A 72,089-nucleotide genomic window follows, 5' to 3' on the forward strand; every position below is an offset into this window, starting at 1 on the left:
AGACCAGAGTGAGGGTCAATATACACAAGAGACAGGGACAAGAAAGACCAGAAAGAGGGACAAGATAGACCACAGAGAGGGACAAGATAGACAAGAGAGGGACAATATAGACCACAGAGAGAGACAAAATAGACCATAGAGACAGACAATATAGACGTTAGAGAGGGAAAAAAAGACAGAAAGAGGGACAAGATAGACCATAGAGAGGGACAAGATAGGCCATAGATAGGGATGTGATAGACCAGTGAGAGAAACAAGACAGAAGACAGAGAGGGACAAGGTAGAACAGAGAGAGGGACAAGTTCCCCAGAGAGGGACAAGATCCAACGAGACAGGGACAAGATATACCAGTGAGAGGGACAAGACAGACCAGGGAGAGGGACAAGATAGATCAGAGAGAGGGACAAGATAGACCATAGACAGGGAAAATATAGACCATAGAGATGGACAAGATAAACCAGAGAGAGGGAGAAGATAAACCAGAGAGAGGGACAAGATAGATAGACCATAGAGAGGGACAAGATAGACCAGAGTGAGGGAAAAGTTATATAGACCATATAGAGGGACAAGATACAGCAGAGAGAGGGACATGGTAGACCAGAGAGAGGAACAATATAGACCATAGAGAGAGACAAGATAGACCATAGAGAGGGAAAAGATAGACTAGAGAGAGGGACAAGATCCCCAGAGAGGGACAAGTTCCAAAAAGACAGGGACAAGATAGACCATACAGAGGTACAAGTTAGATAAACCTAAGAGAGGGACAAGATAGAGCAGTGAGAGGGAGAACATAGACCATAGAGAGGAACAAGATAGAATATAGAGTGGGACAAAATAGACCAGAGAGAATGACAAGATACACCAGATAGAGGGACAAGATACACCAGAGAGGGACAAGATCCAACGAGACAGGGACAAGATAGATCATAGAGAGGGACAAGTTAGATAAACCATATAGAGGAACAATATAGGCCAATGAGAGTGACAAGATAGACCAGAGAAGGACAAGACAGACCAGAGAGTGGGACAAGATGGAACAAAGAGAGGGACAAGATCCAACAAGAGAGGGACAAGATAGACTGGAGAAGAACAAGATAGACCAGAGTGAGGGAGAATGTAGACAAGAGAGAGGGACAAGATAGAACAGAGAGAGGGAAAAGAAAGACTAGAGAGAGGGAAAAAATAGACCAGACAGGAACAAAATAGAACAGAGTGAGGCACAATATAGACAAGAGAGAGGGGCAAGACAGACCATAGACAGGGACAAAATAGACCATAAAGAGGGACAACATACACCAGAGAGAGGGACAAGATACACCAGTGAGTGGGACAGGATAGAACAGAGAGGGGGAAAAGATAGACCAGAGAGAGGAACAAGATAGACCAGAGAGAAAGGCAGGATAGACCAGAGTGAGTGACAAGACAGACCATAAGGAGGGACAAGATAGATCATAGAGAGGGACAAGATAGACCAGAGAATGACAAGATATACCAGAGGGAGGGACAAGATAGACCATGGAGAGGTACACGATAGACCAGAGAGGAACAAGATAGACCATAGAGAGGGAGAAGATAGACCAGAAGGAGGGACAAGATAGATCAGACAGAGGGACAAGATAGACCATAGAGAGGGACGAGATAGACAAGAAAGAGGGACAAGATAGATCATACAGAATGACGAGATAGATGATAGAGAAGGAAAAAATAGACCAGAGAGAGGGACAAGATAGACTAGAGAGGAACAAGATAGACCAGAGTGAGGGACAATATAGACAAGAGAGAGGGACAAGATCGACCAGAGAGAAAGACAAGATAGACCAGAGAGAGGGACAAGATAGATCTGAGAGAGGGACAATAAAGATCAGAAAGAGAGACAAAATAGACCATAGAGAGGAACAAGATAGACCTTAGAGAGGGAAAATTTAGACCAGCGAGAGGGACAAGATAGACCAGAGAGAGGGACAAGATAGACCTGAGAGAGGGACAAGATAGACAAGAGAGGGACAATATAGAATAGAGAGAGAGAGACAAAATAGTCCAGTGAGGGACAAGGTAGACCACAGAGAGGGAGAAGATAGACCATCGAGAGGGATGTGATAGACCAGAATGAAATAACATAGAACAGAGAGAGTGACAAGATAGAACAGAGAGAGACAAGACAGACCGGAGAGTGGGACAAGATCGAACAAGAGAGGGACAAGACCCAACGAAAGAGGGACAAGATAGACTAGATGGATGGAGGAGTAGACCATAGAGAGGGAGATGATAGACCATAAAGAGGAACAATATAGAGGGTAGAGAGGTACAAGACTGTCCAGAGAGAGGGAAAAGATCAACCAGAGAGAGGGACAAGAGTGACCAGACAGAGGGACAAGATAGACATTAGAGAGGGACAAGAAAGACCAGAGAGAGGTATAAGATAGACCAGGGAGAGGGAAAAGAAAGACCAGAGAGAGGGACAAGATAAATCAGAGAGAGGGAAAAGATAGACCAGAGAGAGGGACAAGATAGACCATAGAGAGTGACAAGATAGACCAGAGAGAGGGACAAGATGGACAATAGAGAGTGACAAGATAGATAAACCATAGTGAGGAACAAGATAGACCATAGAGAGGGAGAAGTTAGATAGACCAGAGAGAGGGAAAAGATAGACCAGAGAGAGGGACAAGATAGAATAGAGAGAGGAACAAGATAGACCAGAGAGAGGAACATGATAAACCAGAGAGAGAGAGAAGTTAGACCAGAGAGAGAGAGACAAGATAGACCATAGAGAGTGACAAGATAGACCAGAGAGAGGGACAAGATGGACAATAGAGAGTGACAAGATAGATAAACCATAGTGAGGAACAAGATAGACCATAGAGAGGGAGAAGTTAGATAGACCAGTGAGAGGGAAAAGAAAGACCAGAGAGAGGGACAAGATAGAATAGAGAGAGGAACAAGATAGACCAGAGAGAGGAATAAGATAGACCATAGAGAGGGACAAGATACATCAGAGAGAAGGACAAGACTGTCCAGAGTGAGGGAAAAGACCGAAGAGAGAGAGGGACAAGATAGACCAGATAGAGGGACAAGATAGACCAGAGATGAACAAGATAGACCAGAGTGAGGGACAATATAGACAAGAGAGAGGGACAAGAGAGACCAGCGAGAGTGACAAGATAGACCAGATAGATGGACAAGATAGACAATAGAGAGGGAAAAGATAGACCGTAAAGAGGGACAAGATAGACCAGAGAGAGGAACAAGATATACCATAGAGAGAGACAAGATAGACCAGAGAGAGAGGCAAGATAGACCAGAGAGAGGGACAAGATAGATATACCAGAGAGAGGGACAAGATAGACCATAGAGAGGGACAAGATAGACCACAGAGAGGGACAAGATAGACCAGAAAAAGGGAAAAGATAGATAGACCATTGAGAGGGACAAGATAGACCAGAGAGAGGAAAAAGATAGACCAGAGAGAGGGAAAAGATAGATAGACCTTAGAGAGGGACTAGATAGACCATAGAGATGGACTAGATAGAAAATAGAGAGGAACTATATACACCATAGAGAGAGACAAAATAGACCAGAGAGAGGGACAAGATAGGCCATAGAGAGGGACAAGATAGAATATAGAGTGGGACAAGATAGACCAGAGAGAGGGACAAGATAGAACATAGACAGCGACAAGATAGACCATAGAGAGGGAAAAGATACACCAGAGTGAGGGAAAAGATACACCAGAGAGAGGGACAAGATAGACCAGAGTGTGGGACAGGATAGAACAGAGAGAGGGAAAAGATAGACCAGAGAGAGGAACATGATAAACCAGAGAGAGAGAGAAGTTAGACCAGAGAGAGAGAGACAAGATAGACCAGAGAGAGGGACAAGATGGACGATAGAGTGACAAGATAGATAAACCATAGTGAGGAACAAGATAGACCATAGAGAGGGACAAGATAGACCACAGGTTCGGACAAGATAGACAATAGACAGCGACAAGATAGACCATAGAGAGGGACAAGATACACCAGAGAGAGGAACAAGGTAGACCAGAGTGAGAAACAAGATAGACCATAGAGAGAGACAAAATAGACCAGAGAGAGAGACAATATAGATACCAGAGAGAGGGACAAGATAGACCATAGAGAGGGAAAAGATAGAATATAGAGTGGGACAAGATAGACCAGAGAGAATAACAAGATACACCAGATAGAGGGACAAGAATAATAGATAAGAGACAAACAGAAGATAGAAAAGAGGGACAAAATAGTAGAGACAAGACAGAGAGACAGAGACAAGAGAGGGATAGATAGCATAGAGGGACAAAGATAGACCATAGAGAGAGGGACAAGAAATAGACCAGAGAGAGGACAAGAAGACATAGAGATGGGACAAGATAGACCAGAGAGATGGACAAGGTAGACCAGAGACTGGGACAAGATAGAAGAGATAGAGGGAAAAGATAGACCATTGAGAGGGACAAGATAGACTAGAGAGAGGGACAAGATAGGACATAGAGAGAGAGAAGACATAGAGAGACAAGATAGACCAGAGACAAAGGACAAAGGACTAGACCAAGAGAGGGACAAGATAGAAGAGATAGAGGGACAAGATAGACCGTTGAGAGGGACAAGATAGACTAGACAGAGGACAAGATAGATAGGCCATAGAGATAAGAGATAGACGCATAGAGAGAGACAGAGATAGACCTAGAGAGGACAAGATAGACCAGAGAGAGGACAAGATAGACCATAGAGAGAGACAAGAGGATAGACCAAAGAGAGAGACAAGAATGATAGACCAGCAGAGACGGGACAAGATAGGACCAGAGAGAGGAGAACAGAGAGCGATGAGAGACCATAGAAAGAGAGGGGACAACCAGAAGAACAAGAGAGAGGGACAAGAGACCAAGAGAGGGACAAAGATGACCAGAGAGAGAGGACAAGATACATCAGAGAGGGACAAGAAGACAAGACGAGAAGAGAGGGAACAAGAAAATAACCAGAGAGAGAGACAAATAGACAAGAGAGAAAAAATAAATACAAGATGACATGAGGGACAAATAGACCAGAAGAGAGAGGAGACAATGAAGAAGACCAGAGAGAAGGAGACCAAGAAAATGTAGACCATAGAGAGGGACAAGATAGACCGGAGGGAGGGACAGTGTAGACAAGAAAGAGGGACAAGATAGACCAGAGAGAGGAACAAGAGACACCAGAGAGAGGAACAAGATAGACCTGAGAAAGGGAAATTTTAGATAGACCTTAGAGAGGGACAAGGTAGACCATATGAGGGACAAGATAGACCATAGAGAGGGAAAGATAGACCATAGAGAGGGAATAGTTAGACCATAGAGAGAGACAAAACAGACCAGAGAGAGGGAGAAGATAGACCATAGAGAGGAACAAGATAGAATATAGAGTGGGACAAGATAGACCAGCGTGAGGGACAAAATCGACCATAGGGAGGGACGAGATAGACCATAGAGACGCAAAAGATAGGCCATAGAGAGGGAGAAGATAGACCATAGAGAGGACAAGATAGACCAGACAGAGGGACAAAATAGACCAGAGAAAGGGACAAGATAGACTAGAGAGAGAGACAAGAAAAATAGACCATATAGAGGGACAAGATAGAATTGATAGAGGGACAAGATAGACCATTGAGAGGGACAAGATAGACCAGAGAGAGGGACAAGATAGATAGACCATAGAGAGTTAAGAGATAGACCATTGTGAGGGACAAAATAGACCAGAGAGAGGGACAAGATAGACCTTACAGAGGGAAAAGATAGACCAGAGAGAGGGACAAGATAGACCATAGAGAGGAACAAGTTAGATGGTAGAGAGGGACAAGATAGATTAGAGAGAGGGACAAGACCGTCCAGAGAAAGGGAAAAGATCAACCATAGAGAGGGATGAGATAGACCTTAGAAAGAAACAGGATAGACCAGAGAGAGGGACAAGATAGACCATAGAGAGGGAATTGATAGACCATACAGAAGGACAAGATAGACCAGAGAGAGAGACAAGATAAACCATACAGAGGGACAACATAAATGGACCAGAGAGAGGGACAATATAGACCATAGAGAGGTACAAATATGCTATAGACAGGGACAAGATAGACAAGAAAGAGTAACAAGATAGACCCTAGACAGGGATAAGATAGACCAGAGAGAGGGACAAGATAGACCAGAGAGAGGGACAAGAGAGACCAGAGAGAGGGACAAGATAGATAGACCAGAGAGAGGGACAAGATAACCCAGAGAGAGGGACAAGATAGATAGACAGAGAGAGGGACAAGATAGACCAGAGTGAGGGACAAGATAGACCAGACAGAGGGACAAAATAGACCAGAGAAAGGGAAAAGGTAGTCCAGAGAGAGGGACAAGATAGAAGAGATAGAGGGACAAGATAGACCATTTTGTGGGACAAGATAGACCAGAGAGAGGGACAAGATAGACAGACCATAGAGAAGTAAGAGATAGACCTTAGAGAGGGACAACATAGACCAGAGAGCGGGACAAGATAGACCAGAGAGGGAAAAGATAGACCATAGAGAGGGACAGGATAGACTATAGAGAGGGACAAGATACACCAGAGAGCGGGACAAAATAGACCAGAGCATGGAACAGGATAGAACAGAGATAGGGAAATGATAGACCAGAGAGAAGAACAAGATAGACCAGAGAGAGAGAGGCAAGATAGACCAGAGTGAGCGACAAGATAGACCTTACGGAGGGACAAGACAGACCATAGAGAGGGACAAGTTAGACAAGAGATGGTCAAGATATATAGACCATAGAGAAGTACAAGATATACCAGAGAGAAGGACAAGGTAGACAATAGAGAGGGACAAGATAGACCAGAGAGGGACAAGATAGAGCAGAGAGAGGGAAAGATAGATCATAGATAAGGACAAGATAGATCAGAGAGATGGACAAGATATACAAGAGAGAGGGACAAGATAGACCATAGAGAGGGGCATGATAGACCAGAGAGAGGGACAAGATAGATCATAGAGAGGGACACGATAGAGCAGAAAGAGAAACAAGATAGACCAGAGAGAGGAACAACATAGTCCATAGAGAGGGACAAGTTAGACCATAGAGAGGGACAAGAAAGATTGAGCAGAGAGAGGGGCAATAGAGACAAGAGAGTGGGACAGGATAGACCACCGAAAGGGACAAGATAGACCACAGAGTGGAACAAGATAGACCAGAGAGAGGGACAATATAGACGACAGAGAGAGGGAAAAAATTGACCAAAGACAGGGACAAGATACTCAGAGAGAGGGACAAAATGGACCAGAGAAATTGACAAGATAGATAGACAAGAGGGAGAAACAAGAAAGACCTGAGAGGGACAAGATTGAAAAGAGAGAGGGACAAGATAGATCAGAGAGAGGGAAAAGATATACCAGAGAGAGGAACAAGATAGACCAGAGAGAGGGACAAGATAAATTATGAAGAGGAACAAGATAGATCATAGAGGGACAAGATAGAGCACAGAGAGGAGAGATAGAACAGAGAGAGGGACAACATAGACCATAGAGAGAGACAACATAGACCATAGAGAGGGACAAGATAGGTCAGAGAGAGGGACAAGAGAGACCATAGACCAGAGAGAGTGGCAAGATTGAACAGATAGAGGTACAAGATAGACCAGATAGAGGGACAGATTAGACCATAGAGAAGGAGAAGACAGATAAGAGAGATGGACAAGATAGACAACAGATAGGGACAAGATAGACCATAGAGAGGGACAAGATAGACCAGAGAGAGCGACAAGATAAAGAAGATAGACAAGAGAGAGTTACAATATAGACCAGAGAGGAACAACTTAGACCATAGAGAAGGACAAGATAGACCATAGAGAGGGACAAGATAGATTGAGCAGAGAGTGTGACAATCGAGACAATAGAGAGAGACAAGATCGACCACAGAGAGAGGGACAAGATAGACAGAGAGAGGGACAAGTTAGACCATAGAGTGGGACAAGATAGATAGACCAGAGACAGGGAATAGAAAGACAAGACAGACAACAAGAGAGACCATATAGAGCGAAAATATAGACCAGATAGAGGGACAAGATAGACAATAGAGAGGGACAAGATAGAGCATAGAGAGCGACAAAATAAACCATAGAGAGTGACAAGATAGACTATAGAGAGGGACAAAATAGACAAGAGAGAGGGACAATATAGACCACAGACATGGACAAGATAGACCACAGAGAGGGAAAAGATAGATAGACCAAGGAGAGAAACAAGATAGATCAGACTTTGACAAGACAGACCATAGAGAAGGACAAGACAGATAGACCAGAGATAGGGACAAGATATACCAGAGAGAGGGACAAGAAAGACCAGAGAAAAGGACAAGTTAGACCATAGAGTGGGACAAGATAGACCATAGAGAGGGAAAGATAGACCAGAGAGGGACAAGACATACCAGTGAGAAGGGCAAGATCAATCAAGAGAGGGACAAGATAGACCATAGAGATTTACAAGATAGATAGACTAGAGGGAGGGACAAGATAGACCAGAGAGATGGACAAGATAGACTATAGAGTGTCAAGATAGACCTTAGAGGGACAAGATAGACCATAGAGAGGGTAAAGATAGACCATAGAGAGGGTAAAGATAGACCATAGAGAGGGTAAAGATAGACCAGATAGATGGACAAGATAGACCGTAGAGAGAAACAAGATAGACCATAGAGAGTGACAAGCTAGATCATAGAGAGAAACAAGATAGAGCAATGAGAGAGACAAGATAGACCAGAGAGAAAGACAAGATAGACCAGAGAGAGGGACAAGATAGATAGAATTGAGAGAGGGAATAGATAGACCAGAGAGATGACAAGATAGACCCTAGTTAGGGACAAGTTAGAACAGAGAGGGACAAGATCAACCAGAGACAGGGAGAAGATAGACCATAGATATTGACAATTAGATAGACCAGAGAGAGGGCCAAGGTAGACCAGAGAGATGGACAACATAGATGATATAGAGGGACAAGATAGATAGACCAGAGAGACGACAAGATAGAACATAGAGAGGGACAAGATAGAACAGAGAGAGGGACAAGATATACCTAAGAAGGGACAAGATAGACTAGAGAGAGGGACAAGATATTCCAGAGAGAGTGACAAGATAGACCATAGAGAAGGACAAGATAGAGCCTAGAGAGGGTGACAAGATAGACCATAGAGAGGGACAAGATAGACCAGAGAAAAGCACAAGAGAGACCAGAGAGAGGGACAAGATAGTCCATAGACAGGGGAAATATAGACCAAGGAGAGGGACAAGTTAGACCAGAGAGGGACAAGATAGATGAGAGAGGGACAAGATAGATCAGAGACATGGACAAGATAGACGATAGAGAGGGACAAGATAGATAGAACCGAGAGAGGGAATAGATAGACCAGAGAGCCGACAAGATAGATCAGAGAGAGGAACAAGATAGACCAGAGAGAGGAATAAGATAGACCATAGAGAGGGACAAGATACATCAGAGAGAGGGACAAGACTGTCCAGAGTGAGGGAAAAGACCGAAGAGAGAGAGGGACAAGATAGCCCAGAAAGAGTGACAAGATCGACCATATAGAGGGACAAGATAGACCATAGAGAGGAACAAGATAGACCACAGAGAGGGACAAGGTAGACCATAGAGAGGGTCAAGATAGACCAGAGAGCGGGACAAGATAGCCCATAGAGAGGGGAAAGATAGACCAAGGAGATGGACAAGATAGACCCTAGTTAGGGACAAGTTATACCAGAGTGAGGTACAAATAGACCAGAGAGAGAGACAAGATAGGTCAGAGAGAGGGACAAGGTAGACCGTAGAGAGGGGCAAGATAGACCATAGGGAGGGACAAGATAGACCAGAGAGAGGGACAAGATAGACCAGAGAGGGACAAGATAGACCATAGAGAGGGACAAAATAGACCAAAGAGAGGGACAAAATAGACCAGAGAGAGGGACAAGATACACCAGAGAGAGAGGGACAAGATACACCAGAGAGGGACATGATTGATAGACCAGAGAAAGGAACAAGATAGACCATAGAGATGGACAAGATAGACCAGAGAGAGGGACAAGATAGACCAGAGAGAGGGACAAGATAGACCATAGAGAGTGGCAAGACAGACCAGAGAAAGGCACAAGAGAGACCAGAGAGAGGGACAAGGGAGACTAGACCGCAGGACAAGATAGACCATAGAGAGGCACAAGAGAGACTGGAGAGAGGGACAAGATAGACCAGAGAGGGGGACAAGATAGTCCATAGAGAGGAACAAGCTAGATCATAGAGAGAAACAAGATAGAGCAATGAGAGAGACAAGATAGACCATAGAGAGGGACAAGATAGATAGAATTGAGAGAGGGAATAGATAGACCAGAGAGACGACAAGATAGACCCTAGTTAGGGACAAGTTAGACCAGAGAGGGACAAGATCGACCAGAGACAAGGAAAAGATAGACCATAGAGATTGACAAGATAGATAGACCAGAGAGAAGGCCAAGGTAGACCAGAGAGATGGACAACATAGACGATATAGAGGGACAAGATAGATAGACCAGAGAGATGACAAGATAGAACATAGAGAGGAACAAGATAGACCAGAGAGAGGGACAAGATAGACCTAAGAAGGGACAAGATAGTCCATAGAGAGGGGAAATATAGACCAAGGAGAGGGACAAGTTAGACCAGATAGGGATAATTTAGACCATAGAGAGGGAACAGAGAGACCATAGAGAGGGACAAGATATACCAGAGAGAAAGACAAGATAGACCAGAGAGAGGGACAAGATAGACAATAGAGAGGGACAAGGTAGACCAGAGACAAAGATAAGATAGATCAGAGAGACGACAAGATAGATAGACCAGATAGAGGGACAAGATTGACCAGAGAGAGGAACACGATAGACCATAGAGACGGACAAGATAGTCCAGAGGGAGGAACAAGTTCAACCATATAGAGGGACAAGATAGACCAGAAAGAGGGACAAGATAGACCAGAGAGACAACATCATAGATAGACCCGAGAGAGGGACAAGATAGACCAGAGAGATGGACAAGATAGACCATAGAGAAGGACAAGATAGACCATAGAGAGCGACAAGATAGACCAGAGAGAAAGACAAGATAGACCAGAGAGAGGGACAAGAAAGACCAGATAGAGGGACAATATAGACAATAGAGAGGGACGAGATAGACCATAGAGAGCGACAAGATAGACCAGAGAGAGGAACATGATAGACCATAGAGAGGGACAGGATAGACCAGAGAGAGGGACATTGAAACAGTGTCCACTGTGTGACACACTAAGACGGGCATGCGACAGAGCCCAGGCGTTCACAATGGAGCACAGGGGACATCTCATCTGTGTTTCTTCCAAGGACAGCGTGCTGACCAAGGCTTTTGGTTTTAAGGAATAAAAATGTGTAACTGCCGGGCGGTGGTGGCGCACACCTTTAATCCCAGCACTCGGGAGGCAGAGGCAGGCGGATCTCTGTGAGTTCGAGGCCAGCCTGGGCTACCAAGTGAGTTCCAGGAAAGGCGCAAAGCTACACAGAGAAACCCTGTCTCGAAAAAGGAAAAAAAAAAAAAAAAAAAAAAAAATGTGTAACTTAGCAAAAGTGACAAACCGTCTTACTGTGACGACCCAGGGACTGCAGTTCACTGGCCACCAGACACTGGGAAGACTGAAAAGGGCACGGAGGGTATCCCCTCCCCACCCTTTCTTTCCCTTCCCCTCCTCCACCTTCATACCCCAAACTGTCTGGCCTCCTTGGCTAGTTCCTTAGCTTGTGAATGACCCCAAAGCGGCTGCCATCACCTCAAGCCTAAGTTGGCAAACTCAGTTTGTTCTCTTTTTCGTTTTTGGTTTGATTGCTCTCCGACCACTGTTTATGGAATCAACACACATCCTGGAAATGGCAGATGGTTTGACACAGTTCTCTAGTCGAAGCCACCCAAGTCATTAGCCATCCAGTGTCCACTGCTGACTTGAGCTCAGTGACCATCTCTAGCTAATCAGCAGAGTGCTTTGGCCAATGAAACTCTCGTCTCCAGAGGTCAATTTGGGTCTGGCAGGTTATAGGGCAGTGTTTTCTGCTCTGTGTTTTTGTTTGTTTGTTTCGTTGGGTTTTTGTTTTGTTTTGTTTTTGTTTTTGTTTTTGTTTTCTTCCATCTGAAGAAGAAACAGCCACTAGAGAAAGGAGGGGCTGGCGGGACGGCTTGGTGGGTCAGACAGCTTGCTGCCCAAGCCTGAGGTCAGGAATTTGGATCCTAGCCCCCACATAAAAAGCCCCGTATGAACAGGTGGTTCATGCCTTTACTTCCAGCACTCGGGAGGCAGAGGCAGGCGGATCTCTGTGAGTTCGAGGCCAGCCTGGTCTACAAAGTGAGATCCAGGACAGCCAGGGTTATTACACAGAGAAACTCTGCCTCATAAAACAAACACACAAAAAGCCCAGATTGGCTGTGTGTGCCCACTACAGGGCTTAGACTGGGGGATGACCTAGCTCCAGGTTCACAGAGAGGGAATAAGGTAGAGTGATGGAGGACACCCAACATCCCCCTCTGCTTTCTCTCTCTCTCTCTCTCTCTCTCTCTCTCTCTCTCTCTCTCTCTCTCTCTCTCTCTCTCTCTCTCACACACACACACACACACACACACACAGGCACAGGCACACGCGCACACACACACACACACACACACACACGTGGAAATGCAGAAGGTAGCAGATACCACGGATTACCTGGAGTGTGAAAGGGAATTTCGTGGCAGCCTGAGGCACCTGGAGAGGTTCAGTAAGGGCCTGCAGTGAGAGGCGCTGTCTAAACAGTAAAGGCACAGGTCTAGCCACAGAGTGACAGGCTGTAGTGGGCAGCAAGTACGATAGCAATGTCCAAATGTCAGCCAGCCTCACTAGAAAAACTCCGAGGTCTCATTCTGTGTGTGTTCCCTGAAGGCTCTCTCTCGGGCCTCCCTGACCTTTCTTTACTCAGTGAACCGTTCTGAGACACTAGGAGAGGTCGGGCCAGATTCAGGGGACACCTCAGGCCCCCTGTGAGGGGTCAGCCTAGTTTTTCTGTAGCTGCTGCTCGGATCTTAGGGAACTCCATCTATCCGAGGGGGTCTGGAAACTTGTGTTGTCCTTCTTGACCCTTCTGGATTCAAGGAAAGGAGGAAGCAGCCTGTCACAGGCTGCAGAGACTTCCAGAGGAGTAGGCACTGAGAATGTGGGGGGCGGGGTTCCAACAGGATTTCCCAAGGGCAGTGGCTCCACCCTTGGGGAGAGGGACCGCTGTGCCTCGTGTGCAGATGACTCTCTGAGCACCCCTCCTCCAGGTCTGTCTGCAGCAGTGTGGGTATGGGACGGTGTGCAGAGCAGGCAGGCTGCTTAGCCAGCATCTCGTGTGTCCTGCCACTGCTCACAGTCTTATTTAATTATATCAAGTACTTCCCGGGGCTTGGTCGCATTTGGATCTACTTGGTGATCAGTTCCCTTCCCACTTAGTCCATGGAAAGCTCTGTCAGAAATGAACAATCAAAGAATGGAAAGAAAGTACTCAGGGTAGACAGCACATCCTTCCAGCAGGTTACAGGCTGTTGTAGGAATGCCCAGAATCAGCGTCGGGCACCTCAGGCACTAGCTGTGTGGTCTCTGAACTCCTGAGACCACACAGCTGAACATAAGCTCAGGACCAGGAGGTAAGGGCTGCATTTTACAGCTTTACTGTAGCAAAATTCTAACATTGTAATATTGAGTATGTGTCAAATAATATTTGTATTGCATTGATGTGATGATTAATCTGAGTTTGTCCACTGGATTGGATCTGGAATCAACGAAGAGCTGGGCCTCTCTCAGGCGGTTCCTCAAGGGCATTTGCAGAAGGATTAACAGAGAGGTCAGGCCTCTCCTGAGCGTGTGACGTCCTGCTTTGGCCCAAGTGTGTCTACTGCTGCTGTTGTTGTGTGCCGCCAGCAGAATGAAGCTTGTTTGCCCTTCTAACATAAACTGAAGACCAGCAATGCTCCGGAAATCCTCCAGGACTTCCATGCCAGAATGGGACCACTCAGCCTCATACTCTTAGCAGCTCCCAGGTTGTCTGTTGCACAAATCCTAAACTGGTTTTAATAAAAACCCAGAGCCAGATAACGGGGTAAATGCTGAAAGATGAGAGGAAACAAACCACAGCCACTTCTCACCTCGCCAACTCCTCAGCCAAAAGGGGAAGATCCTGTCTCCAAGAATCCTCGGACTGAATGTCTCTCAGTCCTCAGACAAAAGCGCCTAATTCCTGTCTCCTCCCACCTTTTATTCCTTTCTCTGCCCAGCCATATCACTTCCTGTCTGGTGCTTGGGATCACAACCTTCCTAGTGCTGGGATTAAAGGCGTGTGACTCCATGTGCTGGAATTAAACGTGTGTACCACCACTGCCTGGCTGTTTCTCTTTTAAACTGGATTAATCCCATGTAGCCTAGTGTGGCTTTGAACTCAGAGATCCAGAGGGATCTCTGCCTCCCCCAAGTGCTAGGATTAAAGGTGTGTGCCACCACTGCCTGACCTCTGTGGCTAATTCTTGGGCTGGCTGTCCTCTGATCTTCAGGCAAGTTTAATTAGAGTACAACAAAATATCACCTCATTCCCCCTTTTTTTGTCTAAAATAATAGAAGAAGATTTTAACTAATATAAGAAAAACTAAATACAATAACTATATACAATATATATAGTCAAGAATTACATTAACAATGTCCAGTTCATTAACATTTGACAAATTCAGAGAAAATACTTATTTATCCTATTTTGGTGAGTCCAAAATATACCTAATTCACTTTCTATCCTAACTTGTATTACCAACCGTATACTATCTTTTGATGTCTTTCAAACTTATACACTTTACACATCTTTAGTGACTTTCTGAATTTGTTAACAAGGAAAACTATAACTATCTAATCTTCAATTCCCTCAGAGACCTGAGAAAGAAGTAATATTACCTAAGTAAACAGGAAGTGCAGGCAAGTGACTTCCAAAAAATGTGAGAAATGACAGAGACATCTGGCTGCCTGGACAGTCACTCAAGGTTCCTCTGCAACGTTGGGGCATCCATCTTTGGCCTACAGGCCTAGCATGTCTGACAGACTTATCTGTGAAGCAGGATATTCTGAAGGACTGTCCTACCTTGTCTTGGCAAGCTTTGGCAGTCCTTTCTTTTGTGTCCTGCTTGTCCATTTGGACAGCACATTGTCAGCAGTCGATGTAAGGGCATTTTCTTGTCCAGTGGCTAATTTTTGCCACAAAGAAAGTAAACTCAGTAAGGAGTTTCTTCAATGCCCATCATCTTCTCTGAAGTAAATCGGTGCTGCCAGGAGCAGACATGTCTCATTGTCATAAAAAAGAACCTATGTTATTAAAACATCTTAAATGCCATAGTTGTCACCTCTCCAGTCTGGAGGCTGCTGTTTATTAGAAAGAGAGCTGGATAGTGTGATAGAACACTTCCCCAGATGTTATGTGAATTAATGACACACCAAAGAGGTGAGTTAATGGACCGGGCAGTTCATGAACAAGTAGATAAACGAACAAATACATGATCCTGAAGCCAGACAGGGCGTTGCACTTGGTAATTTCTTCTGGGAGGCAGAGCAGTTTACTGACAGAGCACGTGAGCCCGTCACAAACCCTGACGTCTGGAAGGGACAGTTGCTTTTTCTGACATTTCTTCTGAGCACACTGACCGGGGTTCATGAGACAGGGACCCCCTTCCTTTTAGTGGTGACTTCCTGGGGCTTTCTGTTGACAGAGAGGATGGGGCAGTGGTGGCAATGATGCCATCTGTCACACAAGAGCCTTTCCATCAAGACACTTCCCACTTGTCACATCAACTGTCAAGACTGACTCATATACAGGAGCTATGGAGAACCCCTGGGGGGCAGAGCTCATCCTCCTCTGGGACTACTTTGATGGTTTCTCTGTGCATCATTGCCGTCTTGGTACTCATCAGCTAGGACTGGCTGGGTGAGAAGGGACCACTGCAGGACGTTCTAATGATGCACTTTGCCGTCTTCCTCTCTGGGCACCCCAGGCACCAAGCCCTCTCCTCCCCAGAGCAATGGGGTGTCAGTCATTCCTTTTGGAACACCCAGCACCCTCTGTGTCTCCCCAGACCTAACCCTACCTGTCTCTTCGTGCTGACCACCTTCTGACTCCACACACACATCTCTGGTTTGTCCAGACGTGCCTTTTCCACTCCACTCCCTGGGCCACTATGATCCTGACGGAGCCATCAGAGGCTGCAGGCTGCAAACGGGGTTTTTAAAGCCTGTCGTCACGGCCGGGGATTAGGAGTTTGACTCATGGGATGTGGGTGGCAGGTGCCATGCCTTCTCTTGGTGCAGCTGTCAAATGTGAAGGGGTGGGCAGTCTTTGCTGTTTCTCATTCTGTTTTTACCAAAAAGATCCAGCTGCAGTCCTCTGGACACTAGTAGGCATGCCCATGGTGGGCTGTTTTCTTCCAGGCTAAGAGGCACTGAGGCGAAAGACACTGCATTCTGGGGCTTCGTCAGTCTTTTTATTTAAGGTGGATGCCTAGAAACAGAGGCCTCGAGAACAACAGCCAAGGCAGCACCTGCCTGGCGTCCCAGCCCCCAGATCTAACGCGTCTCAGCGTCTACAATGCAATGTAGGAGGATGCCTGTTCCCAAGCTGCCCCCAGGATCCTCTCAGCAGCTGAAGCAGAGCTCAGAAGCAAGACACTGTCACCTGTGCAACTCCAGGTGTCAGCCAGCAGGAGGAGAGGCTGAGGCACGGTCGTCTCTCGTGGCCTCGACACACATTTACCACCGTGCCATAAGCTCTTCAGAGAGAGTTCATGGAGACGCAGCTCAAGCTGCAGAGTGCTTGTCCAGCACATGCCTGACGGGCTTGCTCCCCACGACTGCAGAAATGGGGTGTGGCAGCACACGCTTACGACCCCAGCACTGCCGCCCATGTGGAGCTCCGAGGACAGCAGGCCAGTGATGGTTCTCCCCTCCCACCATGTGGGGCCTGGGACAGAATTCAGGTTGTCGGGCTCTTCCGGAAAACACGCTCACCACTGAGCCATCCTGCCAGCCCTCTTACTGTATTTGTAGACAGAGTCCCACTATGAGGCCAAGGTCAGCCTTGAATTTGTGGCAATTTTCGGGCCTCTGCCTTCTGAGTGATAGAATCACAGGTTTGTGCCACCTCACTTGGCTAAGTGTTTTCTTTGTTTTTAAGTATTTTTTTATGTATTCTGAAAATTTCATACAATTCTACAATCAAATACATTTGATCACATCCACCCACCACTATTCCCCACGCCTCTCTAGTGGCCATTCCTTCTCTTCTTCATGTCACTTTTTTAGTTATTAGTAATTCCAAATCCAACCAGCACGTTAGACACCATGATGACGTTTAGAGCAGTTTCTGTGTTTATTGCCCCTCATCTCTGCACAATGCCCGTCTCCCCCTCGAAGCCCTCCCCGCTCCCCATTAAGATTCCCCTTTCCTGTCCCCCGTGTCCTTTCGCTCACCCTGCCCCCATCCTGCCCCCTCACCTCCAATGACCCTCCCCAGTCTCCTGCCTAAGAGCATAAAAAGCGAGTGAGATCCTTCCCGGGTAAAATGGCTTGCCACAAGCCTGACAACTTGAGTTCAATCCTGGAGTCCATGATAGAACCAGCTCCCAAAGGTTGTCCTCTGACTTCTACATGCCTGCTGTAACACACACACACACACACACACACACACACACACACACACACATTTTTAAAAGAGTGAATAAGAATTAACCTTTTGGAAAAAAAACAAAGCTACTATTTGCGATCATCAAGCAGGAAATACTTTCTTTCCTAAGAAAGTAAGCTTCTTTGTGGTAAGTGTTCTGCTTTAAAGTCCTTTGAAAGAAAACAGGGAAACAGAGTGGGAATGGGGATGCGTTTTCCCAGTGGAATGGGCTCACTAACTGAGACACACGGCCCGGTTTCCCCAGCCGAGGCAGCCATTGCCGGGCAGATCCAGTGACCTTCGTTCTTCTGTTTGTGTCCTCTGCCTTCCTCCATCCCAACCACACGCAATCTTGTAGTTCAAGCTCTCTGCCTGCTCAGCCAAGAGACTAATAAAAGTGGGGCCCAAATCATGGACTCCACACAATCCCGCTGGCACAGTCCAGTCCCCAGCTCACTTTGGCCTACAGTTCTCTCTCCTGTGTGGCTCAGCAGCTGCGAGGCCGCGGGCAGCTTCATCTCCAGGTCCTGAGGAGCCCTGCTCCTCCCTCACCTGTTACCCTGGAAGCTGTGAGTGAGAACAAGACTTATCTGAGTGGAACCAAAGAGACCTGGGCAGTTTCTCCTCTGTGTGTGTGTGTGTGTGTGTGTGTGTGTGTGTGTGTGTGTGTGTGTGTGTGTGTGTGTGTAGGACAGAGTTTGATGTTGAGTGTCTTCCTCTGTCACCTCCATCTTATTTCACAAGCCAAGGTCTCTTTCTTTAGCCACACCACCATGGACATTCCTGATTTCTGGAGACAGGTAGGGTCCAGCTTGGCTAGTGCTTGGATGAGAGACACAGTCTCACTGAACTGGCATAGTGATATATTTTCGGAAAATATCTCTCGATTTCATGGAGACTGAGCTTTTCACAGACCTCGCCACCAGGTTAATATAGCTGGAGATCTGCTAAGCTGTGTATTTAACCTGCTGTCCTAATGTGTGCTCAGCCTGTTTTAAGTTTAACCTCAACCTTAAGCTTGCATTCCAACTTTTACAAAAGCTCAATGCAGGGCTTTAATATTAATTTGTGTGCTCTTCCAGACCCTTGACCCAGAATAATGAGTATGTCACAATCATTTGCTGAAGCAGCCAACAAGTTGGAAGAAACTTATACAGCAAATGTCCACCACAGATGTTGGAAGCAGCATGTAGGTTATAGGTTGATAGATCTGTTTGAGTGTTGTTATGTCAGTTGACGTCAGTAATTTCTTCCCTTGTAAAACTGTTAAGAGATTTCTATTTTTAAAAATCCCCCGTTCTTTTCTTTTCTTTTCTTTCTTTCTTTTCTTTTCTTCCTTTCTTTTTTTTTTTTTGTGTGTGTGTGTGTGTTTGCTGTTCAATAAACAGAGCAAAGCCCTTTGCTAGAGGCCTGAACCCTTATGCGCATGCACGCAAGCACACATGCATGCATGCACGCACAGACATAGAGGTACAACACAAAGTCAACAGAGACCGAGAGATCAGACACACACACAATATTCAGACAGGCCGGTCTAGATACTAGACTACAGACGGATGAAGACAGGAGAGAAGTGGAGAATTCAAATCTGGGCTTGCCTTGGTCAAATTAATGCAAAGGGAAGTTAGATGCTTCGTTTGCATTCCTTACTGCACCTCTGCTGCAGGGTTGTACAGCGTCTGCCTCCGACACCTCCGTCTTAGTTCATGAGGCAAGGGCGCTCCTCTTCGTCCACACCACCTGGATGTGCCTATCTAATCTGAGCCCTGGAGTAAGCTAGGTTGGGCCTGGTTAGTACTTGGATGGGAGACAAGGTGTCTCACTTAACTAGAAGACCAGTGGGCCCCAGGGGCCCTCTGTCTCTGTCTCCCCAATTCTAGGATTGTGTTTTTACTTGAGTGCTGGGGATCTGAACTCAAGTCCTCATCTTTCAGAGGCAAGCACCGCACACACACCTAGGGCCCTGGCAGATGTTTAAGCCAATCTTCTTAGTCACTTTCACTAACTGGTTCACCGATTGATTGCTGATTCTTTTGGACGCCACCTCACCTCCACTAGCTCCTGTTGACTCTCAGACCCTGCTGGGACCCCACCCAAGCAGCCAGCTCAAACCAGGCCCCTCAAAGACAAGTGCCAGTTGTCTCGATTCCAGGCTGTTCAGCCGGCACACATGCTTTGTCGACTCACACCTGGAAGGTCTACACTTAGCAACCATTCCACCAGTGGCGCGGCCGTCCAGCCTCCGTCAGTTTCCCAGCAGCCTGAGCGCCACGGTTGCACGGGATTGTGTCCTATACTACTGTACGGTGGTCCCAGTGGGCAGACCGGTGGTGGGGAGACATGTCTACCACGATAAAGCTTCCTCTCATCAAGTTCATTTCCAATTTTATGGACCCTTCAACCTTCTAGCCAAGACTCTTAAGGACTAATGTTTCCAAAAGTAACTGTCCATACACCTCTTCCAGATCTGGGGAAAAATAAAACCAACAAAATGCTACCACACTTTGATGTGATCTGAAATGTTCAAGACAATGTACTCTTAACTCTAAGTCAGACTTAAAAAAATACAACAACAACAAAAAAAAAACCCAATTCTGTTAAGTACATGTGTCTTAAGTGTTAAGAAGTCAATCCCAACACAGTGTGATAGGAGGTAACTGTGATTTGGGATGACTGCTTCCTCAAAAGGTTCAGAAGGGAAGAACCTTAAGATGGGCTCAATTCAATCAAGGGGTCTCCTAGTGTGCTGTGATTCCTCAAGGACCACAGGAGTGAAAACTCACTCTGCACCACCAGAGGTCCTTAAAGACCTTTCTGCTCCATCTTGAAGATGGATGGGCACTTTTCACTCCAGGGACTGTTTCATGAACCCAACTCAGTGCTCCCTCTGCCCCCATCTCCAGTTCTTGCCGCCTGCCCTTCTGGAGGTGACTAGAAGTAAGGTCAGGACAACTGTGAAGTGTAAGGAGCAGGAAGGCAGTTCTTCAGTTTCCGTGAGTTTTGCATGTTCTGTCTGAACCAACTCGGTAACAATTCTCCCGTTCTCTCTCTTCCGATGTTATTAAGCACTCAAGCAAGCTTTTGCTTCCTCCTTCCTATAGACTGCAGTGCCTGATGCTGCATTAATCATAACCATGTATCGTCTCTGGTTTTGTGTTTGGAAGCCCCTCAGCACAGCCCAATCACAAAACATTATTACTCATCACTCATTATCTACCTCTGACTCTTGCCTTAGCCTGCTCCTTGCTTCTTGTCTAAGTAAAGGTCTTCTCTATTAACACTATGCTTGCATTTCACCACACATGGATCAACAAGTGAATCATTCATTTGAAACTTTTTAAGATTCATGATGTCCAGTCAGCTGAAGTTTTTAATTAAAACATGTTTTCAGTGTTTGGTCTGCGAACCACTTGCATGCCTGGCTCCCGCAGACAGCAGAAGGGGGCATCAGACCCTCAAACTCGGTGAAATTGTGAACTGCCATGTGTGCTGGCATTCCAACCTGGGTCCTCTGGAGGACCAGCCAGTGTTTTTAACCCCTATAGCTGCATTTTATAGAGAGATTTACTTTTAATAGTTTTAAAAATGGTTTTTCAAGACAGAGTTTCTCTGTGTAGCCCTGGCTGTCCTGGAACTTGCTCTGTAGACCAGGCTGGCCTCGAACTCAAGAGATGTGCCTGCCTCTGCCTCTCAAGTGCTGGAATTAAAGGTGGGCACCACCGCCACCTGGCTTTTACTATTTTTAATTCTGTTTGTGTATGTACAGGTGCTGGAGGATGCCAGTGGTTGTCGTCCTGGGGCTGGAGGTAGAAGTGGTATGAACTATTAACTGCTGAGCTACCTCTCCAGCCTCAGAAGCAGTCTTTGCATACTACATTGTTACTAATATTTGATGATGTCTGGTTATAGTTGATTCTTGTTTACCACTGAAGATAATCAGAGTAATTCTATCTATTCTTTCAACAGGCATTTGGATGTCTCTAAGCTTTTCGCTAAATCAGTCGTAGTAGTTGTGAATGTGAACATGGAAGGTTCCTTGGCTTCTCATGCACACATACCAGGTTTCTAGGAGGCAGACCAACCAGAGGATTACTTGTTTGGAGTGTTCTAAATGTATGAGGTAATGCCTTTTTTTTTTTTTTTTTTTTTTTTTAACAAGAGCTAAACATTTTCTGTTTATATAAATGGTAAGACAGGGTTTTGCTATGTAGCCCAGGCTGTTCTCAAAATCTCCTGTCTCAGCTTCCAGGGTGCTGGGATTACAGGCCTCTCCTTCACTGAATATATCTTACACGCTCATACTAACATATATTTATATAAACCCAATGTTGTCTTTATTTACACTTCTAGATACCTTTTTATGTACTTGAATGTCTATTGCTTTCAGATTCAAAAAGTACATTTCTAGCTAATGCTTCTTTTCTAAGGTTTTCCTTACATATCAAAGTCAGCAAGAACTGAACTTTCTGGCAATTTATTGCATGCATACGACTTTTAAAATGTCATACATGTGGACAATGTATTTTGACTTAATTCATTCATTTCTTACACCCTTCCCACATTGAACCTCTAAAACTAGTCCCACCTCCCAGGTTCATGTCTGTATATGCAACTGAGTTTAGTTAGGGTTGGTTGAATACTCACAGACAGGAGGGTCAGACACCTTACCAGTGACTACACCACTGAGGAAAATCACTCCCGCCCTACAGTAACCCATTTCATAAGCCCCACCCCATGACGAAAAGCCTAGGGGCTATTGTGCAGGCAATCCCAGCCTCTGCGGCCTTGCAATTGGAACCAACGTGTGTCCAGCAGCTCCTGTCTTCCCTGCTCTCCAGCTGGAGTGTATCATCTTAGTTTGTCTGCCCTACCCGCACCCTTTTTTGTGCCTGGCCCAATGGAAGAAAACCTTAAATACCATTGCTGTTATGTTCCCAGACCTGTTAGAACGCCTATCCCTCCAGCCTAGAAGCAGCGATGTTCAAGTAATTCAGTCAGGGCCATTGACTTGAAAGGCAACTTTAATAACTTACCATTACTCTTTTTGGGGGAGAAACGATCCACTAATCAAGTTTACAATTTCTTTTATGGACTATATGTTCTTCTCTCTGTAGATTTAGCCTTCCTTTAGCTCAATATACCTTATTTCCCCGAGTAGCAGCTGCATTCCCTCGGCTCCTGCAGACTTTGCAGCTATTTTTGACACATAAATACTTTGCTAAAAATAACTATTCCTGGGCTCTTAAAAAAGTTAGAAACCACTGAAGACAAGTGCAAGGAACAGGTATCTAATGCAGGTCCTCAGCCCAGAGCATTAGGAACTGCCACACCAGCACTTACAACGTTGAACATGAGCCTTGTTTCTCCTTTCTACACACCACAACCCTAAACTGAGTACACGTTTCTTTTTAAATTTTGTTTTGCTTTTTCCAGACAGGGTTTCTTTTGTATAGCCCCGGCTGTCCTCAAACTTGCCTTTGCCTCCCCAGTGCTGGGATTAAAGTCATGGGCTGCCACCAGCAGCCAGTACACATTTCTTAAATGTTTAAATTACACTCACTTTGCATGTGTACTTGTGGAGGTCAGGATACGAAGTTCTCTCCTTTCACCATTTAGACTTCAGGGATAGAAATTGGGCCATCAGGCTCAGTGCTCAGCACCTTTATTAACTGAGCCATCTTGACCATACAAATTCCTCTCATCTGGATACCATCCACTTCACTAGCACTAACTCCAACATACATCGAACGCCGCTTACCACCAAACAGCAGCTGGTCCAAATTGACGCCTGTTAGAATGCCTGGTGGGGACACTGACAAGTTTTTATGATTAGGGTACTTAAGCTTGGCTTTTCAGAAATGTTCTGAACCAGATTCAACTTCCGTCCCTGGCATCACCTACAGTTTAGTCTGAATAGACTAATTTCTGCACACACACACCCCACACACACACACATTGATCCAGTAAACTGGAGCTCTTTTTGCAGTATCAGGTGGTGAGGTATTAACACAGTAGCTTCCCAACAGCTGGCTTATCCAGTCCTGACTAGTCCAGTAACACCATTTTAAATCACTTACCAGTGACAGGTCTTCTTCAGACTACAAAGATCAGAGTACCCTGACAGGACCTGGACCCATGCAGGAACTAGTGTCATGGTCTCCAGAACAGCTTGCACCCGGTAGTTTCCCAAGGCCTGCTCAAACGAAACACGTTCCCACACCCGTGTGCTCCCTGGCAATGCTAAGGCACCTGGGGTACCCACATACTAAATATTCTAAGGGCACTCACGGATGTTCCTGCCACTGAATCCTTGGGTCAGTGTTCCATCACTGAATTTCACTGTGAAGTTGGGGGCTAAGCTTCATAAAGCGGTCTTGGCAAATGTCCAAGTATGCTTTAGAACTACTGTGAGACATAAAACACTTATTCCCCGACTCTCTCACCCCATACCTCCTCTTCTTGGTGGTATGGGGAAGTAACAGCTGCCAACTGCCAAGGCCAGAGGCCAAAACAAAACTCCTTTACCTCTGCACAGAACTGCTGCTCCACTTCGAACACTGTCTTTTTAAAGGTGTAACTCTGGTATCACACACACACACAAAACACTGCTGGATTCCACAACATCCTGGCTTTATGTTATATTAACAAAACAGACATGAAGCCTTGATTTGGGACAATTAGGGAAATAAGTTAAAAACAAATTTATTATTCAAATTCCAAGGGGTGGAAAATTTGAGGTTGCAAATCTTTCTTCATCTATTGGGCACTATTCATAAAAAAACATCAGTAACTAATAGCAGGTAAGTATCACAATTTCAGAATCAAACTAATTTAGCAATGTCTAATGCATATGAATAGCCAATTAGGCAAAGGTGACAGATTTCAGGTATCATTTGTAATTTACTTGAATGAGATGACATCCTGCTGTCCATAGCTTAATTCTCCTTTGGACTGGGAGCTGAGGCAAAGTCAAGGTAAATGAGTTGTGAATGAAGATGCATCATGGCACCACAAATGCATGTGATTTTATTTCTCTTGAAAATACCCCCCACCTCCACTGCACTTTTACTTGAATGCAGTATTTGGGATAATTTGTCCACAAGGGCTGCTATTTCCAAATGTGATCAGATCATAATGAAATAAGCCATAGAACAGTGCTTGGGATTTTTCTCACCCTCATCATTGAGACTCACTGCCTCCCATCATCAATATTTATTGAGCATTTACAGTGTACTAGGCACAATAGAACATACAGAAAACATTGTCCCTGCTCTTGAGGAGCTTACATTCTAAAAGAAAAAAAAAATACACCTCTTTTAAAATGGCATTTTTGTTTGGTGTTTTCTGTAAAGTACTGAGGAAATACTCGGTAGGTGTGAGCTTTGGGAATGACTTAGCCCCATCATTACTTGAGGAGAGGAAGAGGAAGGGTTCTCAAGGGAGACTGTGACAGACCATTCAGGGCAGGATTTCCAGGGAGATCAACACAAGCTCAACCAAGGAGAGCTGGGCTGTGGGAAGGGGGATGAGGGGAGGCTGTGGGATGCAAGCAGAGGAAGCGGGGTATCTTAGACACTGAGTGGAGCCAGAAAAATCATGCGGCCTTTTCCCAAATACATGGCCAACAAGTCGGAATGGAAGGTGACAAGACAGAGTAAAAAGGAAGTGATCCTGTGCACCTGACAAATAGAAATAAAGGGCTGGAAATCAAAGGCAGGCTGTAAGAGCATCAAGAAATTCTCAAAAACCAACAGCGATTTGGAAGCACAGAACCTAACAGTTAATGCTGCCCAGTGTCACAATGGGCCAAGAACATTGTGGCTTCCTAAGTTAGAAAACGCCGTAGACCAAAATTTTAAATGGAACACATTACCTTTTGCCAATCAATGTCCCCCTGTACCCAGAATAAAAGGTCCTCTTCAGTTCTGAAAGGGGTTACGAAGGGGGAAGACTATGGGAACATGGTTGAGAACGGTAGTTACATTAGCGTTTTTGTTGATGTTGATTAATTTTGCATTCCAAATTGGTGAAAGCCCATTAGCTGCCAAGAGGGAAGGAGACAATTTCCTTTAGCGAAGTCTCAAAACCAAGACTAATTTACATGAAAAGCTGTAGAGAAAAGTAGTTGAAAAATCCATTCATAAAACTTTTATTCCACTTACATGAACTTTAATACATGTGTTCTTAACAATTATGCTTGGATTGTTCATGAAAATTTCCTAAGACATTAAGACAAAGCTAGCCGTCATCTCAAGTCATTTCCCTGTTAACTATTTTTACAGCACATGCATGTTAGGCAAGTATCAAAAAAGAAAAACCACAAAAGCAAAAAAACAAAACAAAAAACAAAAAAAAGTTAAATACATGGGATTTTGTTTACCGCTGTGCTTGATACACATGGAGCAGTGAAACCAAGCATTTCATTTGTACTGCATCTTTACTTTTACATTTGTTCTTAGATTGCCTAAAACATTTAAATACAAATAAAATGTGTAGCAAAAATAATGAAAGCAAACAGCAGGTAACTTTACAAATAATGGAATGTGAACCGTTTCTGCCCTTATTGGAGTAAATTGGGTCACAACTTTATCTAAGGACCACTCCTGGAGCTGTGGCCAAGAGTGTGCACGCAGAGACACACACTCCCGAGTGTATCCAAGGGTGTGTGTGTGTGTGTGTGTGTGTGTGTGTGTGTGTGTACCACAGCCTCACAAGTGCTCCACACCTTAAAGTACCCACAACAACTACACTCATGACTGGAACCAATTATCCCTTTTATTCCCACCAGCACAAACCAGTATGTAGGCAGTTTTCTTTGCTTAGACATGGAAGCAGTTTTAACACTGGCCCTTCTGAAGCCACAATGTACCAAAAGTACTATGCCAAACATGTGTAACTCATGTAAAAATTCCACATCCCCATATTGGCCACCTCAAGATGAAAACAAGTAACTCCCTAAAGTTAACTGGCTCTACTCCCCTAATATTAAAACATAAAAACCACATGGGAAATATAGAAATTCAAATAGAAGGAACATAAACCTGTCATAAATCGTAAACAAAAAAACTATTTGTGGGACAGCATGGATGACAAATGGTCTACTGTGTAAATTTTAGAATGAGGCAGACAAAGGTTGGAAGGCCGGTTAATTTTCCCCTCCTTCTCCTGCTTCTGCTTCGTCTCCTTGGGTGTCCGATGTCCACAACTGTTAAGAGAGGGAAACATTTTTTCAGCATGCTTCAGGTTGACAAGGAAAAAAACCAACACCCCACCTTTCTTGCCCGCACGGCAAAGTCCTGGCATGTGACCACGCACATCAACTGAGAAGCTTAAAAAGGATCCCTGAAAACAGCCTGACCTTAGGCAAGGCAGACTCACAACACATCTATCTTTACACAAAAGAGATTTAGGTAACTAGTGGCTATTCCTAAGAGAAGAGGAAATCTCAGTCTTTTAGTCTCTAAGCCACAGGGCTTCCCAAGCCCAACAACCCCCTCCTCAAAGTGTCCTTCACCCCTATGAACACAAACCCCATTCTCCAGTATAGAAAAACAAATTCAAGATTCCCAACTATTTAAAAATTTAAAAACTAACACTCTAAAATCAATGGTTTTCAGTGTTTTCTGGGAAGGCTGTGATCATGGAAATGGATGAGATTACTCATGATGAAGGCACATACTTCTAACAGCAGCAGCGGACCAACCAACTGAGCTAAACTGCACACTGAGCTTTACCTGACATCTCCTCAAATGAGGAAAACCTTGTACTGGTAAGAATTACAATGAATGCTGAATAAATGTTATGGTTAGAACCAAATATTCTACCAAAAAAAAGAAGTGTTTCACAGTGTGGCAGGATTATGGATTCCATTATTTCATTACGGCAATGCAATAGTGTTTCAATTGGTTAAAAGACAGCTTCTAAATTAGTGCAACTGCTTCAACATAAAAATATTTTAAGAAAAACACTTAAAAAAGGATCAAGTAGAATTATAAACATAAACTGAAGAGTGATGAAAAAGAAACCCAACCTAACAGTATTGACCCTACTGTGTGGCCTAGAAAGCGGAGTCTAGGGTCATATAAAGCTAGCCAAATGACTTCGTGCAGCCTGTCTGTGCAGCACATACAATTAAACAAGGAGAGAGGAGTCTCCTGTCCCCTGGTCCTAACTGTAAGGCTTCAGAATTCTGTGTCAAGCCTCCACGTTGGAAGGTGCAATACAGAACAGCTCTTTTTGGTGGGGTCAAGCAGGCTGTCGACAGCAGCCCATTAACGAGGCGCGGGGTAAACAGGCAGAGTGACAAGCTCAGAGCAGAGCCTTCCCTTTCCTGCTCACTCACTGGCCGCTGTGCACTCTGTTGTACCCACCCCACAGCTGATGGATGAAAACACTAAGTCAGGAGCATCATAGTACTAGATACCCACAGGTCTACTTTAAGTACCACATCCTCACTTCAAAGTAAGAAAAAAAAAAAAAAAAAAAAAAAGGACACTAAGTCGTACATGTTGTCCAGGCTGGCCTAGAATTCTCCTGCCTCAGCCTCCCCACTGGTGTTTGGCAAGGAAAATTAAAATAGAGAAAAGAAAAAAAATTTTGTTTAGCACTACTGAAGATTAAATTCAGTGCCTCACACACACTGGGTAAGCACTCTTCGATGAGCTAAATCTCCATCCCTCAAAATATTCTTATTATTAAAAAATAGTTATAGTTGACATTTTCTTTCATTTGGGCTGGGGGTACAGCTCAGTGGTAAAGCACCTTCCTAGTATGTACAAGGCCCTGAATTCCACCTACAGCACACAGGGCAATTCTTCAATTCTACACTAGCCCTCATTTTTTCCATTGAAGTCTCTTAAGTTTACAGACAACCCCAACTGCATTGACTAAAGTAATTCTAGCTATCTGGCAGCAGACTAGAGTTGGAAGCAGAACATGTCAAAGGGTGGTCTAGGTCTCTAAGACAGAAACATTAGACTATCCACACCCATTTCTACCTTTCCCTGACACACAGCAGATGCTGGGTAACTTTTTCACCTAAGCCTCAAAACTTCATTAATTCTTATCTGAAGGGAAAACCCCAGGAAGCCAACCGTAAGGCATGGGCTTTATTCGGATCCCAATTTAAATAATAAAAACAACTGAAATGAATTCTCAATCTGTATTAAGAACTGCTGGGTTTCTTTTGGTTCATTCTCCAATCTTCAGCACAGCAATGCAGTAGCTGCAACCTTCCCCAGGGACTACAAACAGCATCTCACACAGCATCTTGTCACAGCCACACGAAAACGTGGGACAACTAAGGGACAAAAAAACCAACTTCAAAGCAATTTAAACATATAGCCCCACATTTCCTTCTCTTTTTTTGAGACAAACTCTTGCTACGTAGCCCAGGCAGGCAGTCATTGTATAGTCTAGGCTAGCCTGTAACTTAACCCCCCCTTTCTCTACCCTAAGAACCTGGATCCAGTTTCACTTGTGCTGATTCAGCACACAACTCTGGGATGAAAAGGAAACCACTTCAGCAGTAGACAGAACATTGTATGTAGTGGTTGTAAAGACTGTCAATAGTCTCTGTAGTAATAGTCCTCAAGTCCAGCCTCTCTGGCCACCCCAGCACGGACAGTGCTGCTGGTACTCACTGTCAAGTTGTCTCTCAGTAACTGCATGATTAGCGTGCTGTCTTTGTAGGACTCTTCACTTAATGTATCCAGTTCAGCAATGGCTTCATCAAAAGCCTGCAAGTGCAAAAACAAGTACACTTCAGTATCCAGGTAATGAAGACTGCTTCCTTCCATTTCCTTCCATGTAAGAGGTAAAATACGTACTGTTTTTGCAAGAGAGCAGGCTTTCTCTGGAGAGTTCAGAATCTCATAATAGAACACAGAGAAGTTAAGGGCCAGACCCAGTCTGATAGGATGTGTTGGTTGCATTTCCTTTTTGCTGATTTCAAATGCTTCTTGGTATGCTTGCTGTGACTGGTCCACAATTCCTGGGAAACAAATCGGAGTAAAATGCATTTTGAAAGTCTGTGCTCCAGCTTCATTCCAGGCAAACCTTTCATTTAAAAATCGCATGTGTCCCCTGAAAAATGAAATCTAACATCTTAAGCAAATTAGACTCTTTAAAACAAACAAAATGGTGTCCTGGATCACACTAGCCACTGACTACTGTTGTGAGAAAAACAACTTGAAGTGGGGGCGGGGGTGGAATGATGACTCGTATTGAGAGCACCGGCTGCTCTTCCAGTGGACCTGGGTTCAATTCCCAGCACCCTAACGACAGCTCACAACTGTCTGTAACTCCAGTCCCAGGGAACCTGACTGCCCCGCTCTGACCTCCAAACACACACAAACTAAATACTAATACTGCACTGCACAGCGCTGGATCCTCATTACTGGTATACTTCTAGTCATTTCCTCATTCTGCTCTGGGGGCATTGGGATTCCTCATCTCACTCTGCAAAAATGAGAAGATATTTCTTGTACACGAAGTGGCTTTTCAGAAAGCTTCAAGCTTAAAATCCAGCATCGGCAGAAGGCACAGCCGAACAAGCTTGACACAGCACACTACCTCAGTGCCTAAGCAGCAGAGAGGACGGATGGGACTTCCAAGCTGGGTTCTCCACACAACCACCTTCAACAAGTTCAACTAAGCAAACCAACCCTACCTTTCTTGTCATCCCCAGCAGCAACCTCAGCCAGGTAACGGTAGTAGTCACCCTTCATCTTCAAGTAGAAGACTTTGCTTTCTGCTTGCGAAGCATTGGGGATCAGGAACTTTTCCAAAAGAGACTTCAGAAGAAGAAAACAAAACAAGCAGTAAGAAGATAACATTTACAAACCAAAGTGAAGAATATTTCTTAAGCAAGAAGACTAAGAAAAGATTTCAAAACAAAAACTTCATTTTTCTAGTAACCCTAGCACTCCAGAGGACTGAGACAGGAGGACTGCCATGACTTTGAGACCAGCCTAGACTACAAACTGAGACTGCCTCAAAAATATCAATCAATCAAGGCAGTGAAAAGGCTATAGATGTAAAAAGACCTTTAATTCCATCACAGCAATTTTTTAATCTACAGATCATTACAAATGATAAAATTTCATTCTGTAGTTTTGCTTAAAATTATTAACTTAAAGCTTACTGGAATTGTCACATACCAAATAAAATCAACCCTTTATAGCTGATTTAAAGCAAATATGCAATTGCATTGGAGGGAGAAAAGGAGGTCTGGGTAAATAAAACACTCTCACCAAACCTACTTCCTTTTAGTAACCATTACTGTGAAAATCAAAGTCAAGTCCATTTTCATCTGGGCTGAACCCCAAACAAGCCAACTCTTAAAAAGAGAAGTGGTACATAAATTCTAGTTTCTAGTCGCTGAAAAGGCTTGAATGTTTGAACACCTATGTTCCAATGATGGATGGGGGAGGTAAATGAACCAACTTTAAATCTTACTACTCATTCTATGTGTGTAGAAATAAAGGTCATAAAGACACAGTAACTCAGCTGGTCAGTGGTAGTATACACCTTTAATCCCAGCACTCAGGAGGCAGAGGCAGAAGATATCTAGGAGTTCAAGGACAGCCTGATGTACACAGGGAATTCCAGGCCAGGCAAGGCTACACCAAGAAACCCTGACTCAAAAAACCAACCCAACAAAAAGATAAAGTAACTTAAGACTGACTCAGTTCTTCATGATGTAAGTTGGGCAGCCAGCATGGGTATCCTGTAATCCTAACACTTGGAGCCAACACAGAAGACTTCTCAGTTCAAGCAGAGCTTGGGTTACACACACAGAGTCCCTGCCCTGCCTCAAAACACAGCCCCACCCCCTCAAATAAAAACCAACCACCCAAAGGGCTAGAAATGTACTTCAGTGGCCTTGCACTTGCCTCACAGTGATAGAATCAATCCCCAGTATGTGTGATGAGTATGATATAAAAACGTAAAGCCAAGTGTTGATAAATAGTACTAAGAGTCAGCAACCGACTTATTAGTAACTTCTGTACCCCCAACAACTGATTAGGAGTGCAGTAACACAGAAGTACCACCTCCCAAATCTCAACTTTGAAGTAGGCATCAAACTTAAAGGCATTAACCAGAGCCAGAATAGCAAGGTGTACCATTTATACTGAGAGGAGTATAAATGGTACACTCCTTAAACCTTCCAATAGCATAGTGGCATAAAATTACATTTACAGGATCTTTGGCTCCTAATGTTGCAAATTACTATGGTAGACTTTCTTCAAACCTGACCTGCACCACTTCCCTGTCATTCAAATGAAGTAAAAATCTTCCCCCTATTTCTTGAGTGCAGGCTAGATTTGCTGACTGGCTTATGCAGCAGGAATCAGCACAAGTGACTGTGGGTCTTGTTCTCTGCTAAACTTAAGGTCTCTGAAGTTCAACTGTCCTGTTGAGAGACAGGCCAGCCACTCTCAGCTACCTGGACACACACAAGCTTTTGGAGTCACTGGGTTTCCTGCCATAGCCAACATCCTAGCTTAATCAAATGAACCAATACCATGTGAGGAACTTGGCCAGCCACGCCAGAGTCGTAAGGAAGAGTAAGCCAGCTTTACAGTCATACAGAACAACTGATGAGTGAGACAAATTCTAGTATTAATTTGTCATAATATTCCGTATTTCAACAGTACACAGCGATGCATCTTTGGTATGTGTCCCCCCCCCCATCTACAAAGTACACACTATACCTATTCTCACAAATCTGAGTCCTATCATGATGTATTTCCTCTGCCTCATCAGTGTTATGTCCACTGAAGAGGAGAATGCAATTACAAAACAAAGCAACACAACTAGGGGCCAAGCAGGTACAAGGCTCAGCACCACACTAACTTGGGGTGACCATGGGTCAAGACGGGCCCTGAGGACCTGGAGGCTATCAGGACAAACAACTGCCATGAAGGGTGGGAGGGGAACAGAACACCTCCAACAGGGAAGACAGACAGACAGTTAAATGGAAAGCTGACCTATAGCCACAGCACCGAGACTGAGGCCATCGGGTGGAGGTAGCTTGGAGTACACGGCAAAATCCTTCCCTGTCATCACCCAAAAAGACCAGTTAAGTAAACTAGTAGACAAGTGCTGGGTAGAGAATGAGTTCTCCTCTAAAATTCAAAGGATAACTTGGGTTTTTAAAGAAGAGATTAAAAACCAACATAGTCTTTTCACTGCATGAGGTTAACACAAGAGGCAAGTGACCATCAAACTGACCAAAAACAATTATCTACTCAACGACGCCATAGTCAAGACTAAACTGAAGGCAGAGAAGGAAGAGTAAGAACAAAGGATAAAGGGATGTTTAAAAGAGCAGCAAAGCAGGCAAGAGTTGTTTTTGAAAGTGCACATGCACACACACTGAGGAAATTCTGTGAAACATACAATGCAATCTCCTAAAGTTTGCTCACTTACAATGTACAATGAAAGCAATGAGAACCCAATTTAAAAGGAGGGTGGAATAATGGGTAAGGTATAAGGGAAGTATATATACCACAATGAAGACTGAATGTCTGCAATTCATGTTTATGCCTCCAAGCTTTATGCTCACAATATCCCTTTGCACTCACTAAAAAGTTGTTGGAACACAAGACTTCTTAGTAACAGTTTTTCCAGAGTTCTCATTATCACCACAACAAACACTGTCTTCCTTGAAGTTACTAACTCACTTCATTAATTTTCAGTATGTCTACAAAACACCCATTTGATTAACCATTGTCTGTCTGCCTCTGAAATAAAAAGGAGGATCCTATGAACAAAAGCAGCTAGTTTGATGCACAAAAGCCACACCTGCCTTTTCTGGACGTACCCACAGGTTTTTCATTTAAATCAACAACCAAAAACATTTGAAAAAGTTACAATTTATAATAGGCACCAACCAGCATGTATTGGGGCCTGGGAATTTACTCATGTGGACAGAGAGACCGTTGCAATTCTCACTCTTCTTCACAGAAAAAGCTGTCAATACAAGGGCTATTACAATTAATTTTCTAGTTCCAAGGATGATACAATCTTTTTTTTTAATTAAACCTGGGAGTGAATAACACTGTTCTTTTCTTTAGACAGTAAATGCTAGTGTCAAAATAGCAGGGAGGCTGGGCCCCAACGTTACAATCACGGACTGCTTCTAGAGGACCCGGTTCAATTCTCAGCACCCACATGGTAGCTCCCTAGTTATTTCTAACTTGAGTTTCAAGGGATCTGGGCACCCTTGCCTGCCCTCCAAGGACACCAGGCATGTACACGGTGCACAAACACGCACACAGACAAAACACCCGCAACACATAAAAATAAAACCTGGGGAGGGCAATGATGATTGCCTTAAACGGCCATCAAAACAGTCATGACAGCACGGGACCACACAGTAAAAATGATTAACAAGTGTCTGCACACATATCTCTTTAAGAACGGTTACTTTCAAGTAACACGAGTTACACTGTTCATCTTAAAATCCAGCAACTGTTCTTTACTGTCCACCCACCTCAAAAGAACAGGAAATTATTTTTTGTGCTAAAATACTTTATCTAAACATTACATTCTTCCGAAAGCTAATTTTTATCTCAAATGTTTACCTACACTGACTGCCTCTACTTCTAGAAGTCCTAGTTTAAGGAGAACAAGGAAATAGCCTTTCTTTGGCAGCTAGGGATTAGACAATGTTACACTATAGAATACTGCACACACACCAAGAAGACTGAGGTATAAAATAAGCTAGAAGACAAGAAAATGAAAGGCTGGGTTTTTCACTTTTACCTCAGAGTTTTTAACTTTTCACATATTCAACTTTGTTTTCGAAGTGAGAACCTTGACACTGTCCAAGCTTGGACTGGAACTCATGTTCCAGCGATCCTGCTTCAACCTCACCAGTAGTGAGAACAGGCTCTAAGTCAAATAACAACAATCAAGACCAAAACCAAAAACCTGCCATGTTGCCTACATCTAAGATATTCAAATATTAAATTCTGACTCAATTACAATGTATGAATAGTGAACAGCTTAATTTAAAAAAAAAATGAAAGTTCAGAACAACCTTGAGTAGAGCAATTTTTTACTACCTCAGCATCTTAAAGACTTATTTCTCAAATATGAAAAAAATAAATGAACCAAGTTCATCATTTAGCTTTTTAAACAATTAATAGAAACCGAGGCTGATACTGTCAAATAATGAATGTCTCTGAAAACCTAACATGCTCATTTAAAGCACAGGTCTGGGTGCCAAAGGAAGCACAAGTGTTGTGTTCACAGGCAGCAGTAACGTAGCAGTCGAAGCATTTCTAAGCCAGTTCCACGGTACTAGGAAAACGACTCTAGACCAGAGGTAGACACTAGGAGGCAGGAAAGCCTGTCTGGAGGTTTGGCCTTACCCATCGCCAAGACACACAATTAGGATGCAAGTCTTCAGCCCAGTTCTCTCCTTTCACTACAACATTAATTTCAAGTCTTTTCCATTTTACCCCAGGAATGTGTCTCTAATACACTGTTTCCCAACCCATCAACAACCCTCAGTTTCTTTGAAATTCAAGAGCACTGCCCCCTTTCTTAGTGCAGCCACAGGGCATCAGCAGCACATGCTCCCCAAGTCTGACTCACTGACTGGAACACCACACCTGAACCCCTCCCCAAACACAGCCTCACTTCAAATAACAAGGAAGTACAAATGCTAACAAATCCAGGAACAACCTGCAAACCAAATGGGGGAAAGTGCTAAACCACGAAAAAAAGTTGGCCCAATTTAAGGATAGTGAATGAAATATGTAAAATATGACCCTGAACAAAATTCTGGAACCATCTACTAAGTTGTGATGGATGGTTCAATTTGTTAAATGTAAATAAGATCTATAGATTACTCAAATAGTTTGTGGATAAATTTTGTTAAGATTCCTGGTTAAAATCATTATTTTAAAAACAGTGGGGCTGGAGAGGTGGCTCAGTGAGGTTGCTCACAAACACCTTCAACTCCAGTCCCAGGGGATACGCCTTCTGGCCTCCAACGGTACGAGGCATGGCATGTGGTGCAGGCATAAAACCGAGTGAAACACTCATACTGGAAAAAACAAAAAACCAAACAAACCGGAGGTAAGATGGTTCACTGACTAAAGGCCTTGTGCCAAGGCTGGTGACATGATTTCAGTTCCTAAGACCCCAGAGAAGGAAAACTGACTCCTGCCGAGTGTCCTCTAGTTTCAGTGCATATGCTCACACATATGTAGTCAAAAACTTTTTTAAGAGAAACCCTTACAAGTAGTAAGAGCTTCTAGAAGATGGGTTTAACAGTGTGCTTTGCTCTTTCTGTCCAATATTGTTTGACAATCTGTGTTTCAAATTTCCTAACTGAGCTGGTTATTTCTATACTAGCAGAAATAGCACACCAACAGTGGGGATGGGTTTGTAAATAGGAGATTGGGAGGGAAGTTCTCACTTCGTCCTCAGAGTACTTCAGCAACTAGCCATCAAATTGTAACTACCACACTGGCACTTCACATGAAACGGTATCACTAAGAATGAGCTCTTAGTAGGGCTGGTGCTTGTTCTCATACCCTACAACTCTGGAGGAACACTGCTCCAAGTTTGAGACCAGTCTGAATTTTGATATGAATTATGCTCTATTTCACAATCAAAGGCTAGCTATGGAAGTGCCAACACTTGGAGGCAGAGGCAGGAGGACCAGGATTTCAAGGAGTGTGGGTTACACAAGACTTCAATCTTACATATGAAAACAAAACACACACCAAAAATCCCCCCAAAGCTAATAAACTAAAACTTGAAAATGTAGTTGAACTAACTTTAACGTGGCCTCAACAAATGTGAAAGAGCAAGCATCCAAAACCCATTCCTTCATTTTAGATCATATCACCATGTCACAATATTAAAATATCCTCTCAAAAGGAAGTCCAATCTCCAAGCACAACATGGTTCACATTTCTAGTCTTATGCAATTCTTTCCCAGCACTTTTACTTTATTCTGTAGACCTACCAACTTCCCATTATTTCTAGGTCTCTTAAAATTTGAAATAAAAAGCTAAGCCTTAAATTCACTGTAACAGGTCACTATTTTTGAATTTAGTCTTTTACTCCCCCTTGTGGCCGAAATGGCTTCAACTCCTCTCTGAATTGTAACCTCAGTAGCTTCAATCTACCCAATTTAGCTCACAGGAATGGTAATGGCTTATTTGAACGGGAACGTACAGCCCTCGGACGAAGCGATGCTTGCCATCTAAGTGCTGCATGAGGAGAGGCTCATCAACAGTCACCTTTAAAGCCTGATAGAAAGAAGGAATGCAAAGGGACGAAATGTTGTGTTGTTGACTATGAACTCCAAAGCATTTCCAACAATAAGCACACAGCACACCTTTATTTAAGCCAACAAAAGATTTGATAAAGTAATCCCTTGGGTTAAGAAATGTTAAGGTCGCCCTAAAATACCATAATGTAGTTTATGCCAAGAATTTAATAAGCAAGGTATCTATCTGCAAAAATTTAAGGCTTGACAGAATACATTTTATATGGTTTTTAACAGGGAAAAGAAAAGAAAAGAAAAAAACCCCAAGTGAAGAAGGGGAACTACTTGCCCCTGGGTAAACAATGGAGGAACACAGTAACCTGGAGGAAGTACTGTTTTAACAACCCCGTGGTAGCTTGCTTCACACTAAGGCAAGAATACTGATTGAGGCCAACCTGAACTACAGAATGAGATCCTGCCTCAAAGTAACAACCATCCAACAAACAGTAAGACAAAAGTCCCACTCAAAATGTAATTGCTAATCAATATGGATAACAATCAAGACACCTGACCAACTCACCAAGCAGTACTTGCTAAAATTATTCCGAACTCTTGAGCATGTTTTCTTTCCCTCTTTCCCCAGTCCTTTTCCAAAGTGACATCAACCTTGGGCCTCACAAAAAAAAGGTCCCATTACCAAATAATTCCATCATAAAGCTGTGTGCACACAGAGGTCAACTTTAGATGTCTTCTACAGTTGCTCCACACACACACACACACACACACCTTTTTTTTTTTTTTGAGACAGGATCTGTCAATAGACCTGGACCCCAATTCAGCTGGGTGGCTGGCCAGTGAGCTTCAGGGATCTGCCAGTCTCTGCCTCCTTGGAGTGAGGGCTGTAGGCATGTGCCATGGTGGTCTGTCCAGCGTTTTTTAAGTAGGAGCTGGCCATATGAATTTGGATCTTCATGCTTACACAGCATGTTACCAACTGAGTCAGTCATCTTTCCAGCACTATCACATTTTTAGAAATGTTTGTCTCAAACATTTTCTTTTTACAGTTCAATTTTCAAAGTCAAGGTTTTAATCACATATAGCCAACTGACCACAAATTGGTTAGCTTCCTGCTTGGGGTACTGAGATTCTTGGAATGGTAGCTAACAGAGTTTTTATCAAGATTTTCCCCCGAGACAGTTTCTTTAGCCTTGAACTAGCTATGCAGTGCAAGATGTTCTTCAACTTCCAGCCCTGGGGTAAGTGCTAGGATTGCAGGCATGCCCCACTGTCGAGTCTTTCTCTGCCCTCCAGCTTAACCCATTTCTCCATTCTGTCTGTCACAGGGCTGATCACACACTCTCCACCCACCCTCCACACCCCTGTACTGTACATGCTGCTTCCTCTAGCTTGGCAACTCTGCCTTTTCCCCCAGAGTTCTCTCTCTGTCCGGAAGTCCCGCCTATACCTCCTGCCTAGCTATTGGCTGTTCAGTTTTTTATTACACAAATCACAGCAATACATTTTCCCCCAGTGTACAAATATCCCACAACTCACCACTATGCCCTTTAAGCTGTGCTGAGGATGACACCCAGGACTTCATGCTTATTACAGAAGCCCTTCCTTTACCAAACGAGCCACATCCCCAGCCAATCCTTTAACTGTGTTTTTAACCTGCACACACACACAACACATATTCTCTAAATTCCCTATCAGCACTCCTTTAAAAATGCTGAAGCTGCTTCCATCTTATTCACACCCTATCTGTGCACGAGCCACTGTCCTCTCTAGTTGGAGACTTACAAGCACAGGCTTCTTATATTTACTTTTCTATGACATGCGGTTTATAAAATAACGGGCCAATAAATATTAACCCTAGGACAGTTGAGTCTGCATAACCTCTCCCCATTTTGTCACTCCCTACCATCGACAGAAATTGCACAGAATCACAGAAATTAACACAGCAATGCCCTCTTCAGGGCAGACCATGATCCTCATGAGATACAGACACAGGATCTGATGAGAACCCCTCAGATGAGAACGAAGGACAACTGAAGGGAAGTCATTAGCCAAGAGAGCACGGTCCTGATAAATACATCAAGCTTAGACACAACTAAGCTGCTTATTCTCAGTGTACTGAAGCCTGTGTACACAACACTGCTCTCAACTGTCAATTCTACTGCCACAGAAACAATTCCAAGGGCCTTCATCACAGCCTCTGGGTTAAATGTGGTCCACGAATGTCACTGTAAACTTTATTTTTAAATTTACTTCTTTTGTATATACATGTTCTGCCTACCCGTATATCTGTGCACCATATGTATACTTGGTTAGAGGCTAGAACAAGGCTTCAGATCCCCTGGGACTGGAATTACAGATAGCTCTGAGCCACCGTGTGGGTTGACAGTAAAGTCAACCCGGGTCCTCCGGAGAACAGCCAGTGGCCCTTAACCACTGAGTCATCTCCCAGCTTAAGGGCTTTCTCACAAAAGCAGTGTTAGTTCAAACAGCCTTAGGAGTTCACCAGCACCTGTCCCTCCCGACCCCCACATTTCTGACCATTTTCCTAAAGTCTATTTCTGGGTGTTTGTAGGTCTTAGTGGTAGGCAATGTGAGAGTAAGGGATCAGAAGCCCTTGGGGCCAGAAAGATGAGAACTGCAAAGGCTTACATCAGGGATGGTACCAAATGAAGCCAAGGGCTTTACAGGGGTTTGGCAAATATGAGCAAATGTGCAGAATGAAAAGTTTTATAAAGATTACTGTAAGAAATGTACTCAACAGTATTGAGAAAAGACAGCAAAAGCCTCAAGTCCAAGTCAATGACCAGCCATAGCAGTAAAGTCTTTTTAGTGGCTGCTGGTTAAGAGCATTGGATGATCTTAGAGGGGACCTGGCTTCTTGTCCCAACACCCACATGGCAGCTCACAACTGGAGTCTACAACTCCAGTCCCAGAGGACCTGACACCCTCTTCTGGCCCCTTTGGGTACCAGATACACATGTGGTACAGATAGGCAGACAGGAAAAACACCCATACACATAAAATAATATCTTTTAAAGAAAGAATATTATATTTTGTTTTTGTCCATTAAGATAAATCAGGACTGGGTGTAGTACATCACCTTTAAGCAGGCATCTGTAAATTCTGAGGCCAGCCAGGGATACAGCCAGACCTTGGTTTAAAAAAATAAAAAAAAAAAACAACCTATGGTATGAGGGTCAGTGAGATGGCTCAGAGGGTAAAGGCCAGAGGCCAAGCCTGACCACTTGACTCTAGGAGAGAACAAGCTATCCCAGTTGTCCTGACTCCCTAAAGTACTAACTCAGCACACTTACACACACAAAAAAAACTGAGTTTTAAAATGTAATAAAATTTTGCTAACTCAGAGCAAATTTACGCTTAGCAACACCATTTTCTATGTGGCAACATTACAGTTCTAATGTAACAGGTACTGCCTAGGGGAGGTCCTGGAGGAACCAGTGTGAATGGAGGTGGAAAGGTGGAAACAGTGAGCAGGGAATATGGAGGTTACCAGTCTGCAGAAGAGGATTAGGAGCAGCAATTTCAGGAATCTGGCTTTGAGCCCAGACAGCTGTCCTAAGATTCCTGCAAACATGAGCTCCAGTTACCCTTCATTTGAAGTTGTCATAGTACAGAATGGCTATGGCACTAAGACGGAAGACACACTAGGATCCCAAGCATCCTAGACAACTTAAGAAGCTTACTAGAATTTCGTTGACATTAGAACACCCTTAACTTTGAGTCTGGAAACTCCACACTTCAGCAAAAATCACCTCTTTTCTAGAACCAAAAAATGTATGTTATTCAGTACTGTCAAGAATACAGCCGGGCAGTGGTGGCGCATGCCTTTAATCTCAGCACTCGGGATGCAGAGGCAGGTGGATCTCTGTGAGTTCGAGGCCAGCCTGGTCTACAGAGTGAGATCCAGGAAAGGCACAAAGCTACACAGAGAAACCCTGTCTCAAAAAACAAAAACAAACAAACAAACAAAAAGAATACAAAGGCCTCGTTATTTTCTAGGCTCTGCTCTCTTTATGTGCTAATCACTCAAAAGATTAAAATATATATTATATTTATGAGGGGAAAACAATCCTAAGTCTTTCATAGGTTAAAGATGCCCCAGAAGTCAAGTCCCGTTCTGCAAAAGCAACATTAGTATATAATTATTAAAGAGCAGAAGAAAATAGAAACTGTTTTGTATTTTATTATAAAAATTATGACACAAGCCAGTCATCTGAGAGGAGGGAACCTCGATAAGAAAACATCTCCCTAAGATCATGCAGTAGGCAGTCGTGTAGGTCACTTTCTCAATTAGTGACTTATGGGGAACACCCAGCTTATTGTGGGTGGAGGCCATGGCTGGCCGAGCCAGTAAGCAGCACTCCTCCACAGCCTCTGCAGCAGCTCCTGCCTCCCGGTTCCTGCCACCATTCCTCCACTGTGGGAGTGTAAGCCCAACAGACTTTTTCCTCCCCAGGTTGTTCTGGTCCTAAGTGTCTCTTTATAGCAACAGTAACCCAGGACAAAAACTGATAGCAGAACAATGGGTATTTCTGTGACAGACCAGACCATGTTGCTCTGGGGAGGATTGTGGAAGGACTTTGGAACTCTGGAAGAGAAAAGCCATTGAGTGTTCAAAGCTTGGTGAGGTGGGAGCTTGGAATAAAAGTGTTGAGAGAAATGCAGATGATGGAGGCCTGTGAAGTTCCGGAGGGAAGTCTGAGTTACTTCAAGACTATTAGAGGCACTGTATATTGCTACTGTGAATTGAGTCTGTGGTTTGTGTAAGCTGGGGATGAAGAGTCAGCTGTGATTAACAAGAGACCAGCACATTTAAGTGAAACCTTTTGCTTTCCTGGGACAATTGATGCTGATTAGCTGGAGCTGAGAAATTAGCAGGGATGAACAAGACACTAGCATTACTGAAGTGAAATACTGAGAGCACACAGAAACGGTGTTCCAGAGGTAGCTGGCAGCCGAACTTGGTCGTCTAAGAGTCTCCCAGGTGGTACTGATTTTGAAGGAATCATGGACAGAAGTCGAGGCTTGGCACTCTGAGGGGCCACTGGTGAAGGTGCAGCCTGCCTCAGCAGCAGCTGAAGGCGGAGGATTGAAGGGGCCATGTAAAAAAGTTGAGGCTTGGCACCATGAGAGCATATTGGTAAAAGTGCAGCCCAGATCCCCAAGTTTTGGAGATGCCAGTACCATGGAATAACCACTAAGGACAGCAGCAGCAGCAGCAGGAGAGTAGAGCCAGAGAAATGACCCAAGCCCCTTGGAGGAGTCCAAAAGGCCGTGAGTGAATCCTAGATATTAGGAATTGAGTTATTTATACTTTGGGTTTGGTTTTGCTTTGTTTTGATTGTGACTGTGCCCTGGCTCTTCCTTCTTAAAGTATTCAACTTATTTTTGATTTTACAGGAACTCACAGTTGAGGGACTTTTTAACTTTGACAGATTTTAGAATTTTACAAAGACTTTGGATTTTAAGAGACTGAATTTTTAGATTGTGGGACTTTAAAAATTTGAAATGTTTATAATGGAATGTTGCTATTCATATGTGATCATAAAGAAAAGGCTATGGCTTGATAGTGATGATTTTGTATCAAGTTGACAAGAGATCAATTGTCCTAACTAGTTTAATGTAAACTTGTCACAAGCTGATCCAGCTGTACTGCACTTTCTTAATTAGTGACTGATAGGGGAGGGGAGCCCATTTTGGGTGGTGTTATCCCAGGGCCTAAAAGCAGTGGTTCTCAACCTGTGGGTCATGATCCCTTGGGGTAACAGGCCCCAAGACCATTGAAAAGCACAGATCTTTACAATTCGTAACAGTAGCAAAATTAGTTAGGAAGCAGCATTGAAAACAATTTTATGGTTGGAGTTACCACAACATGAAACCATATTAAAGGGTTGAAGCACTGGAAAGGTTGAGAACCACTGTTCTATAAGAAAGCAGGCTGAGCAAACCAGTAACCAGCATCCTTCTATGGTCTCTGTATCAGCTCTTGCCTCCAGTGTAAGCCAAAAGGCTTTCCTCCCTGAGTTGCTTTGGTCAAGGTGTTACCATAGCAAGGACACACCTCTATGTCTATGAAACTGTTTTCAGAGGTTTGAAGGGAACTGGGAACCTACCCTGAAGTGAGTATCACCACCATCCCATGAGTGGACCATGAACCTGACTACAGACACAATGGGACCAGAGGCTTTGCTCTGCTGCCACCATAATGGACTGTACCCTTAATGGTGAGCCCAAATAACCCTCCCTTCCCAAGGCTGCGGGAGAAAAGCAAAAATACAGCTTCTTGACCTTCCCGTTGTTTGGGGGAAGAGGGTGTGTTGATAGGACTTCACTATGCAGCCTTGGCTGGCCCTGAACTCAGCCTGCCTCTGCTTCCCCAGTGCTGGGGTTAAAGGTGTGAGCCACTGCACCAAGTCCTAACTTTCTTGATAAGACAACCATTGTCACATTTTTACCTACTTCCCACAGGCAAAGTTTGCGTCATTTTCTTTGTGCAGGTTTTCCATGCCCTTTGAAATCCTTAATCCTATTATAATATTGTAATGAATCTTTCAAGGTCTGACCAGTGCCCATTTCTCTTCCTAGTCCCGTTGTCTCTTGGGAGAAATTAGAGGTGCTCTGCTGACTAATGCTGTAACAATGAGAGCAGCTCTTATAGAAGCTTCACCCAATTTGTTAAATTAACCAATATCACTTAATTGAGAAGAACGGTTAAGCTGATTTCATCAAAAACACGAATGCCCAAAACTTGGGTAAGATGTCTGAGGCGAGCTGGGTTTCCCAACCACTCCATGTCCCTTAGTCTCTAAAAGCAACCACAAGCTTAACAAGAATGAACCCAGTGCTTACTGTGAAATTTACGCTAGTCATGCCATTATACTGGCCATGATTATTCATTAATACTGAACTATTAAGTTCCTAATACAAATATGACAAGATGTTCATGAACAACTAAAGGATTACAAAAAATGTCACATTCTAAACCGATGGCCTATCAAACATTTAAGTTCTCATTTTAAACTCCATCTTATAGAAGATACAGTTTACAAAGATGTTTCTGAACTGATATATACAGAGAAAGCAAAGATCTGGATCCCATTTGAAAAACAGACGAACGGACACATATCTGTTTTAATTTAAAACAAATGTTTCAAGTCAACTATGATCACACACTTGGACTATCAGTTAACCAATTAGGAAGCTTCTACTGTACCACTTTCAATGTACATGTTTATCATGTACGACAATGATAAATTGACCTTAAAAAAAAAAAGCCTCTCAATAAGCTAGTACAACCCTGATGTAGTTTATTTCTGACTCCTGGATTCAAACGTGTAAGCCAGGAAGATAATGTCTTTTCTGGGACAGGTTCAAGGGGTGGTTCTACACTGTCTGAGAAGTGAATATTCCCCCCTAGACTGTGAGACTTGTATGTAGGGTTATAGTTCTCATTCTAATTCTCACCTGAATTCACCTTCCCAGTCACTGTTAGTGTTTTCACAAGTTTCCTCTACACAGGTCCATGTTACGTCTATTTTACACGTAACTCTAACTAACCTCTTAGGTACTGCTTACCAAGAAAGAACAGGGAATGTAGCACTCTTGGTCAAGTCATTGGTAGTTCAAATAAGTACCACCTCCTTCCTCAAATCATTCTCCTTTTTACCTCAGCCTCCCCAACTATGTAGAACTCCTCACTGAATGCTACCCCTTAAGATGAGGAGGCTACCAAATGACCTAAAAAAGGCACTTCCCAACAATATATCTTAGTTCTTTAAATGTTAAAATACCCAGAGCCATAAATCAAAGTCTTGTAAATAAATACATCTAGAAAGCAGTAAAGATGGGTTCCAACTACTGCAAAATTCTTGTGTCCTTATTTCAATAGAAATCACCTAGTGATTCTCAGCTAAAAATAATGACTACATAGCAATTTTTAAAGTCCAAGACATATTGACATAAGGAGGAGAAAAAAAAAGACTGGCAGTGGTGGCACATGCCTTTAATCCCAGCACTTAGGAGGCAGAGCCAGGCGGATCTCTGTGAGTTCGAGGCCACCCTGGTCTACAGAGTGAGATCCAGGACAGGCACCAAAACTACACAGAGAAACCCGGTCTAAAATGCTGCCTGGTTTTCTTATCTTGTTTCTCCACTAGTTAATAAATAGTGATTCTAAGGACCAAAGACAAAAATCTGCCCAGCAACTGCACCAAGCATCCCTACAATAGCCCCATTGCCTAGCACACCTGTTACTCCTATTGAACTGAACTGTTTTCTTAGAAAGACTGAGGGTCCCACACTGTAAAATTGTAGTTTAAATTTAAAAAAATCTGAAGCGCTTTCCATAACACAATATATTTAAAGTCGGAAATTAGGCTTTCTAGTATATAGTAATTCATTTGATTATGATTACATAGACTACCCTATTGGGGGCTCTCACAAAGAGTTGGTCCAAGTACCTAGAAAGGAAGACTACATCAGATTCAATATTGCATGCAGTTTCCTAGTAACAGAAAAGAAAGGAAAGAAAGGAAAGACTGGAGTATGTCCTATGGAAGGAAAAAAAAATCCATGTTTGACAAATACACTAATGACCAACTCTATGTGGTTAACACATCCTGCCTTCCCTTTTGGTATACTTTGTAAATGGTATGAACTTAAGCATTTGACAATGCACATAACCAGAATGGCTTGTTGAAGAGCTAGGAATATTTTTTCCTCAGCTAATACGATGCAGGCGATTAATAGAACAGTAAGTTGTAATCATCATTGATGCTACCAGCCAATAACAGGAATTCATCAAGATTAGTTGCTCACTTTCTCAGAGAAGAAACCACACCCATGATTCATAAAGCAAAATGGTGTACTTTTTTTTCCTAAGAGAAGTATTTTAACTCTAAGTTTACTAGAAAGGAGGAAAAATATGAAAATTATTTCTAAGAAGGCATCACCTCTCTGAAAAACCTGGAAGTCCACTTTAAACAGAGGTATTTACTGAGCCTTCTCGAGTTGAAACACCAAAGAGCCTTGGCATACCAGCAGTACTGCTGACCTGATTCTACTATCCTCTTTCCCAAAAAACTACTCAACAGTATCTGAGCCATTTATGCTACAAAGCAGAGCTGTACTTTTGAAAAGACCAACAGTAGAGGCAAAGCTTGTTTACAATCCTCTAAGTCACTTACATGGTAAAGACATTAAGCTTTCAAGGAAAACACTTCACTTTGGCCTTGTGAAAAGCTGGCGCTCTCCTGAAGGAGGGACACGTGCAGGCAAGAAGTGAGAAGAACCCATTCATGGACCCTTGAAGAGGCTATTTACAGATAACTGCATCTTTCTCATTTATCTGCCCTGCAGTTTTCTTTGTAAGGAAAGCAAGAGGAGACCACTGGGGCTGCTAGTTTTTCCTTAGGAAAAGCCTCAAGAATTCCAGAACTGTGGAAAATATTCGAACACCTACCTGGAGTTGCAAACAAGCTCACAGAAGGTAAATGTTAGCATGTCCCTTCTATCCCTAAAATGTTTTTGTCGTAGGAGAAATTACATCTGTTAAATATACCCTTTGAAGCCAAAATAAAAACCAATAGTTGGGAGGGGGAAAACCCCCACAAAACCAACTAGGGCTTAATAAAACCTAGTGATATACAAATTAGCAAGGAAAGAACAAACAAACCCAACACGTTTTTATTATGAAATGGATACTTTTCCAGTTTTCAATGTTAATTAGCTAATTTTAACATACATAAATTATTTATCTTCAATATAGCAATTTCCAACCTTGGGAAAACAGCAGTTATAAAACCCTTTATTACATAAAGAAACAAAAATGTACCCAAAGCAGAAGCCACGTAAGATTGTGGTTTCAGTTGTTTTTTTAATCTTAAAATGGATTCAATCTTTAAAAGCCTGAAATTTTTTGAAGGATTAAAAAAAGTACAACTCAGGAATCAAAACTTTCCTATCAATAAAAACAGTCTTAAGAGAGTTCTAACTTGCCAGGTGTAGTGACTCCATTTGGCTAGCCTGGATTATAAGATGGGTCCTGCCTCAGCCATTTAATCAGTTGTCCTTCTATTAGATTATCTCAATTTTCTGAATAAAAAACCATTATTTTTAAAATAGAAAACTCACACAAATGTAACATTTAATTCTCTTAGCTCAAAAGCACAGTAGGTGCCAAATACTGAAGACTCCGTTTGAGTTCATTCATAACCACCTTTCTTTCGTTTGTCAATGTTCAAAGTTGACTTCTAACACTCAAATCCCAACAAGCAATTGCAAACCAGTTTTCTGCACAGTAGGCTCCTTCTATTATCATAATGGCAAGTCCAGAGAAGGGAAATGGATCTAGAGTGAAGTCTCTACCACACTCCTTACATAAAACAAGGATGTAAAATTCCTGTGTTCATCACACACATACATTTATGACTATCAGCTCTAGCACTACAGGAACACAAACCAGCAGTGGAATGGTTTGGTTTCTATCTAACCCGAACTAAGTGACAAACATTATTGCCTTTACCTTAGAGAAACGATCTACTACTGTTCCAGCATCTTTTAAATGACAGATGGACAATTTCTCATTTACAACAGCCAGTTTTTAAAAGGAAAAGAAAGTCTTTTGAGTTTGTTACAATGCAGCTAAAGCAGACGATCTTACCAGCACATCATTGCAGATGTCTCTTAGCTCCGTCTCAATTTTCTCTCTGTATTCCCGAGCCATCTGCTGCTTTTTCTCAGCACCTTCCGTCTTTTGCTCGATACTTGAGACGACCCTCCAAGATGACCTACGGGCTCCTACAACATTTTTATAAGCAACAGAGAGAAGATTCCTCTCCTCATTAGATAACTCAGCACCTTGCTCAGTTACAGACTTCATGCAGGCTGCCATGTCATCGTAGCGCTCAGCCTGCTCGGCCAGTTTGGCCTTCTGCACCAGCTCATTTTTATCCATAACTGGATATTCTGCAAAGGGAAAAAAAAGCAATGTTCAGAAAATTCCTACTAGAAAAGCTCGTTGTACCCGCTGTAATAAGGTATTCTAGTATCTCAACTCTAGCCATGTTGATAGTCACATGAGGAATTAAAATGCAGCCCCCATCAACCAAAAAAATTAGCAAACTCTGGGCATTAACAGTGGCTTAGTACAACTGTTTAGACCCCAATTTCACATAAGATCAAAGCATACACAGGCTGTGAGTGACCTCAAAAACCACCTTGAGGCAGTCCTCTCTCCTGTCACTGCTCAGCCTGCTGTCCCTTCCGTGTAGTCAATAAACTTGTTTCCTTAAAAGGCAAAACAAAAGAACGCCCCCATTTTCCTTGGTTAAAAGCTCAACTTGATCCCAATACCACTAAATGATCTGCACTTAAGCAGCTTTCTCGTGTGGGCGTGAGTGAGTGTGGGGGGAGAACACTCCAGGCCGGGACCTATAATGCCTACACACAGCATTCAAGTTTGTACCTATTCTACCACACTTCCAGAATCATGAGCCATGTCAGTGTAATGTAATTCAGATATTCTAACCTTCATTCTAGTTACTTATCAGCAGTGATTAAATTTTACTTATCATTTTCCCCAACCCCAATCTACTACACTTCTAACATTTGCCAGCTGATTATAGAATGAAAATTACCTGAAGAAAATGACTAATTGCTGCTTAAGATATCTTGAATATAAAACTACTAGCTCAAACCACATATATCTATATGGAGTTATATGCACACGTATGTAGCAAACTCCCTAACTCAATTCCTACTGTGAGTGAGCACTAAGGAGTACACAGGCATGGGAGGACCCAAGTGCTCCCAATGTCATGACTGCAGTTTGGACGTAGAATCTCTGCATTATTTCTAGCAGTCACAACTCATTACTCAAGCTATTCCTGTTTCCTCAGTTAATTTTCTTTCACGCAATTTTAAAGTTCCCTAGATCCCAATTTATTTCTTATTTTTTTTCCTTAAACGATGTCAACAGCAAGATCGAAAATCATAATGATCCCACAAAACAAATTTTAATGAAAGTCAAAACCTGAATGCACTATTAAACAAGGTTTGCAGAAGCCATTGCCACCCACCATGGCAATTATCACACCCTTTCCTTTCCCCTTCCAGAAAGCACTACTCTATTTTAGTAAATCAATGAGAAGCATCCTCAACTGAGACATGCGCTGGGCTAAGTTCAATTCGAGGCACAGTACCTTCAGTGCATAACAATTTAAGATTTGGGAACCCACGCTCCCCCCCCCCCCCCCCCCGCCCCGGGGTCTCGAAATCTAACATCAGAAATGGTCTCTGGTTAACGTTGCTCCCAATAAGAAAATGATGTACGCCCAGGACGAACGTTCCCGGCCAGCCTCTCCCGTGGAAGGGGAAGTGGATTAGGTTTCTCACAGGAAGACCAGTGTTCCCGGGCCTCGCCTCTCGACTGCGGGGAGACTCGCCGCACCCACTTAACCCTTGGCTGCCTGCGGCCGGCGGGTGGGGCAAACCGAAACCGCGCGGCGGTGACTTTAAAGCTCCAGTCCTCGCGTCCGCGCCATCCGCTGCCACCTCCCCTCCTTGGCTCCGCCCAGGCTGGCGCCTCCGCGCTAGTCCCCGACTCTCTTTGTCATGGCGGAACTGTGTCAAGGAGCCCAACCTCCCCCGACTGCGAGCCCCCCCCAGCCCGAACCGAGGGAGGAGCAGTCCGCGCTCCCGCCCCAGCCCGATGGCGGAGGTGGGGTGGGGTGTGGGGGAGCGGATCGGCCTCCCCGGGGGCCCCCGATGCCGGCGGCGCCCGCAGAAGCGGAACCGCGGCCGACCCGCGCCGGACACACCCCGCTGCCGCCCGGGCGGGGTCCCCCGGGCTGCTGTCCGCCCGGAGTCCCGCAGCCCCCGGGCCGCGGCCGGAGGGGGAGGGGAGGGGCAGGGCCCCACCCAGCCCGGCCCGGCGCGGCCCCCGCCGCCGTGGGGCCGCGGCTCTCCCGAGGATGCGCACCTCCCACCGGGCCCCGGCCGCCGGCGACCCCGCGCCCCGGTGCCCCCATGCCGGGCCCGGCCGCCCCTCCCCCACCGCGTCCGCTCCCGCTCCCTCTCGGGCCCGGCCGGGCGCAGGAAGCCCACCCCCGGGGGGCCCCCCGGCGGGCCCCACCCCGCAGCCGCGCGCGCTACCTGGCCGCCCGGCCCGCGCCGGCGGCGGCGGGGGAGGGGGCGGCGGGGGCGCCGCGGGCGGGGGCGGCCTCACCTGCGCCACGGCCGAGTCACGGTCGCGGGCGGAAGCGGGGCGGCGGCGCGGGGGCGGGCTGCGGTCGCCCCCGGCAGCGGGAGCCCCGGGGTGGGGGTGGGGAGGGGCTCGCGCGTGGGCGCCTCATCCGCCACCGCCGGCACCCCCGGGGGGACCGCGACCGGGCGGCGAGCACCCCGGCGGGCGGCCCAGGAGCAAGCGGCCGGGGCGGCAGCGGGCGCCTGCCGGGCCCGGCGGGGACGAGCCGCCGCCCGGGTCCTCCTGAGGAACCCCGTCCCGGGCGGGCGGGCGAGCGGGCGGGGGAGGGCGCCGAGGCCGGCCCGGGAGCCTCCTCACCTGTGTCCGGAGTGGGTGGCGGCACACGGACGCGGCTCGGCAGTCTCTGGGCGGCGGCGCTGGCGGCGGCGGCGAGGCTGAGACTCTGTCCCTGATCTGGCTGCTCACAGGCTACAGCGGCTCCGCAGACACGGGGTTTCCTCCAATCACTAGCCCCGGCAGCAGGGGCACCACACGCACGATGACGTCAAACGCTGCTATGGCAACCGTTGATTGGTGCCCACAGCTCCCCGACCCAGCGCAACCGCCGCTCCCCGGCGCGCGCCCGCCCCGCCCGCCCGCGCCCGAGGCGAGCGGAGGAGAGCGCGTCCCCGCGCCGCGCCGCGCCGCGCTCCCGGCCCTGCCTTCCCCGCCCGCGTGCTCGGTCCGCTCCCCGCCGCCCCCGCGAGCCGCCCGCCCGCTCGCCCGCCCCGCCCTGCGGCCCGCGGAAGGAAGCCTCTCCCCGCCCCCACCTCTCCTGGCGGGCACATCCGGGACCTTCGCGTCTCCCACCCCCCCCCCTCCCTCCTGGCCGCCCTCTCTCCGCGCCGGTAATGGCGGCGGGCTGCGGGGCCGGGTGACGGCGGCTCTGCGGCCGGGGCATTGTGATCAGGCCCCCGGGAGCGGGGCGAGCGGCTCGTCCGCCCTGGTCGCGGGGCGGGGCGGCCGGGGCGCGGCCGCTCCCTCCCGCCGCCCGCTCTACCTGCTAGCGGCAGGAAGCGGCCTGAGACCTTTTAAGGCCTGAGAGCGCGCGAGGCTGGAAGGCGCCGCCCTGCCTTGCCGGGCGACGGCCGCGGGGAACAATGGGTGGTCTCCGGGGGCAGCGGGCAAGGGCTTGGCCGAGCGGCTCGGACGTGACGGTGGGAGCCTGGCCTGGGGCGAGGCGTGGGGACAGGCTGCAGCACGCCGCCGAGCCGTGCTCCGGGGGCTGCACGCCCACCCCGCAGAGCTCTCCGCCGAGGGAACGCCTCGGGAGACCCTCGGTCCTGGAAGGGAGAGGGGCGGCCCCAGGGCCCCAGCTGGCGGGGGAGCGGGGGCGTCTGCGCCCGGAAGAGGGGGAAGGAAAAGGGCGGAAATTGCAGGTGCCTGAACCCGCAAGGTCTCCACCCAGTAGACGGAAGTAGAAGGAGATGCGTTCTCAATATGAAGTGTCTGCCCTTGCGCCCTGTAAATGGGCGCCCCTGAGCTAAAAAACCTTTACTGAGCACCTGCTGGGGGCCTGCACTAAGCACAGCTGAAAATACAAAAAAACCTCAAATTCAGCCCAGAGCTCTCTAGAAGATTCCATGACAAGCTATTCTGCCCCTAATTCTGTATGTTGGATAAATGGACTGATCCACAAGCTTAGTCTGCAAATTATAATTTGCCTGAAATGACAGATAGATTGAGCGAGAGTTGCCAGTGACCAGTTCAATTTAGTGTCGTCACCACCACACCCCGTGCACCCCTGAGTTTCCACATCAACAGATGCATAGCATGCTAAACAGATGAGAAAATTAATGCAGGTTTTATTTCAAAGCTACTGAAGTAACAATTTACTTTGGCTCTAATGTAGATTCTTTCAGGGAGTGACTCACTTAAAATGACTAATATTTCAAAAGCTTTCAGGTTTCCAGTTTTGTAGTGGGCGCTCGAATTTGACAGAAGGTACTAGGTTAAATCTTTTGTACAATGGAAATGGCTGTTAATGTCTATAATGTCTATATGGAGTATACACCTCAGGGTAAGCTAAGAGATTTCTGTGCATAAAGTGAAGACTTGCTTTGGGAAATAGCTAATTTAGGCTTTTGCCTTTTGTGTTAAATAACAAGATTTCTTTGCTTGTTTTAGTAAATCAATAGGGGCTTTTAGTTTTTACAAATGCAAACCAACATGTCCACTAGTAAAGGCAAAATAAGGCTGCAAGGGGGCAAGATTTGCCATGGATGGTCCAAGTGACAAGTATTTAAAAAATAAGGACTGTCATGTAGCAGTGGAGACTTTGACTAGCAGCCTGATGTGTTCTATTTTTTTTTCTCTACTCAGGTCTTACTTCATCCATTTGATTGTCTCCTCTGTGCCCTGATAGCCACAGTAATAAAATAGCAGCAATAAAAACATTGTCTGGGGCTGAGGGGTGAATCTGTGTGCACATAGACATATGTGTGTCCTAGCATTGTCCCATGCAGCATTACTGTATTACATTTTGGGAACCATAAGGTGGTAGATGTCTTCAGTGTTCAAAGACTAGAGAAAAACGAAGTGAAATGCTGTTAAAAGTGGCAGGTCTAAAGTTCAGAGATCAACGTGTGTTAGCCCAGCACTCATAAGATATACGTGACAGTACTAAGTATTTCTCCATCCCTGCCCGGAAGACTATAATGGTCCTTGGGGTTATGTTACACAGTAAAATGAGAAAGAGCTCAAGTAAGCTCACATAAATCCATCGTTCCGATTGGAAAGCCATCTCAAGGGTGATCTTTGCAGTGTCCTAACAGCTCCAGTAGGCTATAATCTCCCTCTGCATCACTTTCACTGAGCGAGGCATAGGCACAGGGCTTTGCAGTCGGAAGGGGCCAGCCTTGCTTTGTCATCCAGAAGTACGCTCTGTCGTTACTAAACTGGACACACTGATTCCCAGTCCCATCAGATTGGTGCAGTGGGAGAGTGAAGGGTGGGCTACAGATAGAGCTGTAGATTCGAGTTATCCACATGCGAACAAGTAGAAGTAAAAGCAGGACAGACACGCTGTCCACTCAACCCACTTCTCCGGTCGCCACAGTTGGGTCCCTGTCCAGTCTCTTGGAGCTAGGTGAGGCCCACTGACCAGCTGCTAGTTAATGGGACATAAAGTGTGAGCCTTGGGAGTTTTGCCTTTATAAGCACTGACTAATGTAATTCAAATCCTAGCCGGTATCCATTGACCTGGCCAGTATTTAATAAGACCTGCCTCAAATTTGGCTCAAAAATTGTGGTTGTGGTCTTATTCTCCCCTAGTGGGAGTAATAAGAACAATAAAACCAGGAGGATGTGAAATTGGGTGAAGAAGTGGGGAGGCACTAGAGGGAATCAAACATGAAAACTTCAAAGAATAAATAAAAAACATTACTAAAAAAGTTAGGTAGAGAGTGCTGTGTGACAGACTTTTCCTGAGGAGATGCAACACAAGTCTACTCACCCCAGACAGGGAACCCATGACAGACCAAAGTATATAATACCACAAAAGTCCAAGTTGGTGAATCAATGAGTTTTGGCTTGGGCAGGGATGAGGTGGATGGGAGGGTGTTCTTGTTTAAGGTTTCTCTGTTTAACAATCCTGGCTGTCCCGGAACTTGTTCTGTAGACCAGGTTGGCCTTGAACCCTCAAACTTACAGAGATTGGCCTGTCTCTGCCTCTAGAGCGCTGGGAGTAAAGGCGTGCGCCACCACGCCCGGCTTGAATTGAACAGCAACAGAAATGACTGAAAAAAAGCTGCCTCTCCAAAGGTCAGCCCTGCGTGGGGCCCAGAGAACACTGCACTGCCTGCATGCAGCCCAGCAACACGAAAGGGGTCCTTTACGGGTGACTAACCCTCTTTACGACACTTAACGCCTGCTTTAGGGGCTGCTCTGCTGGTCTCTGCTTCTAGGCAGCTTAGCTGTCTGTCTTCTTTGCAGCTTTATCGTTTACCTTTCTGGGGAGTGGGGCCTGGTGAATCTGGTCAGTTTCAGGGACTTCCTGGAGCAGTTTTGACTTGTTTACCTTCTGTCTTAAGGAGCTTCTCTGCCAGACTGGATGTTTCACTCTAGCAGGAAGCTGCTGTTCTGCAGAGCCGCTGAGAAAGATGCCCCTGGTGATCTCTGGCTGTGGCCTCTACCCAAGCGCGCGTGCGCACGCACGCACGCGCACACACACACACACACACACACACACACACACACACACACACAGGATCTGTTCATTTTACAAAGCTGTGGCAAAATGGCTGAAATAAAGGACTCGCTGATTTTGATTCACAGTTTCAAGGGTTTCAGTCCGTCAGCCGTTGGCCCTGTGGCTATGTGTCTGGCAGACAAGGTCTGTTGACCACTTAGCTGAGAAACAAGGAAAAAACAGGTTAGCCTCACAACATCCTTTGAGGGTGTGTGCTCACTTCTTTTCACTAGGCTCCACCTCTCAGCAGAATGAACTAATATCCACTTTCCATTAATTAATTAATAAACATCATTTATAGCCTACACAGTCATTTATAGCTGGGTTGTCCTTGAACTCCTGACTCTCCTGCCTCCACCTCCCAAGAACTGGAATGACAGGTATAGGCCACCACGATTGTCATTTTCTCATGCTCTTAATTTTGGAGTCACTGTTAATAATAGAGTGTGTGCCTTGCATCCTATTGAGAGCACAGACACTCTAAAACTCCTCACCCCGCTAGGTGGGAACTGAACCCAGGGCCTTGCCTTTGCTAGGCAAACATTCTGCTGCCAAGCCAGATCCCTAGCCACTGTAGTTTCTTGTTGGCCATAGTGAAAGACACACGCTCTTCCTTGAAGTCTTCAGACAGAAAAGCATTCGTTCCTTGTACCCTAGAATTGCTAGTGATTGTTTACCTGTAATATGTCAGTGTGGGAAGTTCCCTCCCGAGGGTGAAATTCCCTCCGCCTGTCTTTGAGTACCATCTTAGCAACTGACTGACCTGCGGTTAGCGGTGGGGCATGAGCGCCGGCACTCAGTGCTGGAATCCAGTAACTGCCTACAGTTGTCACCCACTGAATGCGCTCCCTTACAGGATCTTCCCCTACTCCACTTGCCCACTTGTTTTCAATGAGGAGAACTGATGTTGCCAAGGGTCAGAGGCTTTATGTGGCTCTTTAATCATCCCTGATGAATGTTTTAGCTGCCGTCGTGGTCCACTCAGCCCTATCTGCAGCTCTGTGTTCTGGGCTCTGTTCATCGCGGCTTGGAACCAGCTGGAATTTCTGCTGTGACTTTTCCTAGAATTTACAAATGCTGATTCAGTAAATAGTTTGAAATTTAAACGTGTGTGTGTGTGTGTGTGTGTGTGTGTGTGTGTGTGTGTGTGTGTGTTGAGGCAGGGCTTCCAATAGGCATGATAGGAAACACCTTTAATTCCAGCAGTCAGGAGGCAGAGGCAGGTAGAGCTCTGTGAGTCCTAAGCCAGCCTGGTCTACACAGCAGGTTCCAACAGTCGTAGCTGCATAGTGAAGACTGTAGGCAGACTTCATCTAGACCACGGGCCAGCTCTGTCCTCCAGCCGCTCCCAAATAACCATTCAGCGACTTGATTATAAATGCTCAGCCGATACCTTAGGCTTGTTTTTAGTTAGCTCTTATAACTTAAATTCACCCATTTCTATTCATCTATTGCTGCCCCAAGGCTCGTTTACCTCATGTACACTTCCCATCTGCTCGCTCTGCATCTCATGGCATCTCCTCAATGCTCCTTAGACCCCACCCTTCATCCCAGTGTTCTCTCCTCCCCGAAAATCCTGCCTAGCCATCAGCCAATCAGCTTTTTATTAGCCAAATCAGCTTTTTATTAGCCAACTAGAGTAATACATAGTCATGTGTACAGAAGAATTTCCACAGCAGAGGACACCCCTCCCCATAAAAAAGAAAGAAAAGAGAATTGAGATCTCATGTATTCCAAGCTGGCTGGAAAGTCACTATGTAGCATAGGGTGACCCCGAACTCTGAATCCTCATGCCTCTTTCTCTGTAATGGGATTACAGTCATAGGCCACTATCCTTGTTTATTCTCAGCTGGAGATTGAACCCTTGACTTTGTATATGATAGGCAAACACTCTCATTATTAAGCTATATCCACAGCTCACAGTGTCAGGTTTTGCCTGTTCCCTTTAGGTCCAAAAGAAAGGTATCAGTTTGTAATATCAGAGATTTGTCTGAATGCAGGAATCATTTCTATGAAGAGGTACTTATCCATGCAAAAATACCAAAGAAAGAAAAAGGAAGAATGGGGGAGGGGAAGCGGGGAGGAAATACAGGTACCACCCTGATTGTTGGGTCCTCGAGGCAGGGGAGGTAGGCAGGAGCCCCTGGTTTCAAAAGCACAGTTATTTATAATTCAGAAGCTGTCAGTTTACCATTCAAAAGACAGTCTTGGAGAGGAAAAATCAGCAAATTGAGTTTACCTCTCGGCCCCCCAGGCCTATGGCAGCCCGGAGTGCCCAAGATCAGTGAAGAGAATGCTTGGAATTCACTAAAGGTTTAAATGTATAATACATACATACATACACGCATGCATACATATGTGTATAGCAGAAGAAATATTGTTTTATTTCTCCACTTTCTAGCAAAATAGGCATCTGGAAAGGAATTGAGCATCAGTGACTTTCTGGCAGTTTTCCTGGAACTTGACAGGAAAATTTCCCAAGGCCTGAGAGCAGACTCCATATTCCTCCTTCCTCGCTCTTCAGAACAATTTCTCTTAACATAACGGTGTTTTGAGGAGGAGTTCCCATTCTTTCTTGGCCATGCAAGCCTCAAAATTCCTGAACTATTTCAATATTTCAGCACCCAGATAGGAAATGTAAACAAAACCTATTATATAGGACATGAGATGGTTATTCTGGGCAAGTCAGATGTGTTTTTACTTTTTTTGTGATTCACTTTCACACAATTCATACCTCACTTATTCGTTGAACATTGATTCCTTTTTTTTTTTTTTTTAAGTCCAATTAATACTGTTGGTCGGCTTCATTCTTGGACCATCGAAAAGCCTGTAGGGAGGGATTCATTGATGAGTGGCCAGAGTAAGACAAGACGCACACAGTTAAGGATCCCACTACTGCTAAAAGAACAATCTAAGCTCTTGGCAAGAAGAGGTCACCTTTCCCTTGTGGCTCTCCCATCCCACCTGGCGTTATATATGCTTTAGACATAAATAAATGAAGGCAGGCAGCCTCTGGAGAGCTGAGCATGTAGGACGGGACCGTACGAAGGTCAGGCTTCACAAAGGAAGCCCTCGGCTGCTGACAGAGAAGGCCTGGTTATCTTTTAGAGCAAGTTGATAGGACGGCGGGGAGAATAAAGAGAAGAACAAACCCAGGGCAACTCCCGAGACCTGCAGGTCTGCGTGAGCCCTTGGCTGTCACTTCCCCCTGTTTGTGGACACTGCTCAAAGAAGGGCGATAGTACTAGGATCAGGGATTCCGGAATGTCATCATAATTTCCAGTGCTACCATGAATTATTGTAATTGTATTTGAAATAAAGGATTCATTCTCATTTATTCTTAAAGGTTTATTGAATAGTTGTTTATATGTATCATACATCAGGTGTTGAGGTTGGAAGAACGGAAGAAAAAGAGATGCTTCTAGGATTGGGGATGAAGTTCAGTGGTGGAGTGCTTGGCCTCGAACACACAAGGACCTGGATTTGAACCCCAGCCAAACCCCTCACCCAAACACACTTCCAAATACCCACAAAATCATATTCCAGGAGGAAAACAAAATATAAAAGCAAAGTCTTGGTACAAGTTAGTTGAATAAAATAATAATGAATAAAATAAGTAAATTTTAAAAAGAAAACAATAACTCGGGAGGCAGAGCCAGGCGGATCTCTGTGAGTTCAAGGCCAGCCTGGGCTACCAAGTGAGCTCCAGGAAAGGCGCAAAGCTACACAGAGAAACGCTGTCTCGAAAAACCAAAAAAAAAAAAAAAAAAAAAAAAAAAAAAAAAAAAAAAAAAAGAAAGAAAGAAAGAAAGAAAACAATAGCATTTTCTCAATGACCATACTGTTATATATGGATAATAACAAATAAATTTACATACTCCAAACAGTTAAACCCAGAAGGGAGAAGTACTTTGTATTAAGAAATCTGTGAAACTGGGCATAGTGGCACATGATGGGATTTGAAGGAGGATCAGAAGTTCAAGGTTATGTCCTTTGCTGCACAGGGAGTCCAAGGCCTGCCTAAGGGCCCTGCCTCAATTTCTTTTTAAAGTCCAAATTTTATTTTTGTTTCTTTGGAAAGAACCATAACCTGAATTTGATTACACATGAAATGAGACCAGAAGTTTAAAAAAGACCTAAATAATCCAATTGTGTGTGAATACAGAGAGTAAATAGGACATTGTCTTTTTGTTTTTTTCCAAGTGTTTACCTGATTCAGGGGACAGACTGAAATGATGAATGTAAGTGGATATTAAAACTCAAATGTTGTCTTCTAGTATATTTTTGGAAAATAGCAGATAAGGGATTGGCTGTAAAAACAGAGCCTGCATTTATTCATTTTTATTTTTGAGAAGGTCTCACTCTGTGCCGTGGCTGGAAGGCTGCCCCTGGTCTGGCAGCAGCCCTCTCCCAAACACTAGAAAGCTAGGATTTTTAAAGCTCAAACTTAATCCCACTGCATAGATCACTGGCTTAGAAAATTTTCAAAAGGTGTATTTTCAAAAGTGCAGATCAATAATAAGGTTTAAATTATTTATAAGGCATTTTGTTTCATCCACTGTGTCTTTGTCTTAACGATTTAGCACCTATCCCAGTTTCTTGCAAAAATATTTTATAATTACTGAATAAATATGAGTGTGGGATTTTTTTTAAAGGAAAGTCATATTTCTGGTTCAAATTTATGAAGAAATAGAAATGTGGGACTGGATTAAGAAATAGTTGCAAGCATGGCCTGTGAATGAGTCAGCAAATTCTTCCTAGATATTTCTTCCTTCCCTCTTGTATTAATAGATCCTGATAGTCTCCAGGCACTTGGCTCTCTGCAATAAAGACCGCGTTTCTCAGCCTCCTGTCCTTTGGGTGTACCATGTAAGGGACAGCCAGAAATACTAGAACACAGTTCAGGAGGCCTCTGGGAGGTGGTCCTCAGCAGGAAGGGATGCTTGTCTTTACCCCTTCTAGCCAGCCAGATTGAGGACATAGTGTAGAGCCTGGTAGGCCACCCTGGTCCAAGTCAGCCTGTGAGGAAGTGGAGAGTTACGGGAAAGGAGGCCAGCTCCTCACACCTGGACGTCATCACACTACTCTAGAGCTGCTGCTGGCTTCTGACTTGTTGGGTTGTCAATGAGCAGACATTTATAAAATGGAGACGCTTCTTACTTGAGATTAAATTTTTCTCCCTATGAGAGGGTTTCTCTGTGTAACAAGCCCTGGCTGTCCTGGAACTCTTTGTAGACCAGGCTGACATTGAACTCACAGAGATTTGCCTGCCTCTGCCTCCCAAGTGCTGAGATTAAAAGCCTGTGCCACCACTGCCCAGCTCGCTCACTCTTTCTTTCTCTTTCTTTCTTTCTTTCTTTCTTTCTTTCTTTCTTTCTTTCTTTCTTTCTTTCTTTCTTTCTTTCTTTCTTTCTTTCTTTCTTTCTTTTTCTCTCTCTGTCTTTCTTCTTTCTTTCTTTCTCTTTCTTTCTTTCTTTCTTTCTTTCTTTCTTTCTTTCTCCCTCTCTCCCTCCCTCCCTCCCTCCCTCTCTCCCTTCCTTCCTTTCTTCCTTTCTTCCTCCCTTTCTTTCTATCTTTGGTAGTTTTGTTTGTTTTCGTTTTCTTGAGATAGGATCTCACTGTGTAGTGAGCTAGCTTCAAGTCCACAGTCCTTGTGTGGGGAACACAGGAACGTGTGCTAACTTGCAGAGCCTGCATCTGGCTTTTTTCATTTAGCATGATAATGCAGAGATCCCATGTCTCTTCCACCTGGCCCCTGGTGGTAATACTGCAGTACTAAAATACAATATCACAACCCAGGCGCTGACATTGATGCAGTCTAGATTCAGATCACTCCCATCAGCCATCAGTCTTTTCTTTTTGGCTACGCCCATTCCCACCCACCCCAATCCTTTCTCAACAGCTCCTCTAGACACTAATCTGCTCCTCATTTCTCGTTTATCATCTGCAGAGTGTTTTATGAATGGAAACCTTTGGGGGAGGATTTGTTTCCTGGGCAGTTCTCTGGAGATTTACCTGTGTTGCTGCATACACAGCTTGTGTTGTTTTTTTTTTTACTCTTTGCTCTGGTTTTTGGGGGCCTGCCACCCAGCTCCCAAATAAATGCATAGAGTCTTATTATTTCTTAAGAATGCCTGGCTTTAGCTTGGCTTATTTTTAGCCAGCTTTCCTTAACTTAAATTAGCCTGTCTACCTTTTGCCTCTGGGCTTTTACCTTTCTCTTACTTCTGTATATCTTACTTTCACTCTTATTCCGTGGCTGGCCCCTGGCATCCTCCTCTCCTTGTTCTTGTTCTTTTTCTCTTTTGTTATTTATTCTCTCTGTCTGCCAGCCCCACCTATCCTTTCTCCATTCAGCTCTTTATTAGATCACCATGTGTTTTAGATAGGCAAAGTAACACAGCATCACAGAGTTAAACAAATACAACATAAAGGAATGCAGCACAGTGTTAAATAAATGCAACATAAAAAGAATGCAATACATGTTTGCATCATTACACAAATATTCTACAGCATAAGCAAATGCAACACATCTTAAAATAATATTCTACAACACACAGGTAATTTGAATTCTGAATAGTAGCCCATGGCATGGCTCTATCACAGTTTATGTAACCATTCACAAGTTGAAGGTTATGGGTGGTTTCCAGCTTGGGGTGATTGCAAACAAAGCTACTATGGATATTTGTGTGATGTTTTTCTGTGTGACTATGGGATTTGTTTAAGATACATTTCTAGTAGGATTTGAATATAGACACATGAATGCTCTCCTTAGGCTCCTGGGTCTGAGTGCTTTGTCCATAGCTAATGGCGCTCTTTGGGGAGGTTGGGAAGTCTTTGGGACTGTGGCCTTGGCCTCGTTAGCAGAAGTGGATTACTGGACATGGGCCTTGAAGATGATATCTACTTCTGGTTCCTGCCCAAGCTCTGTTGCTAATCCACCTTTATGTGAGGGCCTGCCACCTCAGACTCCTGTGGCTGTGCATGGTACTGCCCCAGACATCATGATGGACTGTCTCCCTAAACCTGTGAGCCAAAGCAAATACAATGCCCAAGAGTGTGATTGGTGGGTCCTGTGGTAAAAGTATGGGTGGCACGATTCTAACCAGCAATGTGCAGGATCCAGTTAGTGCTATCACTATTTTTTTTTTCAATTTTAGCCAACTAATAGGTGGTGACAGTTCCCTGTGGTTTAATTTTGCATTTTCTGTTAGTGAATGATGTTAAACATCTTTCCATGTGTTATTTGTCTTCTGTATCTGAAGAGATGTCTGTTCTTAAATGAATTCTTTTAAACTGTTGACATTTAAGAATTCTTTGCATATTCTTGTTTGGTTTGGATTGAAAATATCCCTAGAAAAGGCTCCCTAGATTGAAGGTTTGGTCCCCAGATGGTCCCGTTGTGGAAAGGTGTCTGGAGAATGACTAGTCACTGATGTGTTCATAGCTGAAGTCCTATCAGGAGATGGACAGAAATTCAGAGAGTAGGTCGCTGGGCGGGCCTGGCTCTTTGCTCCCTGTCCGCCTCCCGTCTACAGTGAGGTGAGCCTCTCTGCTTTACCACATGTGTCTGACAAGGTGTCTGCCCAGAAGCAAAAAAGCCCAGTGACCTTGGCCTGAGACCTTGGGAGCCACAGTCACAGTGCTCATTTCTCCCTTATTGGTCACAGTAATGAGAAGCTGACTGACGTCATTCTAGAAACCAGACCTTTGTCATATATGTCATTCTGTAGCTTATCTCTTAGATTTTTTTCTTTTCTTTTAAACTTTTAACAGTGTCTTCTACAGAGCAGACATTTTTAATTTTGATGAGATCTCGTTTATTACCATTTCCTTTTGGAGGGGCTGGAGAAATGGCTCATGCAGATGACCTAGATGCAGTTCCCAACACCCACATAGCACCTCACAAGCTTTCATAACCCCAGTTTCGTGTCCAGCTCCTCCAGCATTATTCTGAAGAGTCTAGCCTTTCTGTATTCAGTGGCTTTTGTGTCAAAAATCAGCGGGGCATCTGGGGACACAGCTCAGTTGGCATCACACTTGCCCAGTCTACACGAAGCCCTGGGTTCAACCTCCAGTACTTCATAAAACCAGATATGGTGGCACACACCTGTAAGCCTAACATCCAGTCGGTGGAGGCAGGAGGATTAACAGTTCAAAGGCCTACCTCAGCTACACAGAGAGTGGGAAGCCAGTCTGGGCTACACGAGAGCATGTCTCAAAATGAAGTAAGTGGAGCATCTAGTTCATTCCTGTTCATTAGTTCCTGGTAGGGACAGACCACCATGTATTATCCACTCGGACATACAGTTGTTTTTATCTTTATGCTACTATGAAGGTTCTGTGAACATGTGCATACCAGTTTTTGTGTAGATACATCTTTTATTTTACATTTGATAGTGGACTTCAGGGTCATGTGGTAACTATACATTAAACACTTTAAGAAACTGCCAAACTCTTCTCCAGTGTAGTGGTATCATTTCGCATTCTCACCAACAATATGGGGAATCCTACATCCTTACCAACACTCACATTGTATGTTTTATTATAGCTACCCTGGTGTGTATGTGTAGTCACGTAACTGTGATTTTAAAACATATTTCTCCAACCGGTGATGATGTTGGACATTCTTAGGAGTGTTTGTTTGCCATTTCCTTTCCCTACTTTTTATATCAAATAATCAATTTATTCATTTATTAACTTATCTATTTATTTTTTTGAGACAGGGTTTCTCTGTGTAGCCCTGGCTGTCTACACTAGCTCTGTAGACAAGGTTGGCCTCAAACTCACAAATGGCCAAGTGGTCTAAAGTGCCAGACTCAAGCTCAGCTTCCCTCATTTTTGATTGGGTTCTTTGCCTCATTAGCTGTGTTCTCAACACACCAAAGGAACAGAGTTTAAAGGAAGGTACATGATAGTAACTAAACACCATGCATTTGCTGCTCAGCCTTCGGGAAATCCACGTGAGCGTGAGATCTTGGTCGGTGTGTTGCTGATTCAAGATGAACAGCTTGACTTCTTCAAACTAACATGTTACTATTTTAGTCAACAATTCTTCTGAATAATTTTCCTGACCCTTCTCCAAAGTAGAATTATTTATTTCACTTTGAAAACCCCAGCTTGTGGCTGGAGAGATGGCTCTGTGGTTAAGAGCACTGGCTATTCTTCCAAAGAACCTGGGTTCAATTCCCAGCACCAACATGGCAGCTCACAACTGTCTATAACTCCAATTCCAGGCGATTTGACACCTTCACACCAATGCACATAAAATAAGTTTAAATAAATTATTAAAAAAAAAAGAAGAAATCCCCAGCTTTTCCAGTGACGGGGATTCATTCGCTCAGGCAGCAAATGTTTTGTTGGATTTTTCTAATCATTTAAAAAACATCAAAACCAAACAAATTACAGCAATGCGTGTCTATAATCCCAGGACCCTGGAGACAGAGGCAAAAGAATTGCTATAAATTTGAGGATAGCGAGCGTGGTCTTCAGAGCAAGTTTCAGGCCACCCAGTATTACATAGCCTCCAGAAATCAAGTAAAGTAAAAATAACATACGGTAAAATAAGTAAACAACAACAACGAGAAGAAAGGATAAAGAATGGGTGTGGTATCACCAACCTGTAACCATCCCGGTACCGAGGCACTAGGGAGGCCCAGGCATAAGGTCCAGAACAGTGGTTCTCAGCATGTGGGTCTCGACTGCTTTGGGGTCCCATATCAGATATTTACATTATTGACTGCAGCAAAATTACAGTCAAGTACTTTTATGGTTGGGGGTCGCCACGGCGTGAGGAACTTGCAGCGTTAGGAAGGTTGAGAATCACTGGTCTAAAATTTAAGGCCTGGTTGGGCCCTGACCCTGTGTTTAAAAAAATAAGAAGAAACGGAAAAGGAAAAGGGGATGGGGAAGCCAAGCTTGGGCTTAGGTCTACAGGTCTGTGCGCATTTCCCTTTCTCCTTGACAGTTATTTCTGTTCTCAACGCTGCATGCGTTCCCCTCTAGCGTGGCTCCCCAGGAAGAAATCAGCAGCGGACGGACGCCATGGACCGCAGTGATGCATCAGCCTCCATGGCATGGTGCAGGATCTGGGAAGACGTTTCCTCCCTCCCTCCTTCCCTCCCTCCCTCCCTCCCTCCCTCCTCCCTCCCTCCCTCCCTTCTTCCTGCAGGCATCTGAGACAGAGGTTGCAGCCCAGGCTGGTCTGGAACTTGCTGTGTAGTCCAAGCAGGCCTTAAACCTGCAGGGATGACCTTGCATCAGCCATCCAGGTGCCGATATTACAGGTATGACCCACTGGGCCCCTCGTAGGAGATTTTTCTGAAGGACATCAGTCTTAACAGGGTCTCTGACACCCCCCAGGGAAGGTTAGAGGTTCCTCTTTGGAAAGTTAGGTTCTCCCAAAGGCAGCTGAGAAAAGGGTGGGGTAGAAATGTTTGCTGGGATGAAAACCTAAAAGCAAAAGAGAAGGACGAGATTGACAGGTGCAGCCTCTGCAAGCCCGCCAGGCCAGCAGGCTGCCTCCCTGGGCGCTCTGCTCAGGAGCCATGGCAGTCAACAGATTTCTACATGAGGTGCTCTCTTCACACAAGTGACATGTATGTATCTTTCAGTAAGGGGGGCGGGTGGTGGCTGGGCTTTTGCACAGTGTCCTGTTCAGTCACCATGGATCTCACCAAGAAGAATGTGACTATTACAGTTTGGATATCCCTACCTGGCCCAGGCTCATGTTCCAAGGTTTAAGAGGTGGGGTTGGGTAGGGCCTTTAAGAGCCAGGAGGTGGTGGGTGCACACCTTTAATCCCAGCACTCAGGAGGCAGAGGCAGACAGATCTCTGTGAGTTCTAGGCTATTCTGGTCTACAGAGTGAGCTTTCAGGACAGCTAAGGCTACACAGTGAAGCCCTGTCTTGAAAAACAAAACAAAAGAGGTGATTATATCCGGAGGGTCTGGGTTCTGGGTTAGTCACCAGAATGGGAGACTTCTCCCAAAGCCTCTCTAACTCCACCTGTTATATGCACCCCTGTTTCCTTGCCCCACCTTATCAGGAAGGAGGCTTTCACAGGATGTGGCTCCTTTCCCTTGGGCCTCCCAGGCCCCAGAACCACGAGTTGAGCAAACCTTTCTTCTTTATACGTTACCCAGCCTGTAGACTTAGGTTATAGCGACAGAAGACGGACCAAGACAGTGACCTGGTTTGAGAGTTGAGGAGGATCCTGATGAAGCCAACAGCTGGAGGCTGTTGCCAGCCACACTCCCACAGCTGGACAGCAAGTCGGGTCTTGAAGAGGGCTCTGAGTGAGGCATGTCTGTGTCTGCCCCACGAGGGAGAAAGGGAAGAATAGGAGAGCTATTTTAGAGAAGTCTTGACAAGTCTTGGTGGTTGGACGGATACCCAGCCTTGGACTAGAACACCACTCTCGGCTAGGGCAGCCTGGCCGAGACCTGGAGCTGCCACCACGTCCACAGCTGCCTGTACTGAAAGCAGCCCCATTAACTTCTGCAAACTGGCGTGGCTTGAGCCTCTCGGGGGACAGACCAACTGCCTTCCTCAGCTGCAGCTGCGGGGGCTTGCCAAGGAACCCACAAACACAGCCCCCCCCCCCACGGCCTGGAGGTGGACTGATGGAAAGCTATCTTCTAGTGGAGATGGAGAGGCTCAACGTTTCTGGAAGACTCAGACACAAACAAGAAGCTAAGCATGTGCTCAGGCTGTATTCTGACACACACTAGGCTGCTCTCACTCCCTCCTGCCTCACCGAGCTGTCCGGACCGCAGTGGGCCCTGGAAGTGAGTCGCTGGCAGAAGAGCTGTGCTGCTAAGTTCTTGCAGTAGACCTCATCCTCCACCAGGGAGCTGGGACGTCACTTCCTTTAAGACAGTGTCCTGTGAATTTGAAAACAATAATGCTGTCATTTCTTTCTTATAAAAGTGGACAAAAAGTAAGCATCGGCCTCTAAAAACCGTCCAGCAGCTTGTTTAGTTTCGTTTTTTGAGTCTGGGTTTTCCTTACGTAGCCTAAGCAGATCTGGAACCCGTGATCCTCCTGCCTCAGCCTCTCAAGTACTGAGCTTTACAGGCATCTTCCATCACGCCCAGCTGCTGGGCGGCTCTCACAAGCCCATGGGTATCCAGCTCGCCTCTGCACTTTCTTGGCTGCTTTTCCCACAGCAACTGACACGTCTCTAATTTTAATGAAAGGCTCATCTGTCTGCCGCATTTTCATGGCATTCTAAAAATCTGTCAGAATACTCAGTGTAGCTTACAGAATTTTTTTTTCCTTAAAATAATTTTTTTTTGTGTGTGTGTGCATCATTTACCCCCCTTCCATGCAGTTCCGAAAAAATGGATGTCAGGAAGTAGATTTCTAGTTTTGCTTAGTCACGGAACAGCCCGGCCTGCTTTCGGCTGTCTCCACTCTTTGGCTTGTTCATCCAGCCTCGCCCCCATGAGTGGGCCTTTTGCTGTTAGTCACGGCTTCATACAATTAATCCAGTCATCCAAAAGGCCACATTTGATGCTCGTATGTAACGAGAATAAGATAAAGGTAAGGCAGGATAGACTAAGGGAGAATTACTTGCTTTGCAGAGAATCCTTTTACATTGAAATACAAACTTCCACTTTAGCCCTTCTCCAAGATGCTTTGAAGAACCCGACTTTATACTATCAGAATTTACAGGTTACTGTCCTCAAAAAGTAGCCATTGAGTTAAATAGACATAACATGCCCTAAAATACTTGGTCTGCATTCAAGGTCATCCCTAGTCACACAGCAATTTCAAGGGCAGCTTGGGCTACTCAGGCCGTGTTTCAAAAACACATTCTTCTGCATATTTGTAGATCACACACAATATAGCTTTGCCTTCTTGTTTTTTCTCACACATAGGTCCTCCCTTGTCCAAGAAGGGTGCAGTCCCAACTCCCCCCATGTATGCCTGTAGTACCAAACTCTTTATGTACTGTGTTTTCCTACACATAAACACCTATGAGAAAGCTTTATTAATGAAGTAGGTATGGTAGGAGATCCACAATAATAAGTAATAAAATATAATGATTTAACAATGAACTATAACAGAGGTTACATGAACATGGTCTTGCTCTCTGAAATAGTTGATCTGTGGTCCCCCTTTTTCCTTCTTGTGATGATGTGAGAGGACACAGGTCAACAGAAGATATGACGTGAGATGAGTGATGGGCATGGACACACACTGAGTACCGTGACAGGTGCTCTGATAACTGAGTTGGTTGCTAAGTGACAAGTAGTACATAACAGCATGGAAAGACTGGACAGAGAGAGAATTCGCACCTCCAGGGCTGATATCCATACTACTCAGAATGATATACAATTTAAAACTGACGAATTGTGTCTGTAGTTTTTCATTTGACATTTTCAGATCTCTGTGGACTACAGATAACTGAAACCATAAAGTGAAGTGCATATGGGTGTGAACAGAGCTAGTCTGTATGTCTTGAAATACTTTCAAGAGACTGAAAAAACATTGAGGTATAACTTAACTGACTCTGAAACCAAGGAACGAGTGTTGTAAGGACCTGTCATTTTATGTTGCACAAGCAATAATGAGAAAAACTTTTGCCAAAGATAAGAGTTAGCACAAGTCGGGTGGTGGTGGCCACGCCTTTAATCTCAGTACTCGGGAGGCAGAGCCTGGCGGATCTCTGTGAGTTGGAGGCCAGCCTGGTCTACAGAGCAAGATCCAGGACAGGCACCACAACTATACAGAGAAGCCCTGTCTCAAAAAAAAAAAAAAAAAAAAAAAAAAGTTAGCACAGCTGTTGAGTATGCTAGTTATGGAAAGAAATATTGAGATGATTATGGTGGTTTGAAAGAAAATGGCCTCCAAAGGGAGTCACACTATTAGGAGGTGTGGCCTTGTTGGAGGAAGTGTGTCACTGTGGGGGCGGGCTTTGAGGTCTCTTTCGCTCAAGCTTCCCTCAGTGTGACAGTCAGTCGACTTCCTGTTGCCTGCAAGATGTAGCACTCTCAGCTCCAGCACCACATCTGCCTGCAGGCTGTCATGCTCCCATCCTGAGGCTAATAGAAACCTCTGAAACTCTAAGTGAGCCACCCCAATTAAATGTTTTCTTTATAAGAATTGTTATGGTCATGGTGTCTCTTCACAGCAATAGAAACCCTAACCAAGACAATGGTGAAGCAGGTATCACTACCAAAACTGGCTAAGGTAAAATAGAATCTTATCTTTCAAAACTAAAGGATAGACTATGTAATACAGTGAAAGGTCTCTCTCCCCGGAAAGGGCGTCACACAAACAATGGTAATTGATCTTTCACAAAGGAGCAAACCCACTAGGAAGCCAGGCGGTGTAGGCTCCCGATGGTGGTGGCGTGAGATGGTGGGGGCGGTGGTGGTGATATGTGCCTGGTGGGTGCCTATGCCAGGGGGGCTTAGCTTACCTGTGGAAGACCCTCATCTGCTCTGTGGCACTGCCTGGCATGGCGCGAGCTTGCTCAACGTTTTCCTGAAGTCGCGATGTGGAGAGCACAAGAGACCTGGGGAGTTTGTCACCTACCTGGGTCTCTACACCAGGCCCAAGACCTTTCCCAGGGGAGATGGTAACTATACCCTCTTCCAAAACCCTCTTCTGACTGGCTATGAAGATAGAGAAAAGAGTCTGGACCCTCACCCAGGCAGCTCTGGTGAAGTTGGTTGGTACCATTATTCTGTGTGTGGACCCAGAAAGCATATGTGTCATTAAGTTCAACTTTCCTTGAATCAAATAGTGACCGTTATGTGGATCTTCCATCCTGTGCTTATGGGAGGAGATAGCTTAACTAACTAAAAAAAAAAAAAAAAAAAAAAAAAAAAAAGACAGAAAAGAAAGGACTATGAAGAAAAGACAGTCTTTTCAACAAAGGGTATTTTAAACAACTGTGTATCCTTGTGAAAAAAAAAAAAAAAAGGACATAGACAATATAGGCTTTCCATGTTTTGTCCAAATGGACTCAAAGTGGATTACAGATCAAAATATAAAATATAAAACCATGAAAGTTTTTGAAGAGAACATAATATAAAGGTTTGGGGTGTTACAATGACTTTTTGGATACAAGAGCAACGGCACAATCCACGAAAGAGGAATCAATACATTTGAAAGGAATAGCACCGTTAGCAGAATGGAAAGATAAGCCCAGACTGGGAAGTATTCAAAAAGCAACAACAAATCATTTCTGACAAAGGACTGTTATCCAAAACGTAACACTTAAAACTCAGTTGCAAGAGAACAACCTGATTTAGATATGGACTAAAAGCATTAGAGTTTTTCCCCATTAGTCAGTGTCTCATGAGGCCAGTTGGCCTTGAACTCACTTCATAGCTGAGGATGACCTTGAACTTCTGAGTGTCCCAGTGAATGGAACTACCTATATCTTCTGAGTGCTAGAATTACAGGCACAAATCGACCAAACTCAGGGCTTCATGTATGCTAGGCAAATACTCTACCAATTGAGCTCTGTCCCTGGCCCCTTAACAGATTGTTGTGGAGTATTTGTTTAATAATGGAAAGATGTGTTGCATTCTCTTATGTTGCATTTGTTTAACTCTATGAAGCTGTGTTACTTTGCCTACCTAAAACACCTGATTGGTCTAATAAAGATCTGAATGGACAATAGTTAGGCAGGAAAGAGAAATAGGCAGGACTGCCAGGCAGAGAGAATAAATAGGAGGAGAAATTTAAGCTGGAGAGAAGAAAAAGGGAGGAGGAAGAAAAGACGAAGGAGAGGAGGATGCTAGGGGCCAGACACACAGCCAGCCCCAGATAAAGAAGGAAAGAAATGTATATAGAATTTAGAAAGGTAAAAAGCCCAGAGGCAAACGTAGTTAAAGAGAAATGGGATAATTTATGGTAGAAAAGTTGGTTAGAAACAAGCCAAGCTAAGCCCGGGTATTCATAAGTAAGAATAAGTCTCCATGTATTTATTTGGTAGCTGTGTGGTGATATATTGTGTACCCTGATAAAGCTTGACTGATGATCAGAGGACAGAGAGCCAGCCACTAGATTAAACATAAAGGCCAGGCGGTGGTGGCATACACCTTTAATTCCAGCACTATGCAGGAAGTGATATGGCTGGGTGGAGAAAGTATATAAGGCGATGAGGAGACAGGAACTAGAGCCTTTCCGCTGAGGACACAAGGCCTTTTTGGTGGAGGACTTAGAGACTTGCAGTCTGAGGATTCATGGAGATAAGATCTTGCCTTCCATCCGGCCTGAGGATGCCAGTGGTGAGAAGTTTGACTAGTGGCTTGTTCCTTTGTCTCTCTGATCTTTCAGTGTTTACCCCAATATAAGCACCAAGATTCTATTATAAGACCACTTAGAATTCGTGCAACAGAGCTGGATGGCAGGCCCCCAAAGAGTAAACAAAACAAAACAAAAACAGACAAACAAAAAACCCAACTACAACAGATATTTCTTCAAAGAAGATATATGCACAGCAAATGTGTAGAAGAAGAGATATCCAATATGGATGGGGGGAAATGTAACTCAGGAGAGTACTTACTTGGCATACAGGAAGCCATAAGTTCAATTCCCAGCACAGGGCAGGGGACAGAGAGAGATGTCAAAGTATTATGTTATGTATAGGTGTACTTTTTGTAACCAAATGCATTCTTTAAAAAAAATGTATTCCCTGCTTGGATTTTTAATAAAGTATTTTATAAGCATTATCATAGTTTTATAGCAGCTTTGGACCCAACCAGAGCCCCTCTAATCACTCTTCAGTGAAGAGATCAACACCGTGGTTCTTCAACAAGGGTGATTTGTGCTCTATCAGACCCGTGACACTGTCTGGAAGCAATTTGCCATGTTACAGCTTTGCTGGAGGGGAGGGGGCTGCTTCCGGCATCCAAGGAATGGAGAGGGGCGGGGGTGGTGTGGAGGTGGGGGGGGTTGTGAGGGGAGGGGCGGGAGTGGGGTGGAGGTAGTGGGTGAGGGGAGGGGCGGGAGTGGTGGTGGAGGTAAGGGGGTGAGGGAGGGGCGGGGGTGGTGTGGAGGTAAGGGGTGAGGAGAGGGGCGGGAGTGGTGTGGAGGTATGGGGGGGGGGAGTGGGGTGGAGGTAAGGGGGTGAGGGGAGGGGCGGGGGTGGTGTGGAGGTACGGGGGGGGGGGGCGGGAGTGGGGTGGAAGTACGGGGGGGCCCGGGTGAGGGAGGGGCGGGGGTGGTGTGGAGGTAAGGGGGTGAGGGGAGGGGCGGGGGTGGGGTGGAGGTACGGGGTGAGGGGAGGGCGGAGTGGGGTGGAGGTAAGGGGGTGAGGAGAGGGCGGGGTGGGTGGAGCTAAGGGGGGAGGGGCGGAGTGGGGTGGAGCTAAGGGGGTGAGGGGAGGGGCGGGAGTGGGGTGGAGGTACGGGGGGGGAGGGGCGGAGTGGGGTGGAGCTAAGGGGGTGAGGGGAGGGGCGGGAGTGGGGTGGAGGTAGGGGGTGAGAGGGGGGGGCGGGAGTGGGGTGGAGGTACGGGGGTGAGGGGGGGCGGGGGTGGTGTGGAGGTAAGGGGTGAGGGGAGGGGCGGGGTGGTGTGGAGGTACGGGGGGGGGTGGGGTGGAGTAAGGGGGGTGAGGGGAGGGGCGGAGTGGGGTGGAGCTAAGGGGGTGAGGAG

At 45.1% G+C, this 72,089-nt stretch overlaps 1 protein-coding gene across 1 annotated transcript; it reads right to left on the reverse strand.

The window, feature by feature from the left end:
• Nucleotides 1-24,423: 24,423 nt before the first annotated feature.
• Ywhaz (tyrosine 3-monooxygenase/tryptophan 5-monooxygenase activation protein zeta) lies at nt 24,424-50,772 on the reverse strand. The gene is made up of 6 exons (XM_028884491.2): nt 50,597-50,772; nt 47,696-48,000; nt 30,427-30,550; nt 29,585-29,748; nt 29,399-29,494; nt 24,424-26,961 (listed from the first exon to the last, which is right to left on the reverse strand). The coding sequence occupies exons 2-6, from the start codon at nt 47,987-47,989 to the stop codon at nt 26,902-26,904; spliced, it is 738 nt and encodes a 245-aa protein (XP_028740324.1). The 5' UTR covers nt 47,990-48,000; nt 50,597-50,772; the 3' UTR covers nt 24,424-26,901.
• Between the last annotated feature and the right edge of the window lie 21,317 nt (nt 50,773-72,089).

This window comes from Peromyscus leucopus, chromosome 20 (genome assembly GCF_004664715.2).
Source record: "Peromyscus leucopus breed LL Stock chromosome 20, UCI_PerLeu_2.1, whole genome shotgun sequence".
Lineage (NCBI taxonomy): Eukaryota > Metazoa > Chordata > Mammalia > Rodentia > Cricetidae > Peromyscus > Peromyscus leucopus.

Bases quoted from the DNA above. Each gene is read 5' to 3' on its own strand.
- Ywhaz (XM_028884491.2), bottom strand. From the start codon at position 47,989: ATGGATAAAAATGAGCTGGTGCAGAAGGCCAAACTGGCCGAGCAGGCT. The intron at 29,749-30,426 runs GTAGGGTTGGTT...TTTGTTTCCCAG, and splicing joins TGCTGGGGATGACAAGAAAG to GAATTGTGGACCAGTCACAG. The intron at 26,962-29,398 runs GTGAGTACCAGC...CTCTCTTAACAG, and splicing joins TACTGAGAGACAACTTGACA to TTGTGGACATCGGACACCCA.